The 72,089-nt window shown below is 43.6% G+C and overlaps 1 protein-coding gene and 1 pseudogene across 1 annotated transcript; one reads left to right on the top strand and one right to left on the bottom strand.

The window, feature by feature from the left end:
* Positions 1-1,409: 1,409 nt before the first annotated feature.
* LOC147439172 (uncharacterized) lies at positions 1,410-6,554 on the bottom strand (annotated as a pseudogene).
* Positions 6,555-38,867: 32,313 nt separating this feature from the next.
* LOC147439171 (Translation elongation factor EF1B/ribosomal protein S6 family protein) lies at positions 38,868-70,506 on the top strand. Its single transcript, XM_086485060.1, has 2 exons — positions 38,868-39,102; positions 69,953-70,506. Exons 1-2 carry the CDS (start codon positions 38,920-38,922, stop codon positions 70,121-70,123), a joined length of 354 nt encoding a protein of 117 aa, XP_086341186.1. The 5' UTR covers positions 38,868-38,919; the 3' UTR covers positions 70,124-70,506.
* Positions 70,507-72,089: the final 1,583 nt, after the last annotated feature.

Genomic DNA, 72,089 nt, shown 5'->3' with positions numbered 1-72,089 from the left:
ATGATCCAGCATACATCGATTAAACTTCAAGTACCATTTTCTTGATGCTTGCTTTAGACCATACAAGCTCTTCTTTAATCTACAAAACATTTTCTTCTTACCCTTTACTTCATACCCCTCTAGTTGAAGCATGTAAATTTCCTCCTCTAAGTCACCATGAGAGAATGCCATATTTACATCCATTTTCTCAAGAGTTAAGTCATGAGCAACCACAAGGCTTAAGACAAGCTTAAGTGAGTTTATTTTTACAACATGAGAAAATATTTCATTGAAGTCAATACCTTTCTTTTGAGAAAACCCTTCTACCACAAGCGTGAACTTGTACCTTTTATTCCCACCTTCTTCTTCCTTTATCTTGTACACCCAATTTTTGTGTAGTGTCGCCTACCTATATTTGGTTGCGATGTTATGAGTCCATCTCCATTTGCATGCTCTTCAGCCATTCTTCTTTGGATTCGTGTTTCATAGCTTCTTCATATGATTCCGGCTCTCTAGAATCTGAGACCAAGAGATGGTTGAAGGAAGGAACGAACCTTTTTGGAGATCTACTTGCTCTCGTAGATCTTCAAGGCATAGGTTGAGGCTCCTCATTTGGTTGCCATTGGAATGGGGAAAGAAGGAAACCCGCACAACACGTTGTAGACCTACCTCTTTATAGCTCAGCAGATACCCAACACCCCAACCACACAAACTCACACTTAATATAGCCCAATTTACAAGTTCCAATTATATCGGCTCGCTCTCGGACATCACCAATTACACACACTCACAATCAACCACGTTTTTCCTCAAACACCTAAACAATGACATTCAATCACATAGATATACTTATGCCTTAAACATGCTTTAGCTCATACCTGCCATATCTCTCCTATCCCCTCACGTACCCTATCTCGCTCTTTCTTGGCACGCACACACACGTAACTTGGGGGTGATACACGCACCAAGCAAGCAAAGGCACAAGATGTCATCGAGCCCAGAATAGAGAAGATGACGCAGAACCTTTAGGCTATGAGCCACTTCAATTCAAGTAAAAAGTATGATAGCACTATACAATGATATCGCCCTCAAAAAAACCATGGAGAATCTGCAGATGATGGCCTTTTTCTTGCTTGGCTTCTCTCAGCTTGCTCACGGCCAGCCCTTAGTATTAGCCAAGCAGCTCCCTTCAAGATCTTTGCGTGTTTATCCAAAGCAACCTCCTCTGATCTCCGCATGTGGCTCAGCGCAGCAGCCTCTCGTTATGCACCTAGGACCACACCCTTCATGCAAGTGGCGGCTCCACAAAGCTTAGCTACTAGCGACCCTCCACCCAATTGCAGGCCTCAACTTCTTCACGTGAATCCTCAAGCCAATGTTCTCAAAGCCACCCAAGGAGCTCTTCTGCTTGCTCTCCTCAGCAACCCTCTTCAAGGCTCCTTTGTCTCCCTCTCCGTAGAACCCTTGAGGTAAGGATCTCCTTCCCTCTCTCGATTCTCAACCTTTAGCTCCCAACCTCTAATGTTTTGTCCCCCGTGAAGATCTCCCCCCATCACCTTGCATGGCGGCTCCTCTTGGCCCCTGCTCATGCACATGGCAACCCCCCAAATGGCGCAACTTTCCCTCCTCTTCTCACATGCCGTGGACGATGTCTCTGCTGCATGATCTCCACCTGTACACAGTATGGGTTTCAGCCCGTTAGTTGCTTCAAACCTTGCGCCACTTGTGAGTCTCGAACCGCCTCGAACACTGCATGGCTGCCCCTTCATCGACTTTCCCTTCAACTGCTCTAGCCCACCATCTGGTGGTGCCACCTTAGACCTACAGCTCTTCCTGTTTTTTAAAGCATGGCGTTATTTTAAAACTCCAAGCTTTTCACTTACACAGCCTGTTGTTCCCACCCAAGGCCGACCGCAACCAAAAGCTCTGCAAAATTGGTAATTCAAGGTATTGGTCGCCGAGTCCAAATACTCATAGCTTCAAGTAACCCTGGCCGTCCCATTGAAGTCGCACTTCACCTGCTCTGTCATTTGCCGATAGTGGCAGCCACTCCAAGTGTTGACCACCCCGAACTTGACGTAATCACGACAAATAGCCTCGTTCAATTTTTAACCGTGCAATAGTCCTCCAAAAAGAACCCCGTGGCCAAATAATTGAACCATAGAGTAGCCAGAGAGCAAATTCCCTCCAACTGCGAGCATTTCAATTATTAGAGATTAAAAACCAATTCCTCACCTGCTAATTTCCACATCTAGCATACACATCATGGAAAAACTTCCCGTATTTGGCATCTGGTACTAACTCTCCCATTTCGTCCTGTATTTGCATGATGCCATATGAATGCAGGAACCATTAACTTGTGCCAACATAACTCAGCTGTACCATCATTGTCCAGCCCCCTGGTTGAACATTTATGTTCAACCATTCCAAGCTTTTATTGTTTAAAAACTATAAACTTGCTAACACTATGCAAAGATGAAATAAAGCCATATGTACAAAGTATTATTTATGTCTCTGTGCTATCTTAGACTGCACCCCTAAGTTGGATGCCCAGTTCCTTCAACAAGAATTTGATTAACATCCGGTGTGAGAGCCTTGTCAAAGTAGGGCTTGAGACGAACTCCATTTGCCCTGTGTCAAAGAGGCTTACCATTGGACCGCTCTAACTGATAAGTACCATTAGGGAAAGCCTTGGAAATTCTATAGGGTCCAGTCCACTTCTTTTTGAACTTTTTCTGAAGTGTCAAATCAAGGTAGCTCTCGTACTTCATGACCAAATCACCTTCATGCAGCTCCTTCTTTGGTAATCTTTGGTTGCACTTTGTCACACGTTTTTCTCTTTGTTGCACATAGAAATCTGATGCAGCCTCTCGATCCATCTTCATAGTCTCCAAGTGTGTGATTCTGTCCTGCAAAACATCTCGCTGATTCACATTAACTCGCCATAAACCTTTTAATGCACCTAACTGGATGTGTACAGGTAAGACTGCTTCTTTGCCAAACACCAATTTGTAAGAAGTGAAATTGGTGGCCACTTTATAAGAAGTTATGTAGGCCCATAAGCACTTATCAAGATTACCCTCATAGTCTTCCACCTGTTTATAAATATACTTGGTGAGCATTTTAATGATTTGACCATTTGCATTTTCAACCAAACCGTTACACTGTGGGTGATAGGGAGACGAGAATCTATGTTGAATTCCCATCTTCTCTACCAATGCACGATTTTGCTCCCTCCTAACATGCTTGAATTGCACCACTTCAAAAAACTTCAACAACTTTTTAACAGAAAAAAACCAGTGCTTGAGAGAGTCCCTCTTCACCTGCCATTGCCCTAAGAGTTGTTTGATAATCAAAAGAGCATCTCCCTTCACTATGAGCCTGGATATCCCAAACTCAATACACTGCTCAAGGCCCAAGTGGAGAGCCAAGTACTCTGCCTCATTGTTTGTATGCACATCCTCCAAATCATAAGATTTTGAAAAAATAGTGTTACCTCGTGAATCCTGTATAATGATCCCCCCTCCGACTTTTTAAATAATCCTCCTGTAAGCACCATCGAACCACATGACAAAAGCTTCTTTTAGATCCGGTTCATAGTTTGCCTCTTCTCAAACCACCCTGGGATACATAGGCAAATCCACACCCTTATTTACCAGCATGTCTGCGAGATGTGACCTGCAAGTGTGATCAATTCTAAACTCAAAATCAAACTCTTGTAATTCTAGCACCCACTTCATAATGCGCCTCCCTGGTCATAGGTGAAACACCACTTCAGGTAATAAATTTTTAGAAGTAAGCACATAAAACTTGTGAACAATTAAATGCACTTTGAACTTCCCGCAAGCAAACACTAGGGTCATCACCCATTGCTCAACTTCTGTGTACGACATCTCCCCTGGACTGATAACCCGACTCTCAAAGTAGACGGGTTTGTAGCACCGCCCTACTTTTTGTAACAAAACTGCACCAATGGAAACTGTACCCACTGTCATAGCAACATAAAAATCATCCTCACAATTGGGAGGACAAACAGTAGGCAATTGACATAGGATTTCTTTAACCCTGTCAAAAGATGCCTGTGTGTCTTCATTCCATTGAAAGCCATGAACCTGTTGACTCATTTTTTGAAGAGGGTAGACATACTGTGCAAGCATCCAAAAGAATCGAGAGAGATACTTCAACTTATGCACAAATGATGTCAAACCTCTAGCACTTTTGGGAGGCTCCATCAACACAAGAGCCTTTACCTTTTTCGGATCAGCTTCAATACCATTATGTGAGACCACATGCCCTGGCAGGTGAGCTCGAGGTTGAGCTAACTTGCATTTTTTGGGATTCAATTGACCACCCACTTCATCTAGTCGATGAAAACATAACTTTAACTTTGACAAATGATCATTCCTAGAGCTGTAACACCCTATGTCATCCATGAAAACTCTGATAATCTTACCAAGATAGGGACCAAACACTTTATTCATCCAATCTTGAAAAGTTGCATAAGCATTCACCAAGCCGAAGGGCATTCTGCGGTAGGCAAAACAACCCCGTGGCAAAATGAAAGTGGTTTTCAACTGGTCTTCAAGTGCAATGCCTATCTGGAAGTACCCAGAGAAGCCGTCCATAATAGAGTACCTTTCGTGACCTGCAACTTGATTTAAAATTTCATCCTGAAAGGATAAAGGATAATAGTTCCGCTTGGTAGCAGCATTTAAAGGCTTATAATCAACACACACTCGCCATTTGCCGTTCTTCTTAGGTATTATGACAACCGGGGAGACCCATTCAGATTCTTGCACAGGATAGGTAATACCTACATCCAATAGCTTGTTGATTTCCTACTAAAGAGCTTCCTACTGAATTTCACCTAACCTCCTTAGCTTTTGTGCCTTTGGTTTATGCCCCTCCTTGAGTATGATCCTGTGTTCGACTTCCTTGGCACCTAGCAAATCTTTATACTCAGTGACAAACAAATTAGGATAGGATGCACAGAGTTGCACATAACTTTCCTTCTCTTGCTTTGTTAAGTCTTCTCCTAGCATACCTCTTACCTCTTGGGCATCAATAGGGGAAACTTGAGCTTGCATACCTTCTTTTGGAATAGAGTTATCGATAGTAACCCCAAAGAGATCAGCATCAACGTGGAGGAGGTTATCACTCTTTCTCTCTTCTGTATCTGTATAGCCTTCATCATAAGTTGACTCCATTTCGTATTCGTAGCTCGTTGTAGAATCATCTCCCTCATCCTTCGTCATAGGATGAGAGCAACTCTCCCTCGTCTGTAGATCAAGCATCACCTGCCTATCATTCTCTTTATCAAATAAAGTAAATACCCCTTTCCCCCAATCCTGCTTGGCTCCCATTGCAAGAATCCATGGTCTACCCAATATGATAGGGTAAAGCATTGTCGCCAGCTTTCATAACAAAAAAATCAATAAGGCATTCAACATCCATAACTTTTACCTTCACATCCTGTGCTATGCCCAAACATCTGGCCTTGGTATGGTTGGCCATCCTCATTCGCACATTAGATCTTACCACTGCTTTAACTCCGGCATCCTTCATGGCGGATTCAATCATGACACACACTTGGGCCCCTCCATCAATGTATGCATGTACCTGCATCTTCTTTTCAATAAGAGCATCAACAAGTGGAAGCACATCCGCTGGACTCCCAATCCTCAACGCTAGATTCCTCACAGTATGCACTCTTGTTTTTTCCCGTGGAAGCCTGGTGCTAGCACTAGTAGACTACTAACATCGCAATTTAGGATTTAAAGCAAGCAGCTGACCGAAAGTAATATTAGCCTTTTGCTTCTTGACATCACTCACCAAGTCATATTCAGGGTGATCCCTTCCAAGTTGGTAGTCGGATTGCTTGATTTTACATCTCCTTCTTCGTTTGCTCATCTTTGCCTGCTCTCTACCTTCGCCAACTTTCCCTTTGCCTTTGCGAGCTCTAGTCTCCCACTCTGTCTCCGTCTCTCTTCCTTCACGTGCTCTCTTGTTGGCCAAAACATCTACTACCTGTTCATCGACTCCAATCATATTAACACGATGAGCTTCTTCATTACCTTGAGGGGCAGGAGGTATAGGATTGTCAGACTGTTGTTCTCTTTGCCCGTTGAGGTTCCCTTGTCCTCTTCCTCTTCCGAACAGTGGATACATACCTCCTCTTTCCCTTGGTGGATGTGGGCAATCCGGTGCGTAGTGACCTTCTTCGCTGCAATTATAACAACGGCCACGCAGCTGCCTAGCTCTTCTCTACCCGCTCTTTATTGCCCTCTGTCCATCACACTCAAACGAAGCTCTTGCATTTGTTCCGATAAATCTTGAACAATACATACCTAGTGTTGAGGAATAGCTGCCACTCCACGATTCGCTTGATCCTCTACACGAACCTCGCCTTGAGAGCTCGGCGGTTGCTCGTATCCCATCATACCTTGTTCGATCTTCTTCTTGATCTTCCTGCTCTTTGCTCGAGCAATTTCTACAGCACCGTTGTAGTTCTCGAGGCTTTTGAAATCCACCTTTTCTCGTACCTTGGGATGTAGACATGCCATAAATTTTTCCATCTTGAAATAGTCATCGTTGGCTAATTGCATTGATGTGGCTAATTCTGCCCAACATTCTTCAAACCGATTAAGAAAAATATTAAATTCTTCACTTACATCTTTCCTGAGAACTTTCAGCTTCGCATCCATATCCATAGATGATACTTCCTTTCAAAAATGTTGTAAGAAACTGGCCCATAGAGCCGGCCAGGCCTATCACGGCTCACCCTGCAATGTATCGAACCATGCTTTTGCCTTGCCTCGTAGCACCAATGGCATAGTGTCCATCTTGCTGTCTTCATTAGGCATTCGTAGTGATAGCATGTATAGTTCAAAGTCTACAATCCAATTGACTGGATCCTCCTCACTTGTGAAAATAGGGCCATAGCTTCCAGAAGCCATGTTATCCTTCGGTTGCTCTCTACACTGTCTTCTTCAATGCGATCATCGAGTCCTCAGTGGGGGCACCACTGATGGAATGGGGGAAGAAGGAAACCTGCACAACACGTTGTAGACTTGCCTGTTTATAGCTCAACAGATACCCAGCACCCCAAACCACCCAAAGTCACACTTAATATAGCCCAATTTACAAGTTCCAATTGTATCGGCTCGCTCTCGGACACCATCGATTACACACTCACAATCAATCACGTTTTTCCTCAAACACCTAAACAATGACACTCAATCACATAGATATACTTATGCCTTAAACATGCTTTAGCTCATACCTTCCATCTCTCTCCTATCCCCTCACATACCCTATCTCGCTCTTTCTTGGCACGCACACACACGTAACTTGGGGGCGATACACACACACAAGCAAGCCAAGGCACAAGATGTCGTCGAGCCGAGAATAGAGAAGATGACGGAGAACCTTCAGGCTATGAGCCACTTCAATTCAAGTCAAAAGTATGATAGCACTATACAATGATATCGCCCTCACAAAAACCATGGACAAATCTCCAGATGATGGCCTTTTTCTTGCTTGGCTTGCTCACGGCCAGCCCTTACTATTAGCCGAGCATCTCCCTTCAAGATCTCTGCGTGTTTATCCAAAGCAACCTCCTCTGATCTCCGCATGTGGCTCAGCTCAGTAGCCCCTCGTTATGCACCTAGGACCACACCCTTCATGCAAGTGGCGGCTCCACAAAGCTCCAGAAGGTGTCTCCCTAGCTACTGGCGACCCTCCACCCAATTTGCAGGCCTCAACTTCTTCACGTGAATTCTCAAGCCAATGTTCTCAAAGCAGCCCAAGGAGCTCTTCTGCTTGCTCTCCTGAACAACCCTCTTCAAGGCTCCTTTGTCTCCCTCTCTGTAGCACCCTTGAGGTAAGGATCTCCTTCCCTCTCTCGATTCTCAACCTTTAGCTCCCAGCCTCTAATGTTTTGTCCCCCGTGAAGATCTCCCCCCATCACCTTGCATGGCGGCTCCTCTTGGCCCCTGCTCATGCACATGGCAACCCCCCAAATGGCGCAACTTTCCCTCCTCTTCTCACATGCCGTGGACGATGTCTCTGCTGCATGATCTCCACCTGTACACAGTATGGGTTTCAGCCCGTTAGTTGCTTCAAACCTTGCGCCACTTGTGAGTCTCGAACCGCCTCGAACACCGCATGGCTGCCCCTTCATCGACTTTCCCTTCAACTGCTCTAGCCCACCATCTGGTGGTGCCACCTTAGACCTACAGCTCTTCCTGTTTTTTAAAGCATGGCGTTATTTTAAAACTCCAAGCTTTTCACTTACACAGCCTGTTGTTCCCACCCAAGGCAGATCGCAACCAAAAGCTCCACAAAATTGGTAATTCAAGGTATTGGTCGCCAAGTCCAAATACTCATAGCTTCAAGTAACGCTGGCCGTCCCATTGAAGTCGCACTTCACCTACTCTGTCATTTGCCGATAGTGGTGGCCACTCCAAGTGTTGACCACCCCAAACTTGACGTAATCACGACGACAAATAGCCTCGTTCAACCTTTAATCGTGCAATAGTCCTCCAAAAAGAACCCCGTGGCCAAATAATTGATCCATAGAGTAGCCAGAGAGCAAATTCCCTGCAACTGCGAGCATTTCAATTATTAGAGATTAAAAACCAATGCCAGACTTGCTAATTGCCACATCTGGCATACACATCATGGAAAAACTTCCCGTAGTTGGCATCTGATACTGACTCCCCCATTTCGTCCTGTATTTGCATGATGCCATATGAATGCAAGAACCATTAACTTGTGCCGACATAACTCAGATGTACCAACGTTGTTGTACGTTGTCACCACTTGCATTCCTTGAGTCTTCACCATCCTCAAGTTCAATATGCTCGTCATCCGTATCTTTTGTTTGTTTTCTTTCCAAGTGACACTTGTACATATTTTGTTCGTTGAAAATTACATCCCTATTTCTAAATTCTTACCATCTTCAGGATTCCATAGGCGATACCCAAAGTCATAGCCAATGAAGAAGCACTTTTTGGATTGTGCATCTAGCTTTGACCTTAGGCTTCTATCTATGTGGATAAAAACCCAAACACTTTCAGAAATGCATAACTCACCGGTTTACTTGTCCATGCCTCTTGTGGAACTCCCCCACCCAATGCCATTGAGGGTGATCGGTTGATTAAGTACACAGATGTACTTATTGCTTACGCCTAAAGCTCAAGCGGTAGGCCTGCATGTAGCTGCATGCTTCGTGCTCGTTCCATGATTGTTATGTTCATCCTTTCCAGAATGCCATTTTGTTGAGGTATCCTAAGGGTTGTCCTTTGCCTCCAAATACCATTGCTAGTCAAATATTTCAAAGCTTGGCTACAATATTCACCTCCATTGTCGGATCTGAGCCATTTCAACTTGGTACCTACTTTATTCGCCACAAAGGCTTTCCACCTTAATTTGAAATATGAAAAACACATCAAATATATTCTGCATTACATAAACCCATGTTTTCCTAGTTTCATTGTCTGTGAATGTTACATAATACAAACAACGAGCCACCAAGGAATGATGTATTTGCAGAACCCCAAAAATCAGAATGAACCAATTCAAGTTTTTTATCTTTTCTTGCATTTCCTACCTTTTGAAACTTTACCCTTTTGTTTACCATAGACACAATCTTCACAGAACTAATAAGTCAACTTCTTTCAAACCTAGTAGAAGCTTTTTTGATTGAAGGATTTCCATTCCGTTGGCACTCATATGCCCAAGCTAGTAGTGCCATACCACATTGTCAACCTTTATAGCTATTGCACAAGTTGAAGATTACATGATGACAATATACAAGTAAAGTATACCAACCTTTTCTCCTTTGGAAACCACCAAAGATCTCTTTGAAAACTTCCAATGTTTGGTTTTCAAATGCAATGTTGTGACCTTCATCATCGAACTGTCATGTAGAGATCTAATTTTTGCAAAAAGAAGGAACATGCCTAACATCTTTAAGCTTCCATTCATTTTCATTAGCAATTTTGACACAAACTGTACCTTTGTCGACAATTTCACAAGCTTCACATCTCCCAAGTATACATACCCAAAATTGCCTTTGATGTAATCTTGCAAATGTTTCTTGTGTGGTGTTGCATGAAATGAAGCCCCAAAATGAAGCCTTGGAGTCTACTATCTAGGAATTAGACACATTGTCTAATGAGAGAATTAGGAATCTTGCTCTACTTTACCTGCCACATTGGCCTCTGATGTTGGGTTGTTGTCTTGAGACTCCGACTCTTTCTTCTTCTTGGACCATCATTCCTTCTTGACGTGGCCCTTCTTTTTGCAGTTCCAACATTCGAGAATCAGCTTTGTGCATGACTTGCTCCGCCTTAAGCGATCACGACCCTTTTGATTTTTGAACCTCTCCTTCGATCTTCCTCTCATTTTCACTGACAGTGCAACACTTGATTATTCACCTATGCTTCTCCTTATCATTTCCCCACTTAGGAGAACACCCACAATATCATCAAACTTAAGATCTTTGTGTCAGAGACAGAGTTACTTATAGCCATCACAAGGCTATCCCAACTATCCAGTAGAGACGATAGTATAAGGAGTGCTCGCACTTTCTCGTCAAAATTGACCTTTGCTAATCAAAGTTGACTTATGTTGGTGTTAAATTTTTAGGTGTTCTGTAACTGAAATACATTATTGGATGTCGATGGTTTCTTGTAGAATCAAGTGACTTCATCAAGTCCTCCGTGGTCTTCATCTCCAAGACGTTGAGCTTAGCCGGATTGTTCCTAATGTGTTTCGGTCAAGGACAATCCTTTCTTCATCTTCCATTGTTGCAGGATTCTTTGTAAGACTGCCTAGTGGAAAATAAAGGTCCTTTTGGTAGAGATAGTCTTCAATCTGCATCTTCTAATGTTGGTAGTTTTTGCCATTGTGTTAGGTTTTAGGCCAAGTGACCGGTGGTCGTGGTCGGGTGCATGTCCATCCTTGACATTCTTTGGTTATAATGTGGTAATAAGGAGTGTGAGATCTTCTTCTCACAAAACTCCACCAAACTGCTATGTCTCCTTATTCTCCCCCTTCTCTCCTTCCCTCTCTTGCACTCACCGATCCTTCCCCACAAGTGGTATCAGATCTCAAGAGCCCCTACATCACCCCTCCTTGACTACCCACGTGTGCAGCAAGCCCAAAGCAGGATTGGAATCTTTGGGAGATTGGTAGCTCTTCATAGTCGTGAAGGAAATTGAGTAGAGAGATTGAAGCATCTGCAAATAAAGTCGATGCAACAGGTGAGAGATTTGGTGCAGGTGAAGTCGAATGCATCAAGGCTTGAGCTACAACAGGGGCAAGGTAGCTTAGGAGTCAGTCCTGCAAGGTTACACACACTCCTAGTAGCTTAGGATTTGGGCTCCGAGCAGCAAGCCAGGCTATGCATTCAAGTTGAATAATTAGGGGCAAATAGTTCGTGAGATAAGAGGGTTGAGTAGAATCAAACAGCAGCTCAGACAACACTGTGCAGATAGAGGGCGAGCAAAGAGGTGTGTGGTGGTGTATTTACACACACATACACACAATTTGTTCTCGACGGTTTTTAGAGGCCAGGCAGAACCCACAGCATTTCGTCAGATCTGGCCTGCAAATTTTCCTCGACAGTTTGCAATAAAAGTGAAATCAATTTTATTTTTTAATTTGGTACATTTTTTAATGTGTGCAAGCACCCATTCCCACTTTTTTTGACTCTACCCACGTGGTTCTTGACACCCGCTCACACACACTCAAGCGTGAGAGAGCTTGAGAGAGAGAGAGAGAGAGAGAGAGAGAGAGAGAGAGAGAGAGAGAGAGAGAGAGAGAGAGAGAGAGAGAGAGAGAGAGAGCAGAGTTGTGAGAGAGAGCACGAGCGAGTGAGAGAGAGAGGGGGGGAGGGAGAGAAAGAGAGAGATCATAGATTTGTGACATCGACCCATTGATGACTAACCTCTTTGTACCGGCACCGACATCAGTGTACAGAGAGAGAGAAAGAGAGCACTTATTTCTCAATTCTCTACATCGATTTTTGGAATTCATCAATGGCACGACACATTGGTTTCAGTACGGACAACACCTCTCATTACGCGATGGATTTTCGACATCCGACCCCAACACAAGCGTTTCCACGGACGAACGTTTTCTCGTGGACAGTTGTGCTTGCGACATGCACGGGTGATGTACCTCTATCATAGAGGAGTGACACCCAGCATTGGCACCGAGTGCACTGATTTCGCTCTATGGGTTAGCTTCAACTTCTTTGGCGACTACTCGACTAGCACATTTTTGTTCGACGGAGGAAATCGCCACTGACATTCCCATTCTACACTGACATGCAAGTACACAGGGGGTTTTGGAGTTGACATACAGTAGTTTCTCTAGGTCTTCTGACACCTACAAGTAGAGTTCCTTTCAGGCAATTTTGGCAGTCGTTTTGATAGCAGTTCTCTGCGACAAATAGATGTGCTGACATATGATGTTTGTTTGAATACATCTAGTGCTATTGAGATCTTTTGAGAGAAGATCTCCCCGTAGGGATCCTTTTTATTTCATGTAATAGTTCTTGGCTCTTGTTCATGTGTGGTCACTCATGTACATTGAGTTACAATTAGTACGTATTGTAATTCGTGTGGAGCCATTTTTGGCTATTTTGGCAGTTTTATCGACCATTTTGGAGACTTGGATCGGAAGAGCCCTTTTTGAGACTATGGCTAGTCATTTTGAAATTTCTTATCCTTTGGATGGTCGTTATATGAGATTTTCTTTCAGCTGGGGTATTCTCAAATGTTGAGATACCTTCGGTGATACATGTAGCTATAGTTCCCCTCTTATGGTACCCTTGCCATAGGATATGTATCTGGGGCTTTTTTGGTTTTGATGCCAATTTGGCAGTCACACAGTAGTGGTTTTGAGTAGTTTATACCCAATGGTTGTTTTGAGCAGTTTATGCTCTTACTTTTGTCCTATCGGGTTTGAGAGTTTTCTCCACGTATGGAGGAGACTCTGTCAAATTTTTCTCGCAAGGTCCATTTTATGAGTTCTTGGCACATTTGCCTGTTCTTACACAGTGATTTTGCTACATTTGGTTTGAGTTTTTGCTCCTGTTAATAGGGGAAACTCTACCAAAATTATTCTCGAAATTTCTCCATAAAGTTTTTTGGCCACATTTTCTTGAGTCATGGCTGCGAGTAGTGCTTTCAAAAGAGAAGAGTACTACATCAAAAAGTTTGAGGGTACAAAATTTGCTATTTGGCGGCAACATATGCAAGATGTTTTGATCAACAAAGGCTTGATAGCACCCTTGTGTGAAAGAAAAGAGAATGTGTACACTGATGATCAGTGGGAAGATTTGAATGAGCATGCTATGGTGACCATTCACCTACACCTTGGTAAATCCATTTACTTTACCATAATGGATAAGACCAATACGAAAGATTTATGGGATGCTCCATGTGCAACATGGGATGGCAACAATGCCTCAAACAAGGTTTTCTTGATGAAGAAGCTTATGTGCATGAATATGAAACTAGACACTAATGTTAGTTCTCACTCGAAAGAGTTCACAATATATTTTCACAGATTACTTTAAAAGGTCTCAATTTTGGTGATGCAATGAAGGCCATTTTCTTGCCGTGTTCACTACCATCATCATGGGATACCTTCAACACAGCCATAAGGAACTATGCACCTAATGGCAAGCTAGTTTTTAGCGATGTTGCTAGTGTGTTGCTCACTGAGGAGATTTGATATCAATCTCTTGATGCGAGTGGGCATGGTGATGCGTATGTGGCTAGTGGCAATCATGACAAGCAAAGGCACCAAGGTCATAGCCACAATCATTCTCAGGATCACAGGCAAGGTTGTAGCAAGAGTCGTGGCAAAGACATGAGAAATGTTGAGTGTTACTACTACCATAAAAAGGGACACTTGGACTCCTCACAAGGAGTGGTTTTATACATAAACTGCCACACATGGCACAGTGAAGCTAGACGGATCTTATGAGCTTGATATATGCGGTCTGGGTAGCATCAAGTTCTCTATGCGTAATAGTCAGACATGTACCCAAATTGACAAAGAAAGAGTTTGATGTCTTTTAGATAGTTGGATGAAATGGGTTACACTACCACATTATCTCATGGTTCTTGGATTATCAAGAAGGGGAATTTGAACATGTTTAAAGGCCAAATGCCTGGCTCAATACTCACTTTATGTCTCTTTTATGAAAGAGAATTCTATTTTTGTAGTCGAGCTGCCATCTACAGAGTTGTGGCATAGCCAGCTAGGTCATATGAGTTAGAAGGGAATGAAAGTCTTACCGTTTTGGTTATATTTGTGTGTTAGATTAATGTAATTTCTCTTTATGTGACATTGCATCTATGGCAAATAGACTAGGTTGACATCAATGCCTTTAGACAAGGAGTTAGGGAGTCCTTTGTATCTTGTTCATAGAGACTTGTGCAGACCTATGCTAGCCAAGTATCTAGGGGGAGCATTATACTTTGCGATATTCATAGATGACTCTACTAAAAGGTGTGGGTTTATCTCTTGAAGCAGAAGAGACATCTTTAGTGTCTTACAGAAGTTCTTATCCCTGATCAAGAACCAATCGGGTAAAAATCTTAAAGCTTTGAGAAGTGACAATGGAGGTGAGTACATCTCCTCCAATTTGTCTCTTCATTCAAAGAGAGTTTTACCTATGTAGCATAGCAGCCTTCTACTAAGTTGTGGCATAGTTGGTTGGGCCGTATGAGCCAAAAAGAAATTAAAATCCTTTATTGTTTGGGCTACTTATCTGCTAAACTATTTTGATTTTAGTTTATGTGAGCACCGTATCTATGGCAAGAAAACTAGTCAAATTTCGTCCCCATTACATCAAGAGTTGGGAAACCCTCTAGATTTGGTTCATAGCAATCTATGTGTTCCTATGCCACACAAATCTCTAGGGGGAGCATTGTATATCTTGACATTCATAGATGACTCTACTCAGAAGGTGTGGGTCTATCTCTTAAAGGGGGGAAGATGAAGGGTTTGCTACATTCTAAAAATTCTCAGCCATGGCTGAGAACCAATCCGGTAGAAAGCTAAAAGCTTTCTGAACGGATAATGGTGGAGAGTATGTCTCCACAGAGTTCAAGAATTCATGTAGTTAACAAGGGATTCAGTGACAATTTACTACACTATACACATCTGCTCAAAATGGCATTGCTGCTGAGCATATGAATCGCACAATTCAAGAAAAAGTCACAACCATGTTATCTATGGCGAGTTTACCTCCTGATTTTAGGGGAGAGACTATTATAACAGCTGTACACATCATAAATAGATTTCCTAGTACTCCGTTGAATTTCAAGATTCTGCGAGAGATGTGGACTGGCAAGAAGCCTACTTATGATAGTGTATTTGGGTCTGAGGCATTCTCACATGTGCCAAAAGAGCTTAGGCAAAAGCTGGATCCCAAATCACACAAGTGCATCTTCATTGTTGATGGTGTAGATAGAGAGATGGGATATCGTCTCTGGCACCCGAAATCTAGAAAGGTTATTCACAGCTCACAAGTGATATTGAATGAGTCTAAAATTCATAGAGAGCCTGTTAAAGAGGCCAAATATCAAAAAGTCAAATTTGAGGATTTAGCCTCCACAAATTTAGGAAAACCAACTCATTCTACTGGTGATGTTCCTATCATTAGTAGTGCTCCAGAGAGAGCAAGATTCAACACTCGGGCAATGAGGAGATCTACGCATGTATTTCGTGTCCCTGAGTGGTTTGAGCCAATATTGGACTATGTGTTAATCAGTGACTCGAGGCCACTTGTTACAAAGAAGCTATTCAAATGGAAGATAGCTTGAAGTGGAACAAGGTATGCAATTTGAGTATAGCTCAATTTTAGCCAATGAAACTTGGGATATGAAAGAGTTACCAGAGGATAAACATGCATTGGCTTGCAAATGGGTGTACAAGAAGAATTACACGGCATAAGATCTTGAGCCTAAGTATAAGGCTCGATTGGTTGCTAAAGGCTTTAAGCTGAAGAAAGGCATAGATATCGATGAGATTTTTTTTGTAATAATCAAGATGACTACGCTACATCTTGTGCTTGGTCTAGTAGCCATTGATGACATGGAATTGATCCAAATGGATGTGAAGATGGTATTTCTTCATGAAGATCTTGAACAAGATGTCTACATGAAGTAGCCAGAAGGTTTTGAGATAAACGCTGAAAAGCCAACCAGGGAAAACTTGGTGTGTAGACTCAAGAAAACTTTGTATGGACTAAAGCAAGTTTCAAGGTAATGGTACATCAACTTTGATAAGTACATTCAATACCAAGGTTATGTAAGGAGCCAAGAGGATCACTGCTTGTACACAAGGAGGTTGAACGATGGTTCCCTCATCATTCTGATCTTGTACGAGGATGATATGCTTATAGCTGGGAAGTCCAAAGATGAGATTTCACTTCTCAAGGATGCCTTAAGCAAGCAGTCTTCCATGAAGGATTTGGGTGATGCACATCATTTTCTTGGTATGCATATTAAGAGAGATCTTAAGCATGGAATACTTGAACTATCATAGGAATAGTATATTCACAAGGTCTTGCAATGTTTTAACATGCAACGGGGGAAATTAGTAAGTACCCCAATGGTTGCATATGTAAAACTTAGCAAGAATGATTGCCCCAAACCGGATGCTAAAAAGGTAGAGATGGAAAAGGTACCATATTCTTTGGCAGTTGGTAGTCTCATGTTCGCCATGGTTAGCACGCAACCAGATATTGCGTTTGTAGTGGGAGTGGTCAGCAAGTATATGAAAAATCCAACAGTGAAACAAATCTTGAGATACATCAAGGGTTTAGCCATCAAGTACTTATGCTTTGGGAACAATGATGCATCCATAGTCGTATTTGCATTATGCAGATTGTGTGGACACTAGGAGATCCACATGTGGCTATGTTTTCTTGTTTGCTGGAGCAGCAGTCTCTTGGGGATCATGTTAGGACAAGGGTCCTACAGGTCAAGGCCCAACCTAGGGGGTCAGGGACCTAGGCCAAGGGCCTGGAATGGACCAGTGCGGACTGGGGATCCACTTAGGGAAAGATCTAGGAGCTAGGCCTATATAAGGGGCGGTAGGGAGGAGGATCCTATGTTCAGTTACCCTAGGTCTTACATTGGTATCAGAGCTCAGGGGGAGGGAGGAGCTATGGAGGAGGAGGAAGCTTGGCATGGATGCATGTTCTCTCTCTCTCTCTCTCTCTCTCTCTCTCTCTCTCTCTCTCTCTCTCTCTCTCTCTCTCTCTCTCTCTCTCTCTCTCTCTCTCTCTCTCTCTCTCTCTCTCTCTCTCTCTCTCTCTCTCTCTCTCTCTCTCTCTCTCGTTCCCATGGGTGGCAGGCACCCGACAGCCGCCACGACGTGGGCAAGAACCCTTGCCGGGGAGGAGCGGCTCGACACACACAGAGTCGTGGGAGCAACCACTTGCAAAGAACGAGCTGGCCATGGCAACCTGCACAGTTTGCAACATGGACGGCACCGAAAAGGAGTGCCTCAATGGGTGCATCTCTTTTCGCTTCTGCATGCAAGGCCGAGAGGGGCCATAGTGCTTGAGATGAGCGCCTTCGTCTTTCGCTGCTGTGCAGTCGTCGGCCGCCATCGCTGTGAGGTGAGAAGGTGGGTTCACACCTTTTTTTTTTCTTAATTGGATGCCCTAGGGTGCCCAAGGGGCCCATCCCACCATGACAAAGGCCTGCGACATTTCTGATTCGAGCAAGGCCTTCGCCTACCCCATGAAGACGGCAAGGCCGTTTTGGCAGAGTTTCAACAAGGCCTCCAAGAACGTCTTGGCTACGGGACGGCTTGAGCTTCAACTGGCAAAATGCCATGACCACGATAAGACAAGATGGGAGAATAATTATGACTATGACAAAATTGCAAGGGATCGACCGCCAGCCTTTTCACGTGTAGATTGGCCTTGGGACTCAACAAGCAATCACTGATGGCATGGCATGCAAGGTGCATGTGCTGATGGCCCCAGTGAAAGCACCAGGGTATTCACGATAGAAGCATGGCCACGGTTAGAATCGGCAAATTTGGAAGCTTTGCCAGTGACGACAGGGAGTAGAACCAAGTACCAAGCTCCAAAAGATGCTTGCAAAGCATGTATGAGAAATCATGTAACAGCTCTCGATTCTATGAAGGGCTCTTTGACAACTCAATTTCTAGCTGAAAGCAAGGCCTACTTTTGGCATTAATGGAAACCAGAAGACCAAAATCCAGGTAACTTCTTTTATTTTTTCATCTTGACTCTTTGCAAGTGTACATGTACAACCGTCCAAAGCGTGCTGGCATACATTCATCCAATGGGATTCCACGAGAGCAAGGCAGTTGATCACAAGCTTCCGATTTGCTTGCAAATCGAGCAAAGCCCTTGGCAGCACAAAGACGAGCATCTATGAACCTTGATTCCAACTCATTCGATTCTTACGACGAGTGTTTCATCGGCAGGAGTACTTCATGAGGTACACAGTTGATATTTGTTTATTTCACATGCGCTTGATAACTATGGTATGCAAGGGGCATCTACGATGGATTGTGGATATCATTCATAGACTCAAGTACGTACGAGATGCACATACGTTGCACATATAATTCTGTTTTTGCAGCAGATCTACAAGTAGACAAGGTCTATTTTTTGTGTATGATCGACAAGGTCGAGTCTCTTTGCTATGACATCTGTTGCCAATAGCATTTGTTGGCAATGAGGTCAGACATAGTTCTATGATGCAAGGCTTCAATTTATACATCTTGTATTGAAGCTGGCCACGTTTGGCATATGCTATGAGCATACCAAATTGGGGAGGAATAGGCAGTGTGGTTGCATGTTATTTCATATTGCAGGTTATTTCATTATGTACCAGACGGGTGTATAGGATATAAGAGGGCATCTGTGCATATATGGCTATGGGCTGTTTTGGAATGAGTTTTTTCTTCCAAATTTCATGACAATTGGTTGCAGCAACAACGACCAGGTTAGCCAAGTAAGTTTTTCTTGTTTTTCCTTGTTTACACCTTACTTGGCAATTACTGTCATTGTGCAAAGCAAAGTGCTTTGGCAATTTTATATGAAGCAAGGCTTCGTGGAACTGGCAAAATGTGGAATATCACTCATAGAATCCCTACCAGTCTAAACTCTGCACAGCACTTATGGTTTTGATTCTTACGGATGATGCCATCACTCTTCGCAAGGGCTTACAATTATGCATGCAAGGCATGCTAGTGAGGTGGATTCAATTCTACCACTTCATGCATTACGCTTCCGCTATCACACTCGCAACTCTGTCAAGGACGGACTCAGGATGGACGAGCGGGCAAAGTGCCAATGCTAAGTCGTCCCCATACAGTCACGACCCATACATGGTAGATGGTCAAAATGTGACTTGTGTTACCTCTCGCGATGCGAGCGTCATACAGTCAGATTGTTGCTTGCTTATAGGATAAGCTGCAAATCAGGCATTATATGCCTAAGAGCACACATTCTAGGCACACACTCTAGAAATTTAAGGAAAGTTCCTTGGCCCCAGCATGCTCTTCTTCTCTTTCTTTTTCTTATTTCTCTCAAGAATAATGAAAACTTTTTTAGAATCTTTTGATACATGTTTTGCCCGTAAGTCAGCCTGAGCCAAGGTGCTCTAACTCTCAACTAAAACGTGGCTAAGATGCTACTCAAATTAGTCTTCATCGGTTCGTCCGTTGAACACTAATTTGCATAATGTCTATGAGCCACACTGGCTAAGAGCCATTGTTAGGCCAAGGGTAAGACCTAACTATTGGCATTCTTTGGATAATTTTTTTCAAGATCAACGAGATCTACCCAGGGAAGTACACATCGACATTACTGGACAACCAAGAGTCTTGTCACCATCCAACCCAGTGATGTAACCTTCAACAAAGGCCACGAGTAGCCACAAAAAAAAACAAAAATGGACAAACCACGAAACTCATGAATGTTTTTATAATCGAAACTATGTTAGAGAGACCACATGGGGGACAACAACTTCCGCCCCCTCCAAGGTACCAAGTGGGACCAAATAACGCAATCTTGGGTCAGGAAATGTAATGGAATTTGCCTATTCAATTTGAGAATAGCGGAATTTAATGAGAGTACTTTCAAGAAATGATTTTGTGAGCATAGCGGGTAGACATAATTGAAGATAGCAACATAATCATAGCAATTAGTTAACTTGGCATAGACAATACTTTTGCAAGAGAGAGAGTTTAGAGAACATGACAACAGTTGAGGACCGGATTTATGTGGAGCCGGTCCCCCCTCCAATAGGCATTTGTATTATGATTTCTCCCATAAAGAGAGACTTGTTACAATACAGTCTTTGTGTTCCTACAAGGAAGTATCAATGCAGCAATCAGTTGCGACAGCATGTGGCTGTCCATGAGCTCGGCAATTCACTTGTGTGGATTTCCTTCTCTCTCTATAGCACTACAGCGTGTCTATGGACATACTGTTTTGGGGTAAGACCCAACGGGTGATTGTTACATCACCCCATAGGCATTAAGGATCACAATTTGATCTGCATTGAGGATCACAGTTTGATCTGCATTGAGGATCACAGTTGATCTCTCCCAGTTATACTTTCAAGGAAAGAATTCCGCAATCTACTACACGCGGTAGAGGACGGAGACACTTTTCAAGTTGATTCCAATCATTTTGTACACGGTTGACTATGTTAGTTACCGTGATCTGCTAGTTGAGCAGTTTCTACAAAGAGTCTTACCAAGGGGTTTGACTACGTAGATTCTAATCCAAGGGCTTCGATTGCATAGACAACACCCAGGGTTTCCGGTGCAATGCTGTTTGTTTTTTCAAGTAGGGGACGTGCTCCTCTCCATTGGAATACAGGTAAGTGTACATTACGTTCAAATCTCCAGGTACGCATCTATTGATTTGGTGTTATTCCATTTTTAGTATGCTTTGCTTGGTTTTTCAAGAATTCTAAGTACGCTTGAATGTTACAGAGCCATGCCAAGGGCATGTCGGCACAAAGTATTTTGGGCCAAGTGTCCAATCTATCTTTTTGTCTTATGATGTTACGAACCTACTTGTCGGGTTCAATTTGGCACATGTTGTCACATGGGATACAACATGGTCTAGGAACTCAAGGAGTTTGGTTTAGCCAGGGTGGAGCAAGATAATGAGGGTCTCTCTCACTCTTGTCGCGGAGTGTTTTGCAATTCCTCCCACACAAGTACATCTTGTACTTGAAGGATGTTCTTTTTACACATCCTTACATGAGACATATTCCACATGTGGAGAATATGAGTCTCTGGACTGACAGTGGCGCCATTATTTCAATTATGTGTCACGACAAAGTCCCTAGGTGCTGGTCACATCTGTTTTCTAGACCATTTTTAGCATGATGTATCAGGAGCAATTTCATGGCCAGAAATTGTCGGATACTTAGAATGACTTGTTAAGGTACAAGTACTGCTAAACAACATTACAAATGGTTGTTTATACATATAGCAAGGCTATAAGTTGTTCATGAAAAAGTTTCATTGTCTGTACCTAGAAGTGATCAATGTTTCACCTTCTATTGTGATTTAGACGTTTCAGCAAGGCTTGCAAAAGATTGCAACTAAAAGTATTTAGTTTCTTTTCAGAACTATTTACATTCCTTTTAATGCGTGCTAGGCGCATCATATTTGCCATAAGTATTGGCAAGGATCATTATGGATATACAGGTTCGGGTTAGTTTTTGCTAAATGCATGCACACTAGGTGTTATGGGCCCTACTGTTTAGCAAAGGCTGATTTGGAACGGGATGCATGTTCCTCAGGTTGTTGCTTATGAAGCATTTTGCACTCTATGTGCACTATCTCTATGAGATTACTTTTGGGTCTACTAATCACTAATAGAGGTCATGGCTCGGTTTGGGCTTTGGGGATTTTTTCAAGTTAACCACGATGGTTATTTCAGACATTGTTGATTCCTCACCAATGTTATACACTACTGTGATTCCCCGTTTACCAGTCATCTGGGACGACTGTCTGTAAACCGTGAGGAAAACACACCTCAGCACTGTCAGTTATCCAATGGGATAGGCAGATTACAAAGAGTAATCTTGTGCTAAATGATCTGCTAAGAGCATACATTAGCACAACGCATTTCTAAATAGATGATTTTCTCCCTATTCTAGAATTTTCTTAAGTACGGTTTTCGACTTTGAACACCTGTTGTGGTGGGGTTGGAGATTGTGTCAATACTTTCATACGTCAAGGACTTACCAGGTGTGCTGACAAAGTACGTTGGCAAGTAACATTCATTAGGGATGAACATGTAGTTCTTTGTGTTTCAAACTATTCAGAATTCTAACACGAGGACACTCCCTATCTATGAACTTTTCAAGATACTCACGCGAGTAGGAAATTTGGCTCACAACTGCATGGAAAGTTATGCCAAGGTTTCCTCGCATTATTCCAGTACCTTGAGAAGATCTGAAAACTGGTTATGCCTTTGGACAACTCTTAGTTGTGGTTACTCCTTTATAGTAGTACTCAAGTGAGTTATAAATGGAGTTACCATTTAGACCCAAGTGGTTGCAAAAGGACAACAATGTTGAAAATCAAGATGTTGCTCTTGGTTTCATTGAACCTCCTCACTGCACCAATTATCGAACATACAGACAACTAGCTCACATATGGGACGTCAATAAAGAAAACATCAGTATTCTTAAGAAGATATTAATACTGGTGTTTTCGAGGATGAAAACTCTTCCTTAAGGGGAGAGTAATGTCAGGACAAGGGTCCTACGGGGCAAGGCCCAACCTAGGGGGTCAGGGACCTAGGCCAAGGGGCTGGACTGGACCAGTGCGGACTGGGGATCCGCTTAGGGCAAGAGCTAGGAGCTAAGCCTATATAAGGGGCGGTAGGGAGGAGGATCCTATGTTCAGTTACCCTAGGTCTTACAGATCATGTCTCCAAAATTGAACCTTGTCTCAACCACTAAGGCTGAGTATAAGGAAATTTCTAGTGCTAGCAAGGAAGATGTATGGTTATCTCGTCTAGTGGGAGACCTTGGTATACACCAGACTCCAGTGTTACATTGTGACAACAAGAGTGTGATTGCGTTAGCAAAGAACCTAGTGTTTCATTCCAAGTCCAAACACATTGAGGTCAGGTATCATGTGATACAGGATATTTTGGCTAGCAAACGCATTGAGTTAGCCAAAGTTCACGCATATGACAACCATGTAGATGCTCTTACAAAAAGCATAGCCACAGAGAGGTTTGCACATTGCATTGAGATGATGGGTGTAGAGTGAAGCCTCATGATGCTTCACACTTGTACATGTTTGTACAAACATAGGCCACTAGGGCCACTATGGCCTTCAAGTGGGAGATTGTAAGGGTGCAAGCCATATTGGCCGATGGGCGTCAGGCACCGCTCGTCATTGTATCTAACCTTATTTTTTAATACATAAAATAATAAGGAGTAGTGGCATATATCCACTATAGCTCCACCCACACATAGCGTACACTCTCCTACACACGCACTCCTACACCAGCACTCACACGCATCCGCTTCGCCTCACAAATGACGCCCTAGTTTTCTCTCTCTCGACGTTGTAGAACCACCACCGCTGTGCAGGAATTTGTTTTCTCTTCTTTACTTTCTAGTGGGTGCCCTAAGTTGGGCAGCCTACCCAGCTAAGGGCTGCAACCCACGGCCAAGAGAAGCGGATTTTTCTTTGGATTTGGACATGTCGAGGGCAATACATAAAAGGTCTATGTATTGCATGCAAGGTGCAACAAGCTCTCCTGCAAGTTTACTGTGGAAATCTATGCAAGAAATTGACTTGCTTGGAAACCTCGATAAAGGACTATTTTGGCAAGGACACCTCGGCAAAGAGCCTTGGCAAGGTCGCCTCCAACAAGTACAGCTATGAGCCATGAGAGTTTCTTTTCCATTCAAGAAAGACACAAGTGCTTGTGTCCAACACAACCCAGCTATCATGAGATTTTTTGAGGTTATAAATTTCATTTTCTCCGTGCTTCTAGCGGCCTATAAAGGCAATGGTTTGAGAACTTCTACAGACCACTCTGATGAACAAGCTTATATAATGCAAGCAAGCTCTCCCAGCAAGGGTTGCAATGGGTATTGTGTTTTGGCTTGATTTGGGGAACACTCAGGGTCAGGACAAGGGGCTCTTGAGCTTCAATTCTATGGGTGCCACTCTCAAGGAGGGTGAAGTCTATAAACATCCCTACATACAAGGTATCAATGCATCTGACAAGCTTTTAGGTACTCATTTGATAGTTTTTGTTTCAATTTCAAATTGGTTCTGTAGTAATTACCATCCAAGGGACATACATAAGTTTATAAAGCCTAGTTCATTGGTCATTACAACAAGGTTGTAACTAGATTTAGCAATTTCTATTCATTTGCATGGATTTGCAAGCAGAAATGATCATTCCTATTACAATTGCACATGCATATGAATTATGCTTTTGCAGTTGCTTGATGTTGGCAAGATTGGGTTTCTAGATGCCATGATGCATTGTTATTTTCCAATTTGCAAAACATTTAAGGTAGGCATGCCTTGCATTGCGTTACAACAAGGTTGTAACTCCATTTGGCCATACAGTTAGTTGGTCAATATTTCTTTTGATGTGTCCTCTTTGTGCCTGATCAAGAAAAGGGGGGGAAGGTAAAGCTTGCAAAAGTAGTCCATGTGAGCAGTATGATGCCCTTCTCCTTGCAGCATTTATAGGCTTTGCCTTCCAATGCCATGCTAGTTTACACTTGACCGCATCCAAAGCTCATGAATACTATACCATTTACTAAGGACGATATTTATTGTATCTTTGTTACGTTCTTTCTCCTCCCCTCAAGACTTGTGGTTTTGTGTTTTTCAATAGACCATTCACCTCTTTTTGAGTAAGATTTTGCAACAAGCCCAGATTGGAGCCTTGCTCCAGCACGCCACGGATAGAAATTTAAGGCCTTGAGCCGGAAAGAATCCTAGGTGACTCACTTTTAGTGCCCTTGGCCTGCTTATTCATGAATTGCGGTACTAGATCATACACTTTAGTGACATTCTCATTTGGATGTGAAAAATTTTCTTCTAACACAAACATGTGTGATTTCAGTGCCCTAAATTCCTAAAGATTAAGCAACTCTATCTGGTCATCCGTGTTAGTTATTGTCTAGGTATTCTCCATGAGAATATATTGCTTGACACAACAGGAGGCCTAATGAGCGACAAATTCTAAAAATTAAAGGTCTGATGCATGTCTATGCTATGGTTAATGGAAAAAAATAGTACCTCGCAAGAAAGTATGTCTTGTAGTTGTGTCAAGTCTTTGGAGTGCTTCGTGATGAGAGAAAAGCAAGCTATGAAATTTGATTGGCCTTGTTGCAGCCTTGCCAAATCAAGTTCCTTTGATGACCTACCTTGTCAAGGTCAATTCCAATGCCAAAGTACCTTGCCAGTGGCAAAGGTGAAGCCATAAGAGCTTTGATGCCCTAAATGTGCCTTGGGAGATTGTAAAAAGAAAGTCTTGAAAATTACCAAAATCAACCTTCTTGCCAAGAACTTGAGGTTCAACTTCGCTTGCCGTAGTCAAAAGCTTTGAGAGTTAGCTTCAAGTGCTAAACCCCAAGGTACTTTGCTAGCCAATGCAAAAAAAAAAAAGCTCTCCAAGTTCACCACCACTTGCCTTGCCTCCACCATGTGCTGCCTTGCCCCACTTTGAGGATGTGGGGGGGATGAGAAACATCCCTTGATCATCCAAAGAGTGTATTACATAGTGTGCTATGGGAAGATAAGTTAGCCCTAGAGTGATGGGCATATATACAATGCACGGGGGGAAAACCTCCTAGTTACGGAAAAATGCCCCGACGATCCTAAGTGTGTTCACACACATCACTACCACATGTATATGGTAACAAATCCCCACTGGAGTGATGTGGTGAACGAGAGTTGACACATAGAGTATAGGGAAGTGCCATGCTCTATAAGGACATGATCAGTCCACAAAGGGGAGTAAGCCCGAAGCTTTGCGGAAAGCTTCGAACTTCTCCTGAGACAATGCCTTTGTGAAAAGATCTACAAGGTTGTCATGTGTTGGCACATAAGCCAAGTTGATCTCTCCTGCTGGGAGCCTCTCCCTGACATAGTGGTAATGCACCTCAATGTTCTTTGTGCGAGCATGAAAAACTAGGTTCCTTGTAACTACCAGTGCGCCCTGACTGTTGTGTAGATAGTGTTGGCAGTGTCCTTTCCAACACCCAAATCATCCATAAGGCGTCTGAGCCATACACACTCAACTGTAGCTGTGAAGACTACCATGTACTTAGCCTCACAACTGGAAGTGGCCACAGTAGGTTGCTTCTTGCTCAACCATATTGATATGCATGAACACAAAAACCGCTCATGGACACTCTCATGTTAAAACAACCAACCCAATATGAGTCCAAAAAAGCATGTAAATTTGGCAGCAATGATCCCCCCTTGGGATAAAACAATCCAAGATGTAAAGTGCCACTCAAGTAGCAAAAAATCCTCTTGACATTCTACCAATGCTTAGATCCTGGGCTATGCATGCATCTGCTGACTTGTGAGACTGCAAATTGAATATCTGGCCTCGTGGTGCATAGAGAAATAAGGAAGCCAACAATAGTTTGGTAAAGAGTGACATCGACAGGATCACTAGAATCATGAAGACTCAATTTCAAAACTATTTCCATTGGAGTGGCAATAGGTTTGCAATCCTCAATTCCAAACTTACACAGCAATGTCTGTACGTAACTTGTCTGACACAAGGAAATACCACCATCACACTACTTAAATTCTATACCCAAGTAATGATGCAACAACCCAAATCTTTCATCTTGAAAGTAGCATTCACAATAGTCTTAAATTCAGCAATACGTCTCTCATTTGGTCCACTAATCAACAAATCATCCGCATAGAGCACCACAATGAGAAGTACATCACCCTCACAATTTACTTATTACAATGTGATTTCTGTTTGACTGTAACGAAAGCCTCGTTTGACTAAATGAGTGTGAGCCTTCTCATACCAAGCACGCGGAGATTACTTCAACCCATACAAAGCTTTCTTACATTTTCACATTGTATCTTCCTCCCCTTAATGACAAAACCGCGAGGATGTGTTACATTCAAATATGTCATCGTTCAAGAAAGCAGTAACAATGTCTGACTAATGTACATCCCAACCAAAATGAGCTGCCATGCACATAAAAAACGCATAGTAGTCATACGACAAGTAGGAGCAAAAGTCTCTTCATAATTTATGCCTTTTTGTTGTGCATAACCCTTTGCAACAAGTGGAGCTTTATAGCGATCAATCTCACCACCTGGCTTGCATTTCAACTTGTAAACCCACTTCATACCAATGTCCTTTTTACCAGGAGGCAAATCACATAAAGTCCATGTGTCATTTTCTATAAGTGCATCATATTCTAATTGCATGGCAACCATCCACTTTTTTGAATTCTTGCTTCATCGAAAGACAAAGGTTCCTCAATATCACATAAACTAGACACAACCAAAGCATAACAATATAATGCATAAGATACATCGTGAGAACCTGAACGAGTATGACTAGACAAAGGGGTATCCAATTTACTTTCATGCAAAGTATGCACCAGCCATTTAGGCATACCTCTAGCCTGCTCATTCTCAGCCCTTTCCTCATCAAGTACATCATGTACATCTACATCAGTAACAGGCTAATATGTAACATTTTTAGCATTGGAATTTACATTTTCCTCATTGGAATTTACATTCAAACTTCCACCACTGAAAAGAGGCAAAAAAGTGTCATAAATGTCCTATGAGCTTACAATACTGTCTCTAGTACATGAAGCAAGGGTTGAACTAAAATCTTTCACAAACACAACATCTCGTGAGACCAAGATACACTTTGTTTGCGAATGACAGCCAAAAACACACATGTGCTCAATAGAAAGCTTTCTATCATGCCATGCTTCATATGGAGTCATTAACTGCAAAGATTTTGTAGGACACCTGTTTAGTACATAAGTGGCACACATGATGGCCTCAAGCCAAAACGAATGCGGAAAAGCCTGACTTTTGACCATACATCGTGCCATTTTTATCAGCGACTTGTTTTTCCTCTCAGCAACACCATTTTGCTAAGGTGTGTACTGCATTGTACATTGGTGTTTTATCCCACGACTAGCCAGTTATGCATTAATACATGAGACATATACTCCCCCCCTCAATATGAACGGAGGGTGCCCATAGTACATTTCAAGAAATTCTCAACCATAGTGAGAAATTGTTTGAAGCACATAAACACTTCGGACTTCAATTTAAGTGGATACACCCATGCATGCCTAGAGTATTTAGATGCCCAAAACATGCGCCAAAGTTTTGCATATGAAATAGCCTTACAATCCACAACAGAATTTGCAAAATTTTGCCCACACTTGTCTTACAAAGTGACCTTATACAGCCCACGACATAAAATGCCTGAAGCAACAATCTCATCACCAAAATTGAGATCGTGAATTGTACATCTATCATCCACAAATTTCACAACAATACCAAGTCTAGCAAGTGCAAATACAAACAAAAGGTTCTTCTTGATCCCAGGTACATAAAGTGCATCAACAAGTATGAAGGAACTGCCATTTCCAGCTATAAGCACAATCTTTCCAGCTCCCTCAACTGGATAAGAGGCATTGTTGGCACACATGACTGAATTCCCATGAGGGACACACTCAAGAAAGGTTAAAAAATCATGATATGTAGTAATGCGCTTTGTAGCATCACTGTCAAAATACCACAAATGTGAATCTAGAGGCATTGTTGGCACACATGACTGAATTCCCATGAGGGACACACTCAAGAAAGGTAAAAAAATCATGATATGTAGTAATGCGCTTTGTAGCATCACTGTCAAAATACCACAAATGTGAATCTGCAGCAACTAACAAACATGCATCATGGAAAGAAGGATCATAGGTGCACTCTACACCAAAAGCCCATTCTGCATCAACATCAACATCACAGTCTCCTTTCACAGAAGACTCAACAATAATTTCATTTGTAGTAACAAGTATTTGTAGTGGAACCAGCCTCTTTCTTCTTAGCCTCTTTTGCCTTCAATTTTGGACACTGCTTGATCAAGTGATCATCAGCTTTACAATAATAGCAACACATCTTTTTTTCCCCTTATCGTCAGAATTCCCATACGAATTGTTGCCAGCAAAAGCATTAGGAACATGTGATTTTCCACTTGTAGAAGAACCATGAGAAGAAGATACATTGTTGTTACCACCTTTGCTTTGAGCAGCAATAAAGGCATGTTCAACTGCACGGTGTCTAGTCCTTTTTTTTTTGGGAAAGTGACTCTTGCAACAACAATGTGCATAACACATCAAAATTGAGACCTTTTGGATTTCCTTGGGTCATAAGTCTCCAAGTATTAGCAAAAGTCTGGTAAGAATCTGGCTAGCAAAGCATCAAGAACAGTCTGCACAAGGGAACTGTTAAAAATGATTTGCCTGCAAAAATATGTTGCTCATTGATATCCTTGACACTAGCAAGGAAAGTGTCCCTATCACCTTCCTCATGCATAATCTTTGACTCCAACTCTTTATGCAACAATGCAATTTTCGCCTCATTGCGACTTGCATAAAGACCAACCATAATATCCCGAGCCTCTTTTTGTAGATTTCATTGATCAAATGTGAGTAGTAATAGTGCCCTTCACAAAAAACGTAATCCATGCATGAGCCTGCGCATCTTTTACATCCCAATGAGCTTGCTTAGTTGTAGGCAAAATAGCTCTAGCAGTAGCAATCCTGCCACCAAAACCTGCAACATCCTCAACATTGCCTACATCCTCAGAACTAGGACGTACATTGATGTCTTGCACAATGTTCCAAACGTCTTTTGACACAAGGACATCCTGCATCATGTAAGCCCACATAGGGTAATTGTCCCCATCCAATCTATCCTCAGCAGAAAACATCTTGAACACATCTGTGTTGTTGTCAACCATGGTGAATGATGCACCTGATGTGAAAACTACTCAAAAAGAGGAGAAACAAAGCATGAACAACACGTGCTATATAGAAGAAATCGTAGAAGACTATAAGGGACCTGTTATGCAAAAATGACACAAGATGACAAATTTGGCTACGTCTACCTGTGGTGGAAATGGAGGCCGAAATGAACCCAAATGAAAATTTTGAGCAGACCGAACCCTACGAGCTCACCCAAAATATTTGTTGACCTGTGGATGCTTGCTAAAGCTCACAAAAATTGGAGGAAGTGAGCATGCGTGTGCTGGAGCTACTTGCGGCTAAGCCCGTGAGGATGCAACCTGCTCTGATACCAATTGTTGGAATTAGGGTTGCAAGGAAACACACACGACTTGGAGAAGATGAAGGAAGCTCAAGGCACACAACAGAGATTGTATTGCTTAGTGTGCTATGGAAAGATAAGTTAGCCCTAGAGTGATGGGAATATATACAATGCAAGGGGGAAAAAACCTCCTAGTGAGGGAAAAAAATGCCTTGACGGTCCTAAGTGTGTTCACACACATCACTACCACATCTATATGGTAACAAGAAAGACATTCCAAGAGCATGTTGGTTAGTTATTATGGCAATTGCGTGGCATTTCTTAGGTCACAAAAAGTTTTACACATAAAAAAGTCAACCCTAAGGTCTCTAAGCCTATATTCACATAGACTAAGTGTAACACTCTTTTTTAGTCATGTATGTACAATCCATCTATGTTTGGATGTATTGATTTATAGCAAACCCTTCATACCATGTCCAAAGCTTCTCGACCAAGCCAACACACAAAGATAACATTTTTATGTAATGAAGTAACAAAAAGTCATTTTATGGGATTAGACATTGCCCTTGATAAAATACCAATGGTAAGACCTTCCCTATATAATTAGACCACACTCTTTTGTTGTTGGGTTTACTTAATTTTATCCTACACCCTCTTGGAAACACTTCGTGAGGATGAGGCACTAAGAAGATAAAAGTGACTAACTACCTCATGTACACCCATGAAGGGAAGGTATGTTGTACAACCCTATTTTCTACAGTATCCTACCCTCGATCCTACCATTCTATTGGAGAACATGGAGGATTCTTATAGGACCACAAGACCCCTTAGAGGAGGACAATTACAAAGTTTTTTTTTAGTGCAATAAGCTTCGGCTTAGCATGATGTTTCTTGGAGATAGGGCTTGCTTATACCTCATGTTTGTGAAACCACTCCTTTCATGTCTTATCTCATTGCATGGATAGCATAATCTATGCAATTAATATATGATATCTCATCATATGGCATCATTCATTTAGCAAACAAAAAAATCTCATTGTATACATACCTCATGTATGTGAGCCCACTCCTCTCATATACCTAATAATATACCGCATGTATGTTCCTCTTGTGTATTATCTAATTGTATGAATGGCACCATTTATGTAAGGATCATAGCTCAACATATGCCTACAAAAGTTGAAATGCCTTTGTAGCATTATCTCCCAAAGGTGGTTGTATTAAACGCCTATAAAGGTCACTTTGTAAAGAAATGAAATGGTATGCGTGTTATCTCTTGTAACTACTTGTGTGTATGCTCTCTCTCTCTCTCTCTCTCTCTCTCTCTCTTCTCTCTCTCTCTCTATGTGTGTGTGTGTGTGTGGATGCCAACATATCAATGGACACTAGCAACATATACTATTTATGGATCGTTGTTTATTTTTGCCAAACTCACAATTGTGATGGAATGTCTTAAAATCTCCATAAAGAATACATTGTTACCTCAAGCTCGTATCGAGCCTTGAGGGGTTGTTTGATACATCAAGAAAATATAGGGCGCTTGACAAAGGCAAGCCAAAACCCATATTCCCTTACATACCATTGGTGGACATGACGGCGAGAATAACATGATTCCACTTGTTTTGAGTTATTCCTTTTCCCAATAGCCAAAATCTCTTCCTCGCTTTCTTCGATGATCTCTGAGAAGCTAGCTAGTGATAGGTCCTTTTCAAAACCTCTGACCTTCCAAACTTCCTGAAAGTAACAGAATAGCAGCACTTGGCTTTTCATCACCCTCCCTCCTCAGATCATATCGTTCTTATAGAACCCTACCTTTTAGGTCCTTTGAACCCATTTGCATATCTTGCTCGCTAGGCCACTAATTGCCGTGAACATGTGAGAGATGTCCTTACTTGAAAGTTGATATTTTACACCCCAAGCATCTATGTGAGCTAATGCCTCTAGCAAGAATCTTGATGTCTATCAACAAAGCCCCCCATAACGCCTTCCACAAAAAGATCTTCATGGGCAGTGGTAACTAAGGAATCCAAATGTTATTAGCCACAACCCCCCATTTGAATTCTAATTATTGCTTCTCCCATAGCTTGTTGAGGGGGGAGAACCAATCAATTGTGAACATTAGAGTGTGGTATATATTCTTTGTTTGTGGATTATAGGCCTGCTCTTATGCCATCACCAAGCTTTCCACTCTAATTCAAACTCACATATTGGCATTAAGCAATTGTCTAGCCCTTCAACGGGTCTACTAATAAGAAGCCTTTCAATGCCATTGAGGTGAAACTAGGTAGCCAATTGGTTTGTATTCTTCTAGATCTTGTTGTTGTTGTCCTAGAAGTGGGCCAAGCGTCGAATTCTTTTCCTATTAGCCTTTTTACCAGTTTCTCTTGAAGATGGGCTCAATAGTTTGCTTCCTAATTTAGAAATCCAAGGGGACCAATGCATAATGGAGGTTTGGAAATATCTAGCCATCTTCTCCCCCACTTCAATGTTTTTGTAGCTTTGGTACACTTACATACTAGCTCGCCCATTGTGCCACCTAATCTTAGGCACTGTACAAAGCATAAACAAATTAATCATTTTAGGCCTACTTGGGAAGGGAAGTAGCACATCCTCCCACCTTCTCATCTTGCACCTTACCTATCTAAGACCCAATGGAATCTTTGCTTGTTAGTGATGTCAACCCCCAGCGGGGCCTTAAGGTGTCAAAAAAATCTTTATTTTTGACATAATCTCTCTCTCCCGACCATAAAGATGAGTCAAATGAGTCGTTTTCTAAGAGAGAGATCACTCTTGATTTCTCAACGTTGCAGTTTGACCTCAAGGCCGTGGAAATTTTTTGTACAATCTCCAAAGTCTTCTTTCTTACCTGAGGGCAAGCTTTCAAGAATAGAAGGGAGTCGTCCCCAAAGAGCTTTGCTAGGATCTGGTCGTTTTCAGGCAATGACGTCCCTTGGATCTCCCTACTTGCAACACTAGTTTCGAGGATGGGGGGTTTCTAATCATCGAGCAAAAAAAACCGAACGAAGATAAATCCGAGCAAATTGATACAAGATCAATAATGGTGAAAGACAAAAATTATGCCATGCACATTACTTTCACTACCACAAATCTGACACTTAAATGACAAAACATGAGATTTTATAACCATTATGAAAATTGAATACTCGAGACACAAGCAATCTCTTCATACTCGATATATATATAATTCAATTCCATGTGGCATACCTACTCTCAAAAGTAGCCCACCAAAAACGTGGCACCTAGATTTTGCAAAAAAGTAACCTCATAATCTTACAATACTATCCGAGAACCTCCTAAAGCATAAACAACTTCACTTTTGTAAGCAAGAAAAAACAAGTTCCTAAAGCAAGCGAGAACAAGCTCTCTCTCTCTCTCTCTCTCTCTCTCTCTCTCTCTCTCTCTCTCTCTCTCTCTCTCTCTCTCTCTCTCTCTCAGCTGTGACTCTCTCTCTCTCAGCTTCACAGTGCAGCACACTTGAGCGGCCCTCCCTTTCTTCTTGCCATCTCAAAACTAAAATGGTGGAGGAAATGAGAGCAATAAGGTGTGGATGCACCCATTGCAACTACATCAATCACATATGTAGTGGCAATGATGAAGTGATTTGCCCACTGAATGCATGATGAGTTTAAGCATACCCAGCTGCCCCATGACCATCTCAACAAGATTCTTGAGGTATGATTTTTCTATTGATTGCTACCAAACTTGACTAACAGCTAATCCATGCTGAGATTTGATAGGAACACAAGAGAATGGTTCATTCTAAGAGGCTCATGTGAAATAGGTAGATGATTAGTTGTTGCTTTGCTTAGTTGTGTGAAAAAAAACAGATTTCTAAAGTCTCCTTTACTCAAACAGATTTACAAACAATGACATTCTTTAAGGATTGCTGAGTATTCAATGTCCATAGAGAGAGAGAGAGAGAGAGAGAGAGAGAGAGAGAGAGAGAGAGAGAGAGAGAGAGAGAGAGAGAGAGAGAGAGAGAGAGAGATGTATTGAGTTTGCTCCACAAGTCATTTGATCAGCGTGTAAATCTTTTTAAAAATAATATGGAAGCAAGGAGTTTTCTATGATCCTTCATGTTTGTGCAAGGGGCTAGAGACAGCTCCTAGCCTCCCTTTTTGGTCAACATTGCTTTCTCAATCTATCCATTATTTTAGAGTTTCACACATTGCTCTACCACAATGTTACACATAAAACACACAACATAACAAAGCCCAAATTTTAAATGTACATCACTAACGAGCCCAAGTTCTTAAATTTATTTTCTTTTAACAACACAAACCTAGAGGCCTTAAATATGCTTACTTACCATATAGTGTCATACTTCAAGACAAATATAGTGCCTAGCTTGTACTCAATATGTAGAAGGGGCTTGTTAGTTATCTCTATCCCCATGCATAATCGTGTGGGTTAACTCATAGTAGAATGGAAGCCATCAATATGGCAAAAGCTTCATGCTTTATAAATAAAGAAAAATAGACGTAGGACAATTCCCATTCAAGTATCATTCTCTCTCATGTCATTCTCGATGTCTAAGAGTTTTTTGCAACCTATTCCCTTCCTTGCAAGACAGTACTAAACAGACAACCATAATGCGCAAATATATGTATTGTGGACACTCAACTTTGGGAAACTTTTGATGGCTCCTATTCATACTCTCTCTACAAAGATTGACTCAAATACATGTTCAAGACATGGAATGAAATGCAAGAAAGCTTTGATATTTGCTCTGATTTTAGTTCGCTCGAGAAATCTCGCTCGGGCTATGGTAAGACTCTCAAGGATGGTGATCAGAGGATGAGAGCCTACGGAAAACAACAACAGGGATGTTGGAATTTGGGTTGCAGGGAAACACACATAGCTTCGAGAAGACGAAGGAAGCTCAAGGCACACAATAAAGAGTGTATTACTTAGTGTGCAATGTAAAGATAACATAGCCCTAGAGTGATGGACATATTTACAATGAACGGGGGGAAAAACTTCCTAGTGAGGGAAAAAATACCTCGGCGGTCCTAAGTGTGTTCACACACATCACTACCACATGTATATAGTAACAAATCCCCCTGGGAGTGATGCGGTGAACGAGAGCTAGCACATAGATTATAGGGAAGTGTCATGCCCTAAGGACAAGATTAGTCCACAAAGGGGAGCAAGCCCAAAGCTTTGCGGAAAGCTTCAAACTTCTCACAAGACAATGCTTTTGTGAAAAGATCTTCAAGGTTGTCCTGTGTTGGCACATGAGCCAAGATGATCTCTCGTGCTATAGTGGTAATGCACCTCAATGTACTTTGTGCGAGCATGAAAAATTGGGTTCCTCGCAATTGCCAATGCGCTCTGACTGTCAGTGTAGATAGTGTTGGCAGTGTCCTTTCCAACACCCAAATCATCCATAAGGCATCTGAGCCATACACACTCAACCGTAGCTATGAAGACTGCCATGTACTCAGCCTCAAAATTGGAAGTGGCCACAATAGGTTGCTTCTTGCTCAACCATGAGATACATGAATTGTCAAGCATGAAACAAAAGCCACTGGTGGACACTCGCGTGTCAAAACAACCAGCCCAATCTAAGTCCAAAAAAGCATGTAAATCTGGCAGCAATGATCCCCCCTTGGGATCAAACAAGCCAAGATGTAAAGTGCCACTCAAGTAGCAAAAAATCATCTTGTCAGCTTGCCAATGCTTAGACCCTGGGCTATGCATAAATCTACTGACCTGTGAGACTGCAAACTAAATATCTGATCTTGTGTTGCATACATACATAAGGCAGCCAATCACACTTTGGTAAAGAGTGACATTGTCAGGATCACCAGCATCATGAAGACTCAATTTCAAAATTGTTTCCATGGGAGTGCTATAGGTTTGCAATCCTCAAGTCCAAACTTACATAGTGTCTCTATGTAACTTGTCTGACACAAAGCAATACCACCATCACATTGCTTAAATTGCATGCCCAAGTAATGATGCAATAGACCCAAATATTTCATCTTAAAAGTAGCATTCAAATTAGCTTTAAATTCAGCAATATGTGCCTCATTCGGATGAGTGATCAACCAATCATCCACATATAGAACAACGATGAGAACGACATTTCCCTCATGCTTTATATACAAATGAGTGTCAACTTTTTCATATGAAGAACGAGGAGATTGCTTCAACCCATACAAAACTTTTTTACATTTGCACACTTTATCCTCTTGTTCTTTCTTGATAAAACCGCGAGGCTGCATTACATAAACTTCCTCAAATATATCACCATACAAGAAAGCAGTAACAATGTTTGATTGATATACATCCCAATCAAAATGAGCTGCCAATGCACATAGAAAACATAGAGGAGTCATACGACAAGCGGGGAGCAAAAGTCTCTTCATAATCTATGCCTTTTTGCTGTGCATAACCTTTTGCAACAAGTCGAGCCTTATAGCGATCAATCTCACCATCCGGCTTGCATTTCAACTTAAAAACCTACTTTGTACCAATGGCCTTTTTTTTGAGGAGGCAAATCATGTAAAGTCCACGTGTCATTTTCTATGAGTACATCATATTCTGATTGCATGGCAGCCATTCAATTTTCTGAATTTTGTGCTTCATCAAAAGACAGAGGTTCCTCAACATCACATAACTTGGAAATAGCCAAAGCATAGCAATCTGCTGCTTAAGATGCATGGCGAGAACCTGAACAAGTATGACTAGATAAAGGTGCATCCTAATGTCACACAAAGTATGCACTAGCCATTTTGGCATACCTCTAGCCTGCTCATTCTCATCCCATTCCTCATCAAGTATATCATGTATGTTTGCATAAAAAATTGGCTGATCTATAACATTTTCAGAAACCCCCATATGATGTACATTTGCCTCATTGGCATTTACATTTGAACTTCCACCACTGAAAAGAGGCAATAAACTATCATAAATGTCTTGTGAGCTTTCATGACAGCAAGGGCTGAGCAGAATCTTCCACAAACACAACATCTTGTGAAAACAAGATACGATTTGTTTGCAGATGGTACAACTTGTAGCCTTTGCTTTCAGCATTATAACCAACAAAAATGCACTTAACAGCCTTATCATCCAATTTTCTGTGTTGCGTTTGTGGCACCAAAACATAAGCCAAACACCAAAAAATACGCATGTGATCAATAGATGTCTTTCTATCATGCCATGCTTCATATGGAGTCATAGACTGCAAAGCTTTTGTAGGACACCCATTGAGTACATAAGTGGCACACATGATGGCCTCAAGCCAAAACAAATGCGGCAAAGCTTGACTTTTGACCATACATCTTTCCATCTCTGTAAGAGACTTGTTCTTCCTTTCAGCAACATCATTTTGTTGATGGCACTGTACATTGGTGTTTTATCCCACAACTAGCCATACATACACTAAATTAATGAGACTTATACTCCCCCCCTCGATCGGAACGGAGGGTGTCAATTGTGCATTTGCAGACATTTTTAGTCATAGCTAGAAATTGCTTGAAGCACATAACCACTTTGGACTTCACCTTAAGTGGATACACCCATGCTTGCCTGGAGTAATCATCAATGAAAGTCATGAAGTTTAAATTGCCCAAGGAAGGAGTTTGCATCATTGTCCATATGTGTGTGAGATTAAAGGGTTGGAATGAGCTCACGTGGAAGATTAGCCCTAATCTATGACTTAATCTCTCTTCTTTGTTTGAGCTAGTTTGTAAGCTCTATTCTGTAATGTCAAGACACTCTCACATCCTTGTGTGTGTGTGTGTGTGTGTGTGTGTGTGTGTGTGTGTGTGATGTCTTGGTGCATTAGCCGGGTTCAATCCACGGATTGACATTATGTCGATGGATTCTGCTCCTATGCTACATGCCTCAATAGTCTCTCTCTACAACTCTCATCAACAACCATGGATCTTGATTGCTTTACCTTCCATCCACCGTAGCTTATGTTCTCTAAGTACTGAATATGCTAGGAATAATTAGAAGCATCAGTCTATCTCGTACTTCTTCTTTGCAATCATTGATGCGGTCACAAAATAACAAGCACATTCTTAAAAGAATGACAAGCGCACAAGGTTGTTGACTGAGATCAAGTCAAAGACATAACACTTTTGGAAATGCCAAAGAAACACTTAGACATGCTTTTTGCTTACTTGATGTTCAAGATAAAGATGTTTCCATGTAGCTTGCACTTTTTTACTCCATTTGGCTTAGCTCCAATTCAATGCCAACACAAACTAGCGAAGCACTCTAGTTTGGCAAAATCGATAATTTCACATTTTATACATCTATGATGTCTTAGAACACACACACGCACACACTGTCTCTCTCTCTCACTCTCGTTGGTTATTTAAGTTCCCTCTTGAGTTGAATCAAGACTTGTGGGCTTGTTAACAGCGCTGGGTTAGTTTTCTGCTCTTCGAGCCATTGGCTCTTTGCCATCTCCGTTCGGGCGGACATGTGTGACAGAGGCCTAAATCTTAATGCTATAAAACCTCTCCATGTTTCAAAGCTTATACTTTCTCACTCTCGTATTCTCGTTTCTGCTTCGGAGTGGCCATGCCGCTGTACGATTGTGTGCTGTTGTTCAAGCCCACAGTGGATAGAAAGAGCGTAGTAAATTTGATGAGCACGCTGGGCCGTCTTATCTACGCGCACAAGGGCGTCATCACTGATATCAAGTCGTTCGGCAACATCTTTCTTGCCTACACCATCAAGAAACACAGCGAACGATTCGATGAGGTATGCTCTCTCTGTGTGTGTGTGTGTGTGTGTGTGTGTGTGTGTTTTGCATGCAGTTCCTTGCGAGTAGCACAACACACACGGCTCGGTTAAGCTCAGATGAATATCGCATTTTTAAATATCTTGGAGATGAGAGGTGAAGAGTAGTTTCAACTTTAGTTTAATTAGTTTTTCTGAAGCAACAATTTTGCTCCATTTGTTCTTTGAGGGAGACCTTCTTGAAGGAAGCTACAGGTTGTAAAGTGTCTTAAAATCTCTACTGTAGGTGGAAAGTGTATCTTCCTCCTCCATCCTTAGATGATTCCACGCATTCAAAATTTTTGGTTCGCACTATGGTGTCAACCAAAGGACAAAAAAAATCTCGCAAACCCCACCTGATTGCGAGGTGCCTTTCTGTTCAGTAGAAAAGTTGACCACCATGACTGTTTCCAATCTCCCCTTGACATGGAGTGCCACTTTCCAAACCTTGGAAGCCATTGTAAAATTGCCGTGTGAGAAAGTGGTGTCAAATTGGTGGATGATTTTTTTTTAATTCATATCCTATCAAGATTGATACTGTGAGTGCCATTTGTGAATTCTTTCTTTCCTCTACAAGGCTCCAAATCTTTATACTTGGTTGGCCGAAGTATGTGGCTTTGCTTTCTTTCGAAGGTAGAGCCAAAAGTAGAGGATTTTGCATCTGAGTCATTCTCTTCTTTCAAAGTGTTATAGCGCTGTCTAGTTTTGCAGGACTCAGCTCGACGATGCTTTCATTTCCTCGGCCCCCTCTCTTCTTCAAAACTAAAACTGGAACTAGAGTCCTTAATTTCGAATGGAATACGTTTTTGGTGTTTTCTTCTTCGCCCCTTCTTCCTCACTAGCTCGGAGACAATGGGCTTTTTGCCCACTGTCCAGGAAAAGACTTGGACTTTGAGGCATGTCCCTTGTGTCACAAGACGGGCACCACGTGCCAATAGAAAAGAACAGACTGAACAGACTTTTAGCACTTCAATAATAACTGTATTGAAAGAGAGAGACGACACGCGACAAGGAGGGGCGGAATTCCACCCCAGAGAGTATTGGCCCCAAACCTTGGCGTCCCTTTCGGTATTTCTTTATATTGCATCAACACAGTACAAGCCGGTACTCCAAACTCTACACCTTCTCTAGGAAGCATGCTAGAGAATGAGCCCTAACCTCATATTTAAAGGCCCTAGGCCCCAAAAGCAGTTTACAGTAAAAAACTTTCAAACTCAAAAGCATCTGGTCCAAAAGCAAAGCCAAAAAGCTACCAGCGGTAAATCACAAAAATCTGTACAGCCTGCCACGTCATCAGCCTGCGCAAAACGCGGAAATCTGTACAGCCTGCCACGTCATCATGTTAGTGCAATTTTTCGGAAATTGCCACGTCATCAATGTAGGTCCTGCTTTATTTTAATCTTTATGTCACTTGGGGCCCCATCAGACGGGGTCCCCATAAGTTGGTAGGACTTCTTCTTCTGTTACTCGATCTTCTTAGGGTTTAGGCCCCTCAGCCGGCATCTACCAGTCGGCTCCCTTCTTCAGGGCTTTGACATGTCCGCAATTTGTGACACCTTGCGTATTGTCGAATGTTCCATAAGTTTGCTCACTTGGCGCCAACCTTTTGTATCGGTTGCTTTTGGCTTCAATGCCTTTAAATATGGAGCCTTGGGATCCGCTTGGCAGATCAATGCATGGTTGCACAATTGCATGTCAAAATAGGCAGAGAAAGATGCGATGAAGACAGGAATTGGCCTTCAATCTAGTGGACACCTCGACTTTGATCTGGGTTGACTCCAATAAGTTCCTGCAATGCCACATATATGAACAAAGCGTGTAACGGGAGGGTACCACGTGCCAACGGAAAAGAACAGACAAGACAACTTTTAGCACTTCAAACAACACCAAGCTGAAAGAGATGCACGACACACGAGACGGGAAGTGGTGGAGTTTCATTCCAAGATTGCACTGTCCCCAAACGCTGGCGCCCCTTTCGGTATATCTGTCGGAGTTCCACCCCACGATTGCACTGTCCCCAAAGGTTGGCGCCCTTTCGGTATTTCCTTATATTGCTTGAACTCAGTACAATGCTAGTGCTCAGCTCTCTACACTTCCATGTGGAAATGCGAGATACTGAGCCCTTGCCACATATTTATCCCCCCTTCTTGAAAGAAGAGTCATTGTTCACGATTACAATATATCTGCAAAACAATTCAAGTTAGCTCAATTATTTCCTAGGGTCTTTCCGAGGGACATTCAATTTTCTCATTCCATTATTGTAGCTCTTGTTATTCTGGCGTAGCAAAATTAGCCATCACGCTTAGACCGCACTGATCTGTAACGGGTGTTTTGATGCACTAAAATTACATACCTAGTCAATACTATGCATGATGGAGCTGATGGTTATATTGTCTTGTGGGTGACTACCATGGGTCTATACCTTGCACTTTCCTTTAAGGGTGAATCTGGGCTTATCCTGGAATCATCTAGGTATATATAAATCTCAATCAACTAGGAATATTCAATGGTTGGCACATCACAATGCAACACAAATGCTCACATATGCATGTTACAAGACATAGAAACATACAGCTGCCGAGGAACACCCCCCTCGCAAATAACCAGCCAGGTTCGGGCGATGAGCTATTCAACAACTCCGTCATCATTCCTCCCGCAAATAACCTAAAGAGGTCCGGGCCATGAGATATAGAGGTCTTTTACAACCATAGGCTCCCCAAACCACAGACTGCATCGCTTGGGCTCTTCCTAAATATCGGACTCTAGAGGATGTGGCACCCTCTAGAGTCGCCACATGGTGCGTTGGGCAATGGGTCACGTTGGTTGCTAGTCAAATTTCACGCCTTAGTTTTTTTTCAAGGCAGGCGAATTGCTCAAACCAAAAAAGTGTTTATTTACGCATGGGGTTTGAACGTGAGCAGTGGGCTCTCAAAGGCGAGTGCTCTACCACTCAGCTAAACACAGCTCGCTGTTGGGCATCTGCTTGCACAAACTTATAAGCTTGTGCCTAGTTTTTTTTTTTTTTTTGGGGGGCGGGGGGGGGGGGGGGGGGGTTTCTATGTGTACAGGCGTCCCCGGTTACCGGTTGCGTGACGTAGGTATAGAGTCCAATATTTATCTCAAACCCATCGCTTGGAGGTGCTGAGAGTAACCACTGCTCAGACTTGTTAATACTCCCCCCTTAAATAATCATCTAGGTCCGGGCCATGAGTAACAACAACAATACTCCCCCCCGTAATAGCCACAAGGATTTGGGCCATGAGTAAAAACAACACTTGTCAAACATTCAATACTCCTCTCACAAATAACCGCAAGGGTCCGAGCCGTGAGTATGTGAAAGCATTCTCAAATGTCAAATCTTTGCAGTACTACTACTGAGAGCAAATGTCACAAACTGCTGACGTGTCAAGTCAGTAAAGAGCAGAGCTAACCATCAGATCACGGCCGAGGGGCCTTAACCCTAAGAAGAACAAGCAACAGAAGAAGAAGTTGTACCAACTTATGGGACCCCGTCCGATGGGGCCCAAGAGACATAAAGGAATTAAAAATAAAGCTGGACCCTCACTCGCGCAATAACTGATGACGTGGCAGCTGTACGGAAAAACTTGAAATTCCGCTGACAGTGATGACGTGGCAGATTTTGCAAAACACGTTGACGGTGCTGGCATGGCAGTTGTACGGAATTCCGTGATTTACGTTGATAGCTTTTTGGCATTGCTTTTGGACCAAAAGCTTTTGAGTTTGAAGGCTTTTCATGTAAACTGCTTTTCAAGCCAAGGGCCTTTAAATATGAGGTTAGGGCTCATTCTCTGGCATGCTCCTTGGAGAAGGTGCAGAGTCTGGAGTACCGGCTTGTACAGAGTTGATGCAATATAAAGAAATACCGAAAGGGGCGCCAAGGTTTGGGGGTAATACTCTCTGGGGTGGAATTTCGCCAGTTCGTGTCGCGTGTCGTCTCTCTTTCAGTTCAGTTGTTCTTGAAGTGCTAAAAGTCCGTTCAGTCTAAACGTCTGTTCAGTCTGTTCTTTTCTATTGGCACGTGGTGCCCGTCTTGTGACAGTGGTATCAGAGCATCAAGCGTGTGCTTTTCTGAAAGCATACCGGTCCTACCAAAGAGCAGATAGAGAAAACTGGCGCTTCCAAAAGTCTACTGGAATTTTATTTGAAGAATCTTCGTGCTTCGACTACGATCTTATTAGCCACTCCCACCCTTACTTCATCGCGCATCGGGTGCGCTCCCGTCTTCATCGCTTTGTCTTACAGGGCATAAGCCATAAAGAACCCAAAGACAAGGCGTTCATGGATTCAACAGAATATTCACAGTTTCTGTTCGACGAGCTTCACGACATTCTTTCGCGGCATCCTCAGGAGAATCTTCCGATGCTGCAAAGTTTTCAACAATTTTTGAACTACATGTTACCTCCTCTGATGCCCCTTAGGTGGTACCTCCTCCTCCGGCACTAGAAAGTACGAGAGCTTCCAACCGACAACCTTCTCAGTCGTCTGTTCCAATCGGGGGAGTCTTCAGGAATATGGTGCAGCCATCTGACCCTGATCCAGTGCAACCGCCTTTGCCACCGCCATTGCCCCCACCTCCACCACCACCACCACCGCCGCCACCAAGTTACAATGGTTGGAGCCCATATGGATACCCTTATTATCCATACCCAAGATATGCGTCTAACCAATCCAAAGATTTCAAGGATGGCGGCACGACAGTCAAATTTTTCACTTTTTCCAGGGTGAAAGATCAGAAGAAAGCATTGCAGTTCTTACAGAATTCGACAACATCTATGCTTTGGGGAACTATACAAAAGAATCCAAGATTTTTCGAGTAGCGGGATTTCTTAAAGATAATGCTATGCAATGGTGGAGTTCAATCGCGACACAACCGCATGCTCCAAGGACCTGACAAGCTTTCAAGACAGTTTTTGCACACAGTTACATGACTTCTATGTTTGAAGGCCGTGTAACAGACTTGGAAACCCCAAGTGTAGATTCTGTCGCGACACCAAAGAGAATCACTCAAAATACTTTACAACTTTAAAATCACAATTCAATTTTGGTCGACACGGCCCGACGTAGTTCCGTGCCAAGAGAGATTGGCCCCAAAGACTGGCGTCCCTTTCGATATCTCTTTTATATTAATATTTGAGCAAATTACAACTCCCGCAGGGTCCTCTGCTCTCAGACTTTGCGTCCAGATGCTCTGAGAAGTGAGGCCCTTAGGGCTCTTTTATTCTTACAAGGGATGCCAAAAGCAGAGCCCCAAAAGTAGTTAAACTCAAAAGCATTCAAACTTTAAAAGCTTTTAAAGCAATGAGCCCAAACGCAAATTAATCTCAAAATCTTCCCAAAAAGCATCAGCGTGATTTGCGGAAATCCGTACAGCAGTCATCACAATTTCCGGCCCTGCCATGTCAGTGTGATTTTTGGGGGTCCATGTCAACAATTGTTCGTACTGGACTCCCACATTAGCATCTGTGTGTGGGCTTGTCCGAGGACCTGCCACGTCACCAGTTTGTGAGCTATACCCCTCTCTTGAAAGAACTGTAATCGTCCTCGATTATGCCTGCAAAACAGTCGAAGGCCATAAATTCTCTTAGTAGACAGTGACTGTTAGTACCGACGCTGAAACCGGCCCGTAGGGCGGTAGGCGGTAGGCGTTGGCTTTCACCCGAAATTCTTTACTTTAGACACACACAGAGCACTTTGCAAAGGAGACCTGTAACGGGAATTAACACTTAATCACACACACGGCTCGGAAGCTAGAATGCTCCGAGCAGACGCCGACAACCTGTGGGCCCCAAAATTGGCGCCCCTTTCGGTACTTCTTTATTCTTTAGGAGGGTAAATTACAAGGTAAGGTCCTGGGAATCCTTCACGTGTATCCACCTAGATACCATCCGATTTGGCCGAATTTCGGCAGCATAACAGCCCCAAAACTTGCACGAAACCAATTCCCCTGCTAGAACACACTTGCACTGGCGTATACCCTCTGATTCCTGCCCAAAAACAGTAAATTCAGCACGCTGTATTTACTGGTTTTTGCCCTGTTTTCAGTCCCAAACAGTCCCCTAACTGTCCTCTGCCAATGGGGCACGATTCCCAAAGGTTCTGGCGTCCGTATGGCTGAAAAACGGTAAAATTACAGCGCATACACAGCCCTGATTTTGCACCTGTATGATGAGGTTATGACCCTCACCAGTGCCTGCTTTGGAGTAGCAGCTAGCTACCCCTGTTTCTGCTCAAGGAGGCTCTTGCCTCAACACAAAAGCATGAACCCACACAGCTGTACATTAGTCAAATGAGGAGCCCTCTGTGGGGCATCACATAACTGCACGTAGGGGAGAGAGAGAGAGCAGTGTGTAGCGTGCAGGGCATCACTCCTAGCACCACACTTTACATGAGAGGGAAAGGAAGCACTCCATAGCTCTTAACCTGTGACAAATTGCAAATGAAGCCTCTCCCTTCTCTAAATTCAGCGCCAATTCTTCTGCAAGAGGAAAGTTCACGAAAATGTGACACTTGGCGCATTTACAAGCATTTTCCCGTTTCGGGTTCGTCGCTTAAAAATATGCTGACCGGTTGCTCAGTTGACTTCGCGGCAGAGTTGTAAAGTGTTCCCCTAGTCATACCAGAGGTAATGACGCGAACACATTTCACGGCCCAAAATAGCAGTTCCCTAAATTTTAGGAGATGCTTCCGTTGGGCTCCCAATGGGCTTCTGACCATCTATCCTCATTGGGACCGCATCCAAAAGTGCAATGTGGCCCAACTGTCGGATACTTTCTGTTGGTGATCCCACCTTGACTTTATGCCTTTATTGAGTTCACTTCCTAGTATCCACCAACTTACTAAGTGCGACGGGGGGACCTATATGATCTTGCTCTGAGCCTAGACATCCTCTTACCATACGAATTCCAGTGCTGACCACTTCCCGTCTGCGGGTGAAACTACCGTTCACATTGGCCATACAATGTCCGACCGTTTGCTACTTCAAAAAGAGGGTCTCAAAAATAAAACAAAACCCCATTGGAAAGAAACCAACAACCAAGGTTAGCAGTTGCCACATCTTTGTGACATGGTTAATAACTGCCACGTCCCTGTGACATACCCCCCTCTTGAAATCGCAAACGTCCTCGATTGCATACCATAAATACACGCCACTGATGATCTTGTGCTATTAACACTCTTTTATCATCGCATGTATCCGCAAGAAAGGTCGTAACATACATAGATACGAATGACTTATTGAGGCCTTCATACTTTTGTCATTTCCATCTATTACACTGAATTCATATGTACATTTGATGTACTAGCTCTATCGTTACCTCTCCTTTGCACATGTTGGGTTGGGGCATAAGTAGGCTGTAACCCAAAGGCTTCAAGGTAAAGCTGCAATACATTTGGTGACTCTGATTGCATCCACTTTGCATCCATAGGCGGATAGTTCTTGAACTTCACCAAATAGCGTCTTGCAACTTGTCCTTCAACTTTTCTGTCCTTATGTGCCAATACTTGCTCAGGTACCAGGATCTCATCAAGTTCCTCAACTTCTGGCTGATCCTCATCTGGCATATCTTCTGGCACATCACCCACGAAGGGTCTTAGAAGACTCACGTGAAACGCATTATGAATCTTCCATGCATCAGGCAATTTCAGCCTGTAAGCCACATCGCTGATCTTGTCAAGCACTTGAAAAGGCCCATAGTAACGCATGCTGAGCTTAGGAAACAGCCGTTCCTTGCCCTTCATCTTCTTTAACCTTGCCTTTTCGAACCTTAACAGAACCCAATCACCCGATGATAGTAGCAATTCACGACGGTGACGATCAGCAGCCTTTTTTTGCTTTTGAGTCTTCTCCAAGGCAACTTTAATCTTCTTATACATCTCATCCATGTTCTCAACATATCGATCTGCCAAAAAGATCTTTTCCTTTGTATGCAAAATGGGAGGAACCTTTTTGCCGCCTTCAACAATCTCAAAAGGTGCTTTGCCAGTAGACGAATGCACCGTATTATTGTACGCATACTCAAGCATAGGCAAATACTGTTCCCACTTGCCCTTATTATCTGACACATAGCATTTCAACAGATCTAAGACGGTAGAATTAGCCTCTTTTGACCCTCCATCAGTTTGTGGATGAAACGAAGACGAGAACTTGAGCGTAGTGCCCATGTTCTCAAACAATCCTCTCCAGAACAAACTGGTCATGCGAGGATCACGATCACTGATAATCGATTGTGGCATACCATGGTACTTAAACCATGAACAAGCGTGCCATTTGATCAGATTTTATCTTCTTCCTGATAGGGATAAAATGGGCCTGCTTACTGAACCTGCAGATAATGGTCCATATACCATCATTCCCTGTTGGCGTCCTTGGAAGATCAAAGATAAAGTCCATAGCAATGCTTTCCCACGGCTTATCCGGAATCGGCAGTGGTTGTAACAACCCTGGTGCCTTTTGCCTATCAAACTTGACCTTTTGGCAAACTATGCTTGCTCGCACAAAGGCATCCACATCTCTCCTCAAGGTAGGCCAATAGGAGAATGTCTCTACCGCTTTAACTGTTGCATCAATGCCACGATGCCTTGCATACGGTGGGACATGACTCTCTTCCATGACCTTATGTCGCAGTGGCCTAGTGACACAAAGTCTGCCATGCATCATCATAAAACCATCTCTGAGAAGGTAGTGCTCGTGATGTTGCCCCTCTTGTAACTGTTCAAAGATCCTTGCAAAATCTTCATCAGCAGTATACTGTTCCTTCATGTCATCTAACTCATGATGATAAGGAATTGACACAATTGAAATTTGTGGCTTTCTTGATAACGCATCAACCACAACATTCTTCTTGCCTTCCACATGCATAATCTGGAAGTGGAACATGGAAAGAATGTTTGCCCATCGCATATGCTTTTCGGATAACTTTGACTGTGTCAAGAAGTATCGCAAGGTCTGATGATCTGTTTGGACAACAAAATCAGCACCTAAGAGGTAGTGCTTCCAGCTAGAAAGCGCATGAATCACGGCCAAGAGCTCTTTCTCATAGACTTGCATAGTCCTCTCTGGCCCTTGCAAAATTCGGCTTTCATAAGCTACTACCCGTCTATCTTGCATTAGCACTGCTCCGATGCTACTGCCACACGCGTCACACTGGACCACAAATGACCTCCTGAGATCTGGCAAAACAATAACTGGATCTAAAGTCAACTTTTCCTTTAAGAGACTAAAAGCTGAAATCTCTTTTTGGGTCCATCTGAAAGTGACCTCTTTCTTTTGCAATGTGTGAAGAGGCGATGCTATCTCTGCAAAATTTCTGATAAACCTTCTATAGTAGGAACACAATCCCAAGAAGCTTCTGACATCGTGCATAGTCTTCAAGTCTGGCCATGTCTTGATAGCTTCGACCTTTGCGGGATCCATTCTAACACCATCCTTTGAGACTGTGGCCCAGAAAGTGGATCTCTTCGAGGAAGAATTCACTTTTCTTAGGATTGACAAGTAACATGTGACTGCGCAGCTCTTCGAACACAATGGTCAAGTGACGCCTATGCTCCTCTTCATTCTTCGAATACACTATCATGTCATCGAAGAACGTTCCAACAAACTGTTGATGCGAGCGGAAAATCCGGTCCATCATTCTGTTGAACGTGGTAGGAGCATTTGTTAGCCCAAACGGCATCACTAGAAACTCATAAAGACCAAATGTCGTTCTAAACGTAGTCTTGTGCACATCCTCTGGTCTTATACGAATCTGATGGTACCCACTCTTAAGGTCTATCCTTCTGAAAATTGCAGCACCCTCTAAACGATCGAGAATATCATCAATTCTAGGAATAGGGAACCTATTCTTGATGGTATTCTTATTCAACGCACGGTAATCAATACACATGCGCCATGAGCCATCCTTCTTCTGCACTAGGAGCACTGGGGAGCAAAAGGGTGAAGAACTAGGCTGAATCAGCCCCTTCTCTAATAACTCCTCAACCTGGCCCATAATCTCTTTCTGCTGCGCCGTACTAACCCTGTAGGGTGGTCTATTTGGTGGGCTACACCCTGGCACCAAATCTATCCGATGGTCCTCAGGTCTCTTTGGCGGCAATTGCGACGGTAATGAATCAGAAAAACAGTCACTAAACTTTTGCAAAAATGCTGACCTTTCTTTATCTAACACAGATAAATTTGACTGATCACTATATGAGACATCACGTGCAAAAATCAAGTACACAGAAAGATGATTCTTTATTATAGAAGTGATAGCAGAAGCAGATACAATAGGGACTGACTCTCCTTTAAGCTTTACATCCAAGATGTGAGTTTTGCCCCTATGCTGTACAGTGATCTTTTTGTTGTAGGCATCCAAGACTCCATGCACTCGGAACATCCACGGGATCCCCAACAAGGCGTCACAACCTTCCAACGGCATGATGTAAAACTCTTCAGTGTCCACATACCGGTGAATATGCAGACGCAGTTTTCCAATGATGGGAGTAACACACTCTAAGTGGCCAGGACATGCCAACCCTGCCTCTGCTGTGTACCCCATCTCTTCAGCTATGATGCCCAGCTTCATAGCTAACTCTGGTGAGATAAAGTTGGCTTTGGCACCTGGATCAAAGAAGATGAGTGCCGTCTGATCCCTAACTTTACCCCATGCCTTGCATAACTCACTGGCATCTGTACTGGGCCTGTCACCCACCATGTCTGGCACTAAACCTGCCGTGGGTTCAGGCTTCTTGCCTTTCTGGTCTTCTTTATCATCAGAGTCAGCTGGTCTTTTCCTTTGTGGACAATTGGTAGCAAAGTGACCAGGCTGCTCGCATATAAAGCATTTGTTCTCAGCCATTAGGACCTTCTTTTCCTCGAGCGACTTGCGCACAAAAGGCTTCCTTTTTTGTTTCTTTGTCTGCGCTCCAGAAGTCCCAGCTGAATCCTTGTCTTTGGTGGCCTTTTCTGACCCCTGTGATGCATCAGGAGCCGTTTTCACAAAGGGCTTCTTCGCTGAATTTTTCTTTTGCTGCCCTCCTTTGTCACTGCTCGGAAATCCACTGTCCTCTCCTTTCAACAAGGCAAGACCAGTGTTCGCAACTTCCATAAGCTGAGTAAGGGTAGCCACTCTGTTCTTTGTACAGTAATCGCGAAGCCCTTTAGGCAGCCACAACAGTACTTCTCTAACTGCTCGGTCAGTGGCACAAATCTGTAGGAGGTCACTGAGAGTAACGCTTAACAAAACCTCCTATTGTACTCTAGCAAGCTCTTGCACGAAGCTGAAGTAAGCTGGTGCCAATCTGTCATGACGTCGGCTTCAAATTCATTTGACAGCCAAGCAGATGCAAACATTTGCTTGAAGTAAACCCAAGTGGCGGGTGCCTGTCCTTGCATTAACAATGTCGTCCACCATGTAAGCGCATTGTCCTTTAAGAAAGTGGCAGCTTTCCCGACCTTCGAGGCCTCTGTAAAATTCCCTCCCGCATAAGCTGTATCAAACTGCTGGAGGAAAGTGAGTGCCTTTGTCTTATCCTCGAAACCACTGAAGGTACTGAACTTTACTGCTGCACCACCTTCTTTGTAAGCCTTCGGCTTCTCTAGTGCCCCCAAGTTGTCATACGGAATGGTCTGCAACATGGGCACTGTAGTAGGCATGATCGGCACGTGTTGGCCATTCACATTTTGCGTCATAGGTGCGATATTTGGCTGCTGTCCAGAAAAACCAGCCATGCCAAAATGACCCTGTGGCACCCCAAACTGGCCGTGGTTGCTCTGAAAACCCTGTTGCATGCCGATACTACCATACATGGGGTTTGGCACGATGCCTTGCATACCCCCGAACACTGTTCCTGGCATGTATGGTTGACTTCCAGGCGCATAACCAGCCATACTTTGGAACACTGATCCACCCCCGAAATACCCAGGATGTCCCGTGGGTGGTGGAAAAACTGAGTACATAGCCTGGTATCCAGCTCCCTGTCCATTCAAGACAACATGCTGGCTCTGAAAGGTGGCAGGCTGAACTGGCATAACCCGTGGAATAGGCGTTCTAGCCACCTGTTCAAGCACGGGAGGAACTTGCTTTGGAGCACCCGACTCCGCAACATGCGAGTGTTCCCTTTCCTCCTGCGCCACATGAAGTACCCGGGCTTGAGCATCAACAAGCTCCGTACGCGGCGTAGGTTGCCTATTTTGTTGTTGCATTGGTGGCGCTTGCAAGAATTCCATAAACCTCGGATTCTGCACCAGCTGCGAAAAGACATTCACCGCGGCAACTAACTGAGTCTTGAACGCATCATCCTCAAGTTGCCCAGTCATAAAGCCCTGTACTACTGGAGGGACATTCACGTTGACAGGAGGTACATACTGACGTGGCCGTGAGCTCTCGCCAATCTCAAAAACCATAGGAATCTCCTGCCTGTCCTTTGAAGAGGAACCCTCTTCCATAATTCCCTTCCCCTTGTCGGCCATGGTGTAATCTCCGCGTTCCTGCACTCTGTGTCTTTATCCTAAACAATCCAGGCTCACTCTTTGAGGAAAAAGTGATTGATGTCCCGGCAGTGGAACCATGAAACCGGCCCGTAGGGCGGTAGGCGTTGGCTTTCACCCGAAATTCTTTACTTTAGACACACACACAGAGCACTTTGCAAAGGAGACCTGTAACGGGAATTAACACTTAATCACACACACGGCTCCGAAGCTAGAATGCTCCGAGCAGACGCCGACAACCTGTGGGCCCCAAAATTGGCGCCCCTTTTGGTATTTCTTTATTCTCTAGGAGGGTAAATTACAAGGTAAGGTCCTGGGAATCCTTCACGTGTATCCACCTAGATACCATCTGATTTGGCCAAATTTCGGCAGCATAACAGCCCCAAAACTTGCGCGAAACCAATTCCCCTGCTAGAACTCACTTGCTTTGGCGTATACCCTCTGATTCCTGCCCAAAAACAGTAAATTCAGCATGCTGTATTTGCCCTGTTTTCAGCCCCAAACAGTCCCCTAACTGTCGTCTGCCAGAGGGGCACGATTCCCAAAGGTTCTGGCGTCCGTATGGCTGAAAAACAGTAAAATTACAGCGCATACACAGCGCTGATTTTGCACCTGTATGGTGAGGTTATGACCCTCACCAGTGCCTGCTTTGGAGTAGCAGCTAGCTACCCCTGTTTCTGCTCAAGGAGGCTCTTGCCTCAGCACAAAAGCATGAACCCACACAGCTGTACATCAGTCAAATGAGGAGCCCTCTTGTGGGGCATCACATAACTGCACGTAGGGGAGAGAGAGCAGTGTGTAGCGTGCAGTGCATCACTCCTAGCACCACACTGTACATGAGAGGGAAAGGAAGCACTCCATAGCTCTTAACCTGTGAAAAATTGCAAATGAAGCCTCTCCCTTCTCTAAATTCAGCGCCAATTCTTCTGCAAGAGGAAAGTTCACGAAAATGTGACACTTTGGCGCATTTACAAGCATTTTCCCGTTTCGGGTTCGCCGCTTAAAAATATCCTGACCGGTTGCCCAGTTGACTTTGCGGTAGAGTTGTAAAGTGTCCCCTAGTCATAACGGAGGTAATGACGCGAACACATTTCACGGCCCAAAATAGCAGTTCCCTAAATTTTAGGAGATGCTTCCATTGGGCTCCCACTGGTCTTCTGACCATCTATCCTCATTGGGACCGGATCCAAAAGTGCAATGTGGCCCAACTGTCGGATACTTTCTGTTGGTGATCCCACCTTGACTTTATGCCTTTATTGAGTTCACTTCCTAGTCAACTTACTAAGTGCGACGGGGGGACCTATATGATCTTGCTCTGAGCCTAGACATCCTCTTACCATACGAATTCCAGTGCCGACCACTTCCCGTCTGCGGGTGAAACTACCATTCACATTGGCCATACAATGTCCGACCGTTTGCTACTTCAAAAAGAGGGTCTCAAAAATAAAACAAAACCCCATTGGAAAGAAACCAACAACCAAGGTTAGCAGTTGCCACATCTTTGTGACATGGTTAATAACTGCCACGTCCCCGACAGACGCACTAGGCACGACACATCTAGCACATGTACAGAGACGAAAGTCACATTACTGCTCATGACATCACAGTACAAATCACATCAAAAATTATTCCAAATCTCAGACAATGACTGCCAGCAACATATTTAGGAACCACATCTAGATCCATTCTGAACCTCATTGATGTCGGGTTAACTAATTCCATATTGCGACCATGTCTATTTCCCCCCCCTGACTCAAGCACTGTCGTGTGCAAGTAGTCATTCGCTTCAAGCATTGTCTTGTGCGAGAAATCTTTCACCTCGAGCACTATCATGTGCAAGAATCTGTCGCCTTAAGCATTGTCGTGTGCGAGAAATCTTTTTCGGGAATCTCAATCCATCACTAAGTTCATACTGAACAGAGTGGTCTAGTCATTCATTCTATTGAATCAGTCGTGATTCATGATTCGTTATCTGGTTCTTTCAGGAGCTGTCATTGCTCGATCTCATTCTAAATATTGCTCTTTGTTTCCAGATTCTTTTAGAAACATCAGTTTTATTCAAAATTCAAAATCATCTTCCAAAAAGTCTTGTTTCATAAATCCATAAAGCCAAATAATGCTAATTCAAAAAGCTATTCTGGAACGAGTATCGCCTCGTTTTGGTGTTTTGTCAATGTGCCAGTCATTCTGATTCTTGTGTCCTTTTGGGACACTTTGTAGCGATATGTCCTTGTTTTCCACATTCAAAACACTTCCTTGCTTTGAAATATTCATCTCTTTGATCTTCTGTCAGTGAAGGTCGTCGTTGATTGTTTCTGCTATGACTTGTTGAAGGTTCATTTGATGGGTAAGTCAATTTACCCTCAAATCCGTGCTTCGCATGTCCCATCAACTGTTGTATAGACTCGGACTTCTGTTGTCACAAACGGTGACGTGGCTACCTGGAACACACATACATTGCCCGCAGAAAAGGGGTGATGTGGTTGCCTAGTACTCACACACACCCTCGTGTCAGCAGTCTCGGAAATTACGGGCAAAATGTGATGTGGCACTGTTGACGTGGCTTATAGTACGGACGCCCTTTTGACACGTGGCAGCATGTATGGACCTCCACGATTCGCGGCGCATTTCACGGACAGGCAGCAGTTTTGCGGCAGCTTTTGGTCTTTTGCTTTTCTATGCAATTGCAAGAGAGAGAGCCAGCTTTTGCTTTATGGGGCTCCACGCAAATTGGAACGAGAGAGAGAGAGAGGAAACTCTTTGCTTTATTTTTGTGGCCAAGTATGTCTAGAGAGAGAGAACTTGCTTTATGAAGAGCTTTTAAATTTTCAGCTTTTGAAGCTTTTGGGGGCTTTGCTTTTAGCATCCCTTTGTACTCATTAAATACGCGGGTTGCCCTCTCACAACTGAGAGCATCTGGACGCAGAGTCCGAGTGTGAGCACCTGCCCGCACTCTTGTACTTTGAACTCAGATTAATACAAAAAGAAATAGGGGCGCTAGTCTTTGGGGCCAATATCTCTAGGCACGGAACTCCGCCGGGCCAATGTTGAATCAATTGTGAACTATGAACTGTTTTGAAGTATTTATTTGTGCTGTCGCGGTAGATTCTTGACTTGGAGTGTCCAAGTCTGTTACAGTGGTATTAGAGCACGACCGATTTCTCTTCTACGGGGATTCCGATCCCTAATTTTTTTCCCTGCGGCACCTATGGCTTTAGGCAAAGATCAGTCGACTCCTTCCGCATCCGGAGATGCGGGAAGGGATTACAACGAAGATTCCGGCAAGGAGTATGGCTCGCCTCGGCCTACTTCGGCGGAGCGTCGAGAGATGAAGCGTCAACGATTGATCGGCGACGCAACAAAGATGATGCTCAATTTTGCGCAGGATCCAAAATTTGCAAAATATATGAGCGAGACCTCCTTCGATGACGTGCATTCGCAGTGGCAGAAGACCACAAAACCACCCCCCAAACCCGCTCTCAAGAAACCTCCTACTCCCAGGAAGTATACAGAGAAAGAATTAGAAGAGGTGGTTGATGCACAAATTGCTCAGCTTTTTGACGCGCAGAACAAAGTTGAAAAGCACGGGAAAAAGCAGAAGAAAGGCATTGCTCAGCTTATTTGGGTCGTCAGTCGACATTTGAAAAGGCAAAGAAACAGAAGAAGCATGTTCGATTTGAAGGAGTATCCAGTTCTTCTTCTTCTTCTTCTAACAGTTCTTCTAGCTCTGCTGACTCGAGCGAAGAGGACCGAAAAGGCAAAAAGCGAAGCAAGAAGCAACGCTTCGGAAAGGGCAAGAAAAAGGCAAAGAAGTCTAAATCTCGCCTCGTGAGTGACAGTTTTACAGAGGACTCATCTACAGACAGTTCAGACTCCGACGACAACAACTTTTATGCAAAGAAGCAGAATTTTTATAAAGCAAACCAATATGACTTTCTGGAAGACAAAAGCAAGAAAGTCCGAGAGTTTAAGGAAGGTGGACAGTCAATTAAATTTGACACGTTTTTTGGATATAGAGATGCTTCGAAGGTTGTCTTTTGTACAACAGCTTGACATCGCTTTGCGGGAGGGTGTAACAGACTTGGACACTCCAAGTCAAGAATCTACTGCGACAGCACCAATTAATCACTTCAAAAGAGTTTGCAGCTCACAATTTATTCGACACTGGCCCGGCGGAGTTGCGTGCCTAGAAATATTGGTCCCAAAGACTGGCACCCCTATCGGTATTTCTTTTTGTATTAATCTGAGTTCAAAGTACAAGAGTGCGGGCAGGCGCTCACACTCAAACTCTGCGTCCAGATGCTCTGAGTTGTGAGAGGCCCTGCCAGCTTATTACAAGGGATGCCAAAAGCAGAGCCCAAAAGCTGAAATTAAAAAATCCCCAAAAGCTTCTAAGTTTAAAAGCTTTCAAAATAAAGCAAAGGCTCTTTTTCTCTCTTTCTCTGGTGCTTGAGTAAAATAAAGCAAAAGAATTCTCTCTCTTTCTCATCTTGCGTAGAAAAATAAAGCAAGTCCAGCAACGTAGGAAAAGCCAAAATCCCACGCAAGATGCTCCCTGCAATTTCCGCCGCGAATCCCGGGCTTGCCGTACCAGCTTGCCACGTCAGCATTCGCAGTTCAACCACGTTAGCAATTTGGGTATCCGTCGGGGTGCATGTGTGAATGTGTACTGGCATGCCACGTCAGCACTTTGTGACATACCCCCCTCTTGAAAGCATTGTAATCGCCCTCGATTACGCCTGCAAAACAAACATAAACTGCCTTAGTAGACACTGACTGTACATTGCTTAAAGAGCACATACTACCAGCTGACAATGTGATGCCAGATTCCCGAGATGAAGCAAGAAAGATAGGACATCACATGACATTCAACATTCATTCGGATCTTAGACCATAAGTTATCGGCAATGTAGCTAGCAATCGCATCTAGATCCACTCAGGACCTTATCGATTTCCGATTGACTAACCCCTATTGCAACCATGTCTATTTGAGATCATTTAGACCAAAATTCTTTAGTCATTTCGTCTATCAGTTCCTGCACTAAAAGCAAGTCAAGAACAAATCAATTTCATATTCACGTGTCATGGCCTTGGACACACTTAGAAGTGGGGCAACAGAGGACACACACACACCTGGGCTGGCAGCACCGAGAGATGCGGAGACAGGGTGATGTGGCAGATTTCGGATTTCACGCCGCAAAATCCGCTGACAGTGCTGACGTGGTCTGCCATACGAATCCTCGCTTTTCACGCTGATAGTATACGGAAAAAGCAGCTTTTACGCTGGCTGAAATTGCGTGGGATGATTTTGGCAGCTTTTGAGCCAATTGCTTTAGTTTTGAAGGCTTTTCACTTACAGCTTTTGGAGCTCTGCTTTTGGGCATCCCTTGTAACCTTTAAATACGTGGGCAGGGCCCTCACTTCTGAGAGCATCTGGACGCAGAGTATGAGAGTGAGAACCCTCCCACTCTCTTGTACTTTGAACACAGATTATTACAAAAAGAAATACCGAAAGGGGCGCCAGTCTTTGGAGCCAATATCTCTAGGCACGGAACTCCGTCGGGCCGTGTCGAATCAAGTGTGAATTGTGAATTGTTTTGAAGTGAATCTTTGCTGTGTCGCGGTAGAATCTTGACTTGGAGTGTCCAAGTTTGTTACACTTTGATTAAAGACCTTCTCTCTCACTTAAAGTTCGAGGGTCTTTTGTTCAAAATCTCAGGAGTCAGTTTGAATTCCCTTACTCCAAACTTTCTTCGGATAGCCACATATCCGTTGAGGAGGGCTAACAAAAATTTGATGTTTCTATGTTTAATGGTTCCCATCCCACTGCGAAGATTAGATTCTATGTACACTGAGGTGTACACTTTCGACTTGTATTATTGACTTCACCATCCGCTGCAAAGTATCTTGCGGATGCGTCTACAAAATTCAGGCAAAAGTCCTTCGTTGAATTTTTTCATCTTTCCTTCCTTAGAGAGGGTCAAGAGTGGAGCTACCTTGGCAAGAGTGAACCACTACTTGCTTTGACTCGCTCGTGTTCCTATTGGGCAAGCCGATCCCAATCTTCTTGGATGCCTTCCTCAAAAAATAGAGGAAAAAAAAAAAAGTCAAAAAATTCAGCCTTGAATTGAATCCAAGTCTTGTTGTAAGTTCCTTGCAGAGCTTTGGTATACGACCAAGTACTTGCAATTCCCCTTGAGGTGTTTGGTCACATGCCTCACCTTCGACGCTTTTCAAAAATTGCCGTTTGCAAAGGCAACTTCAAACTGTTGAATGAAAGCGGTAGCTTTCCGGACATCTTCCCTTCTGTCAAAAGTATCAAACTTGACTGAGTGTTATGAGGTCTAAAGACCTTCTTCATATCCTTCCCGGAGTGACGGGATTCCTTGGCTATTCTGGATTGATGTTTATGGATATTTGTTGGATTCTGAAGGATCTTGAGCATTTTGCTCGAGCATTTTGCTCCTTGGATTCTCTAGGTTCTTGAGCATCATGCTCTTGTCGCCTTCTCCGACAATCCAAAGTCTTGTGTCGATTTCTTGCAGAGAGAAAAATTTTCCCAACTCTGTGAGCTTTTTCTGCAGGACTTAGGTTTCCTCCTGCTTACTTCGCTCTTGGCTTGTCATGGCTTCTTCCTGTATCTTCCCACAATCGTCCTCCTTTACAAAGAAAGAGAGGAGACCATGCTCTGATACCACTGTCACAAACGGGAGCGCATAGCAATATAGAATATACTTGGATAAATAGAATTTATCACTTAATACTGAAGCTAGAGTATATAGAGAGAAATAGATAAGAGAGAGAGAGATAGAGAGTGAGAAGATCGACACAGTACTGGGGACCAGAAGATGGGCTGGTCTTCCCCCGTAATAGTATCTTTATTACTGAGGAGAAGTCTATACAAGCACTTGAACCGAACGTATGACCACGTTCGTTCTAGAATAAGACTTGATGCTTCTCGGAAGCCTTGGCTTCCTATTCCTAGGGCAAAACCCTATTCCAAGGAACTTCCGTTCCTTATTCCAAATCCTCGAGAACCAAGGTTCTCACCTTTGGATCTCACCTTCCAGATTCAGGGTATGACATCCCTGCAACTCTCTTCCGGCTCGGTTTCCATTGTCCTCTTTTTGTAGAGTAACTCTGCTTTCGTGGACACAAAGTCCTTCCCTTGGGAATTTCAACTTCCGGATCACATCTCGAGAGTCTACCACTCTTGGATCCATGGATCTACTTCTTAAACTCGGGTACGAAACCCTTGGGCTGATCTGGCTCTAGCTCCTTAGAGCACTTTTCTCCAGCAGAGGCTCATGCCTTCCTCTGCTCCTTCTCCCTCACTAAGAGGAAGTACTCTTGCAAACAAATACTTAGAGATCATAACATGAAAATCGTTACCTTCAAAGTCTCGACGCTCGAAATGCAACTCGGATTCTCGAAAAGCAATTTTCCAGAAGAGATCTCTACAAAGAAAATCCTCTCTTCCAATCCTACTGTAAGGTGCAACGGAAGTGAATGTTGAACTTTGCTCAAGATGAGTGCTCCGAACTCTGCTCAAGGTTTCTTTTACTTACGGAAGGGAGAGCCTTCCGCTCCTTTAGTGAGAGAGTGCAAATGATCACAAACAAAGTGGTAAACATTGTGAATGAAGGTGTTGACACTGAGAGATAGAGAGAGAAGAATACGACACCAGAATGTTGTCAAACCCTCCTCCAAAGGCACCACTCTCTATGGCGAGAGCGGTCTACTATTGATTGCACAAATCTCTACAATGCAATGGACTTGCCGACGATGTCGACGACGACGAGACGGTGTGAAAACTGAAAACGCTAAGGGCTGAAATCTGCAAATCTTTTATTTGCTGAATTCTGACTCTATGTCGGTGACGACGACGTGACGACGATGCGCTGAAAACGCAGATGCTGAAATCTGCGAATAGCGGGCTGAATCTGCAAACGCAGGCTGATCTGACCGTGCGCCGAGGATCTGTTGCGAGAAGGTGAGATCTGCGAGGTTTGGGGGCTGTGGTACGCAGGCTAACTGCTGAAAACTGAAAACGCTGATGCAAATATGGGATTTTTCGTCAAGGAACTGCAAACGGTAGGGCTGATCTGCAACTCCAAAAACGCCAGGGCTGATGGGACATCTGCTGCAAAAACGCTATGGATTCTGCTGTCGCAAGGCTGATCTGCAATGCTGAAAAACGCTGGGGCTGATCTGCATTTGATGAAAACGTTGGCTGGTCTTTGGTGGCTGAAAACTCTAGATTGCTTGCCGGGGGGTCTTGCTGAGAAGGTGCACTATCGAACACTGAGTCCTTGCTGCCTCTTCTGCCAGAAAGTGCTAGCGCTAGGTTCTCTTATATATATCCTTAGCCAATTTGCCCTACCAGTTTCCCAACAAAGTCACTTATTAATAATAAGTGAAAAATGGCTAAAATAGGGAAAATAGGTCTGTGCACTGTAAAAATGCTCCTGATGGGTTCTGATGGTAATCTGATGATCATGCTGTGTGCAACCAGAGGAAATGCATCTACTCTAAGTGCTTGGACATGCACGGTCTGCGAACAAACTCTCAAAGGTGCCATAACACTTCCTAAGCTAACTGAACCCTTTTCATGAAGTAGCTTGTCCACATGCACATAGGGTTAGATGTGCATGTGACACCTATACAACAAAGAGGTGTGTTCTTGGGTTCCTTCTCATAAATCAGCCACGTCTACGACGTTTATGGGCTGAAAACAGAGAAACTTAACAGCTTGTCGCAATGGAAACACGCTCCATAGGCACTTCTTCGCGTGGGAACTAGCGCACTCGGTCGTGGCGACATATGGTACACTTGGTGCAGCCATGGGAATCACCGGCAATGTCTTCTTTGCGATTGAAATCTGCAGAAGCATCTCCTCCTTGCGAAAACTGGTCTTCCCTTTGGGAGAGGGCGTGTGATGCTTTTATAGCTCCCAGCCACGGCAAAGATAGCAGAGCATTGGTTGCCCGCGTAGAGATCGCGGCTGTCACAAAGTGATGACGTGGCGGACAGCAGAAACCCTAATTTCTGCCAGAAACCCTAAAATTCCTGCAAACCCTAATTTTTGCCAAAAACCCTAAATTCCGGAAATCACGGAGGCGGAATATTTAAAAAAAAAAAATTTTTTTTTTTTTGGAAAATGATGAGCGACGCGAATTTTGCTGTTGCTTTTTTTTATAAAAAAAAGAGAAAAGACTCTCAAGAGAGAGAGAGAACTGATGCTTTTGATTTTAAAAGCTTTTGGGGCTCTGCTTTTGGGCATCCCTTGTAACCTTTAAATTAGTGGTGAGGGCCTCACTTCTCAGAGCATCTGGACGCAGAGTCTGAGAGTGAAACCCTAACCGCTCTCTTGTACTTTGATGATTGATTAATACAAAAAGAAATACCGAAAGGGGCGCCAGTCTTTGGGGCCAATATCTCTAGGCACGGAACTCCGCCGGGCCAGTGCAAATCTATTGTGATCTGTGAATTGTTTTGAAGTGGTTATTTGGTGCTGTCGCGGTTGATTCTTGACTTGGAGTGTCCAAGTTTGTTACAGTGGTATCAGAGCACGGCCGATTTCTCTTCTACGGGAAATCAGATCCCCGAATTTTTTTCCGTGGCACCTATGGCTTCAGGCAATGATCAGTCGACTCCCTCTGCATCTGGAGATGCGGGCTGGGATCACAACGAAGATTCAGACAGAGAGTATGGCCCGCCTCAGCCTACTCAGGCGGAGCAAACAGAGATGGAGCGTCGTCAATTGATTGGCGATGCAACAAAGATGATGCTCAATTTTGCCAAGGACCCGAAGATGGTAAAATATATGAACCAGACCTCTTTGAAAGAGGTACAGATGGAGTGGCAGAGAACCACAACACCACTCCCGAAACCCGCTCTCAAGAAACCTTCTGCCTCCAAGAAATATACGGAGAAGGAACTGGAGAACGTGGTTGATGCACGGATTGCTCAGCTTTTTGACACGCAAAAGAAAGCCAAAAAGCACGGCAAAAAGCAGAAGAAAGGCACCGACTTCTCGAGATATTTGGATCGTCGGTCGACATTTGATAAGGCAAAGAAATTGAAGAAGCGCGTCAAGTTTGAAGACCTACCCAGTTCTTCTTCTTCTTCTTTTGACAGTTCTTCTAGCTCCTCGAATTCGAGCGAAGAAGACAGAAAAGGTAAAAAGCGAAGCAAGAAGCAACGCTTTGGAAAGGGCAAGAGAAAGGCAAAGAAGGCTAAATCTCGCCCAGAGACTGACAGTTCTACTGAGGACTCGTCTACAGACAGCTCAGATTCCGATGACGGAAAGTTTTATGCGAACAAGAAGAATTTTTACAAAGCCAACCAGTATGACTTTCTCGAAGATAAAAGCAAGAAAGTCCGAGAGTTTAAGGAAGGTGGCCACTCGATCAAGTTTGATACTTTTCAGGATACTCAGATGCTTCGAAGGCTTTGTCTCTTATACAGCAGTTTGACATCGCTTTCGCGGGAGGACGCTATTCAGAGCACTCCAAGATTCGGAGAGCTGCCTCTTACTCTGAGGGGAATGCTCCTACTTGGTGGTCCACGCTTCTATTAAGCAAGACTGTGCCAGTTACATGACTGAAATTCAAGAGGCTTTTTATTTCTTCTTGGTTGACTCAAGAGTTTGAGCGAGATATACGAGCTGCTTGGAACCATCTCCGGATGACCAAGAGCGATACAGTGAATTCTTATTGTGAAAGATTCTGGAGCTCTTTTCTACCCGCCTCTTCATTCAAGAAGATCTCGTTCAGAGAACAAATTGAGCGGTTTACCTTGGGTCTACCTACAGAGATCCGAGATCACTGCTTGGAACAGAAGTCAGCTTCTATTCAGGAGTTGATGAGTCATGCGAAGCGGGGCTTTGCCATTTACTCTGGCAGTCTGACTTACCCCACAGATGAGGCCATGACACAACGAGCCAAACAGACTTCTGGGAATGAAAGTAGAATGAAAAAGAGCAACCCAGAGAAAAAAAAAGGATGCACGACCCAAGCTTACTCCTGAGGAGAGAGCTCGCTTCATCAGAGAGGGGAAGTGCTTTGGATGCGGGAAACATGGACATATTTCCGCAAAGTGCCCTGATAAGGCACAGAAAGAACAGAATGATAAAGACGACGACAGGTCTGAGAGTTCGAGAGCAGCTGAGGAATGTGGCAGAAAAGGCAGATAGAAAAGCAGAACTGGTACCACATGGCGTGGGACTTGCACCGAATCAAATGAATGAAAGTACAAACTTTGCCGTTTTTTTTTGGGGCAAAGTGAAGGATGTAGAAGCTCTTTTGAAGGAGCCAAGGCCAACTTCTTTTCACTTGGAATTGGCGGCTCGATTTGGAACTGCGCCCGACAGACTGACGCCACTGGCGGAGGTAGTTCGGCTGGCACCCGGATGGGATGTTGCCATTACACCGAGCATTGGCAAACTTCGTTTGCAATGACAGGGGTGTTCAGGGCACGTGAGTGACGTTCTACTCGGGATCCCTTGGTACCACAAGAACTATGCCGTGGTTGACTACCGGGCCGAGAAAGCGACTTTGATAAATAAATGAAGGGCTTAGAGATTGTACTTGATGAACTTCAGTTTTCTTACTCATTCTTTTGGGAGAACTGAACGATAGATAAAAGTTGAATATGTTTTGACCTGAAGAAAAGAACGCCAAGATTTTTTTTTCTCCACGCTCATGCCGATTGCTTTTGAGAGGACTTGAAGATCATACCATTGATCTGATATCTGGAAGCACGCCACCGAATCGGCCACCTTATCGTGTGAGCCGAGTACAGAATGAAAAGATTATGAACTCAGTGAAAGACCTCTTGGAAAAGGGTCTTGTCCAGCCTAGTACTTCACCGTATTGCCCTAAAATTCCTGCAAACCCTAATTTTTGCCAAAAACCCTAAATTCCGGAAATCGCGGAGGCGGAATATTAAAAAAATTTTTTTTTTTTTTTTTTGGAAAATGATGAGCGACGCGAATTTTGCTGTTGCTTTTTTTAAAAAAAAAAAGAGAAAAGACTCTCAAGAGAGAGAGAGAACTGATGCTTTTGATTTTAAAAGCTTTTGGGGCTCTGCTTTTGGGCATCCCTTGTAACCTTTAAATTAGTGGTGAGGGCCTCACTTCTCAGAGCATCTGGACGCAGAGTCTGAGAGTGAAACCCTAACCGCTCTCTTGTACTTTGATGATTGATTAATACAAAAAGAAATACCGAAAGGGGCGCCAGTCTTTGGGGCCAATATCTCTAGGCACGGAACTCCGCCGGGCCAGTGCAAATCTATTGTGATCTGTGAATTGTTTTGAAGTGGTTATTTGGTGCTGTCGCGGTTGATTCTTGACTTGGAGTGTCCAAGTTTGTTACAGCGGCCTTTTTTTTTTCCCCTTTTAGAGAGAGAGAGAGAGAGAGAGAGAGAGAGAGAGAGAGAGAGAGAGAGAGAACACTAGCTGATCTGTTGCCTTATTTATCAAGTGGCTGCCCACTTATTAAGTGATCGGCCGTTGTATCTTAAAAATAGTCTAAATCTGTTCAAAAACTCAATAAAACCTTATAAATTAAACACAATGCTTTCACAGCTCTTCCGAGGCGTCTCTGGATGCAATCACATACACAGTTGCAATGCAGACATAGACTTCCTTGCGGGAAAGCATATGCTTCAGAGTTACCCGGAACGCGGAACGGGAACGGCGACGGGCCTCCTTGCGGAACGGGGGAACGGGAATGGGCCCGGAACGGGAACGGCGCGGAACGGCAGGCTAAAAAAACACCCAAATATTTTTTTTTTTAGCGTTATGTGTTTAAATACAAGTAGTATTAGAGTCCTTTGACTCTAATATCCACAAAAAACACGATTCGAAGACCATTTAACCTTATTATGACTTGATTGGGATGTGAGGCGCCCAGAGTACATAGCCAGATGAACAACATAGCCAGATGAACAACAATGAGCAAACACAATGCCCATAGTACATACACAATGCTCTCAAATAATTGCAAGAGTAGTAGTCAGAGATAACACTTTGGAATTAATTATGGCTAACATAGTAACAAGCCTCAAGGGCCGCCAGCGGCCAAGGTGCTACAAAAAAACCAAAGGGGGGCAAAGTTCAAACCAGACTTCAGTGACCACAATACCAAAAGACTGAAGGTGACAAATACCATAAAGATGCTAGTAGCTACAAATGGCAAAGAGGGCAAGGCTCAAGCAGCCATACAAAAAGGTGGATAAATGGCAAAGACTCAAGACTCAAGAGCCACTAGCGTGAGAGGCCTCCCAATCCGTAGTAGCCGGCTGTAAATCAGGCACATCCTCCCATTCCTCATCATCGAGGTCTAGGTCCGGCTCGATCTCAGCCACAGATGAAGTACCTGGTGTTGGTGGATGTGCATCTCCACCCGCTTGAGAAGCCTCTTGCTCCATCTCCCACTGTGTAAAAGGATCTGTCTGTTTGTCTGTACTCTTGCAAAGCATTTTCAAATTTGCGCTGACGAAGACAAGATCATTAGCCTTCTCCACTCCAAGCCGATTCCTCTTCTTGGAAGCAATGTGGCTAAAGGTACTCCACAATTGCTCCAAGCATGAGGTACTAACTGACTGGCTGAGAATACGGATCGCCAAAGCTCAGGGCCATCATAGACATAGTCCTCCCACCAAAGCACTGAACCTATTTTCCTGCGATCAATCTGAGCATCTGGACTGCCAAATGACCCTCGCATCTCTCTGTACTGTCTCAGCTGATCTCTGACAATGCGTCGCCCATCTCTGTCTAGAACCATCTTGTTTAAGATCTCTGTAAATTGGTTCATGACTTCCCTATCTGTCTCTTGCCCTGCACCTTGGAACTCTGGATCCACCATGTACGCTGCCCCGTGTAAAGGAGAGGCATATGAATTCCACCTCGAGCTGCAAAGCGCATGGATCTCCTCATATCGCTCTGCGTTCGGCTCAAGCTGTGCAAGCTGCTCAATCATGCGGTCCATTGCCTCATAAATCTTGCCAATGCAAGGATCCATGCCATCCAGAACTCGAAGCAAATGAACCACCGGTTTTACCTGTGCATCTAGACTCTTGAGCTCCTTCCAGAACTTAAGATCCTCTGCCTTATCCTTGCACAAAATCCCTGCAACTGTCTTTACATAGGGGGAGGTGGTGAACTCATCACTGATGAAGACCTGTCGGACCGCATTTTGACATTCAGACAGCCTGCGTACAAGAAGAAAGTTGAATGCGAAGCGGGTATCTGAATACTTTAGAAGCACTTTGCCGCCCGACCTCTTGAGGTACTCACTCCGAACCAAGTTGTGATTGTTGATGAAAGTAACCATCTTCACTGCATCAGCAATGACTGGAGCAATCCAGTCTAGCTTGCCGATGTCTTTCAGAAGGTTGTTCAAGCAGTGTGCCATGCAAAAGCACACTGTCACATGCGGATAGTGGCCCTCTATGATAGCTGCTGCTGCCCTGTTTGATGCCTCCCCATCTGTGACAAAGGCCACCACGTGTTGCTCACCGATGGTTTCTATGGCCGCTGTCCACTCTGCGGAGAGGACATCGGCGGACTTGCCACTCTCAGTGGCATCATGAGAGTGCACAAAGTACATCTCTCCACTGGAGTATGCGACGAGACCATGGATAGATCTCTTCCTTGTATCGCTCCACCCGTCAGCAATGTGGGAAACGCCATGTTTTGCCCAAAGACGCTGAATGTTGAGGGTTGCTTGCTCCACGATAGCCTTCTCTCGATCGAGCAAGGTGGTTCGGAGAGCCTCTGAAGATGGCGGCACATAGCCGGTGCCATACTCTCCTATCCGTTGCACCATGACTTTCCAATACTCCGACCTATTTCGATCAAACATAGAAGAGGTTAGTATCAAAAAAGTGGAAACGACGATAACGGAAGAAATGAGAGAGAAGATTGATGAATCATAAAACAATGTACATACCTCGCTGCGACAAATGGGATATGGTCGTGATAGAAGAATCGGGCCACGGCCGCATCCACCTCTTCTTTCTTCTTTGGGTCCCAAGAGGTGGTAAGGGTCTTTTGGCGACGAATTGGACCTTTTGAAGATGCACCAACACCTACACCGGGTAGAGAGGAAGAAGGGAAAATGAGGGTCTTTGGATCAATACCTTTGCGTGCCGGCTTGGCTTTATGGTTGAATTGCTGATCCTTTTCCTCGAGCTCCTTCCTCTTCTCGATGGTTACGTTGGCACAAAATTTCACCTCATGTCCCGGCACTCGAAGAAAGTGTGCCCTCACTTTGTCATGCCCCCCTTTCCGCGTGTAAGAGCATAGCTTGCATCCCCATGCACGAGAACCTCCCGCCGCCGACAAGGTGCCCTCCGAGGTCACTTCATCCTACCACGACCATTCCTTCGCCTTTTGAGTGTTGCCCGCATGAACGGAGGGGGTTGAACGAGAAGAAGAGGCCATGGATGATGGATTATCCGTGAAAGAGAGAGCTTGATCTTGAACTTTGAGAGAGAGAGAGAGGGATTGAGAGAGAGAGGCTTGCCGCTTGATTCCGTGAGAGCTTGAGCCTTGAGCCTTGAAAGTTGAGGGTTAGAACTTAGAAGTTAGCCCAAGAGAGAGAGAGGTTGAGAGCTTGAGCCTTGAGGCATGCCGCGGCGCCACACTATGGCTTGAGAGTTGAGAGCAAGCTAGGGAGAATGAGCTTGGCTTGAGAGTTGAGAGCAAGGCTCAAGCAAGGGAGAATGGGCCTTGAGGCTTGATGAGTGTGTGAAGAATGGGGGAGGAGGGGGGCATTATATACTTTTTTGACTGTTGAAAATGGCCGTTGGCTGCCTAACAGTCATTTTTTTCAATTTCAAAAACTGCCGTTTATGGCCGTTGGGGCCGTTTCGGCCGTTCCGTCCCGTTCCAACCCGTTCCGGTCGTCCCGTTCCGGTGACAGTTTCCAGCCGGAACGCCGTTCCGTTCCGACGCGTTCCAGAAAATCCCAGTCAGCTGGAACGCCGTTCCGGCGTTCCAAGGCCCGAAATGTCCGTTCCCTGGTAACACTGATATGCTTTCCCAAAAAGCAACCCACTTTCTCAGAAAGCATCTGTTTTTCCTCAAAGTTTCCTCTGAACCCATCTTCATTCAAGTGCTTGCTTTTCCTTGTGCACAATTCTAACACAGTTCGGAATTTCCTCTTGACTATGGATATTCCCTTTCCGATGAACCCGTCACCCACCTTGTGACGCATCAAGAATACCCATCACCTAGTCTTTTCCTACCGAACTTACGGTACAATCTCCTTCGCGATGCGCTATGTCACATATCCTATGACGCATCAGAGATGTCCGTTTCCGGATGGTCGGACTTCTTTCCTATGCTCCCTATCACCCATCCGATGTGACGCATCAGAAGTACCCGTTCCCGATGGCCTTACAGATATTCCCTTTCACTCCCGCCATTACTCTGAATGACGCACTAGAAATACTTTGTACTCGGATGTCTCCAGTGAGAAAAACCTCTCACTTAAAATTTCAATAATTCATCTAGAATTATTTTTTAAATTTCAATAATTCATCTAGAATTATTTTTTCCTGGTGTTCCAAGCGAGAAAACCCTCTCACTTATAAATCCAATAATTCATTTATAATTATTTTTTTGTCAGATAAAGCCAATTTAGTAACACAAGTGCCGAACTTCTATCTTGGATACTTCTTTGTACTTCTGATGCTGACTGCTTCTAATGCTTGTGGATGCCTAACCAATGAAAACTCCTCCAAGCGGGTGGATACTGCGGATGTAGAGACTATTCCGATGCAACACTGATGAACCGAGCTACTAGGTAGCCTTACTAATGTCGTAGAATACCAGCCTTCATGTTGACTCTGCCTTGCGAGCAAGTATGACCACTCGAATAGTCCTAGCGTGAAAACATTGCAAGTGAAGCTGAAAGGTAAGGGTGCTCGGAGGTATTTTCAAGGGTTGCTTGGTGACGAAAGTGGATGCACGCTACATGCGAATGCGAATGCAGAAGAGGGTTAGGGATCCTTTCTCCAACTCCTATATCTGCATAGGAGGCAAGTAGACCTTCGTACTCAAGATCTGGGTTGTCTCGGATCCGATGTCGATCTTCGTTCAAAGACATAGCGATGAAGACCGGAGCGTGCCTGGTGTGCGATGGACTAAGGGTGAAAGTGGCTATGGGATCAGAATGCGAGATTCTTTGAGGAAAAAAAACTGAGAGAGGTTCTTTGGGTTCTTGGTTTTGCTTAGGTTCTTGGGGTTCTTGGTTCTTCCCTTGAGTTCGTGAAGCTGAAGCACGCACAGAGCTTTGATACCAATGTCAGGTGCAGTGCACACAGAACTCCAATACCAATGTCAAGTGTAGTGGAAGTGTGCACAAACACAAGGGACTCTTTACTTCACTTGAAAGAACTGAATTGAACTGAATGAAAGAGAGAGATAGGCAAAGAGAGAGAAAAGAGAGACGACACCGAATGTCGGGTCCCAAACCATCAAGAGCCCCCTTGCTCTGTTGCCAGAGCAAGTACTTTCTTTATTCTTGCACAATGTTGATACAATGATGCTAAATGCTGAGATGCTGATGCTAATGGTACTGATGCTGGCTTACTACTGGGTACTGATGGGTTCTATGTCGACGACAATGACGTGGTACTGAGGGGTTCTATGTCGACGACGACGAGGTACTAATGGGTTTTGTGTCGACGATGACGACGAGGTACTGCTTGGTTCTGTGTCGACGATGACGAGGTACTGATGGGTTCTGTGGATCCGTATGCTGAGCTAGGCAAGGGCCGAGCCAATGCCCAAGGGGTACTAGGTACTAGGGTACTGTGTCGACGACGATGATGTCGGCGACGAGGACGAGAACGAGGACGAGGAAGAGAATGACGAGGAGGCGGCGGCTATGGCTGAATGCTGGAAATGGTATGGTACTGCTGTGATGGCTGACTGCGGTGAGGATTTGCTCCGGAGCTTGGGTGCGTGCTCTGCAAGGCTAAGGCTGAAACTGAAAACGCTGGTCTACTTGAGGGCTGGAAACTAAAAATGCTGGTGTAGACAATGCGAGGACTGCGAGCACGGCGGGGCTATGGCTGTCCGCGGTGGATCTGCTGCGGGGTACTGAGGGCAAAGCAAAACGCTGCTGCTGGCTGAAAACGCTGATGGCTGATCTTGGAAAACGCTGGAGATGATGACATCCTAGGTGCTTGGTTCTTGAGAGGCACCTGACAAACTGACAAATGTTCGTGTTGATTCTCTTTCTTTCTTTTTAGCCTGCATTTATATAGGGCTCTCTCTTCCTTTTCCTACTTGTGAAGGTAACCATGCCTTTTATATGGCTTTAACAGGGGCAGATGATGCAGATGACAGTAATGTCATATCCCAACCTCCATAAAGATCTTCAGTATCTCAACAAAGAGCATGCTGTCTTGAGATGGATTCTTGTCAAGAACAGAGGCGATAGTTGGTTGCCTCGTGAGGAGAACAATGAGGGGCCCGCAGATCAGTATGATGCTTAGATGATTGATCAAGAAAATGCTGAAGTTATGAACTTGGTGTTGGGAAGCCCGTCTTGCAAGTAGCTCAAATTCGTGTTGTGAGTGATTTGACGTTTGCACATGAGAGGAGCTTCTTCTATGAGGCATGTCTCAGTTCTCATCATCTTCAATAATTTTGTGAGTTTAGAAATTATTAATTTGGACGATTTCAAATTCCTAGTCTTTTAAAGGCTTTGGAATGCTCCGGCATGGACAAGTATCTTTGGGTGTAGTTTTTAGTGATGACATCAAGGTGATACTAATGTTTGCGGGTCAGAGCAAGCTAAAACACATTAGCATTTTATTGTGTTTTCTACAACATCAAACCTTTTCATTACTTAAGTTGCACGATCCTTTTTGGCCTACATGATGCCTTTTCATTCATGGAGTTTTTGGGAACAATTGTGGACCATTGGATAAAAGCTGGTCGATTAGTGCCACTTGGCAAGCTAATGACAGCAAAACTTTTTTCTTCCTTTTTTCTTGTAAGAGGGGCATTGAATAAGCATTGGCTTGTGTATATGTAGGTCATGTGAGCGATAGGTGACGTTTATTTCCCTATTTCTATAAAAAGGAACGGACATTGAGTAGTGTGTCACACACACTATTTTTTATTCTCTAATGTAGGCCATTTCACCTTGCTGTACAATGCATTGCTTGAACACGGGCTATTTTCCTACATTCCTTATTATTGCATAGGGGCTTTTCTTGCTTATAAATTGTGTAAGACCTTTAGATTAAGGTAGGGTACCCCAACAAGCTCTTGCAACAATTGTCTGCATGCATGACATATGAAAGTTCTATCAGCAAGAGTGACAGGCTTTTATAAGAGTTTTGACGAGCTTAAGAGGCCATCACGAGCAGACTGTCACTCGTACTTACAGATAGATGATATTTCGATATGGTGAAACCAAATTGGGAACGTAAAATTACAAGAGCCAGATGAGGAGTCTCCTGTTGTGATTAAGCCAAACGCATGAGCTCAAGTGCTCAATGTTAGAATCTAGATGTAATGATTGATTTGGATTATGGTAGATGGAGGAGAGGAAAAATGGGGGAAGAGGCTGAACAAGAAGACTTTTGCATGCTAGAGAATTATATAAAGGATGGTGATTCAAATATTATTTTTTGAATGCTTAAAAGTAGGACGTCATATTATACTCTTTGCTTTCTTATTTATAGACAAAGTAAATCAAGGTCACACATGGTTAAGCCTAGGGGAGCTAATTTTACTTCTCCCTTTCTTCCATCTTACATACAAGTGGATATGGAAAGAAGTATGGTATTGTGCTGTTACTATGTCACACGTTTTGTGTCTTGAGATTTCAAGTGGGGAAACTTGCAAAATTCTATCAGTTTTCTTTGAGCTCAAAATATGCCCAGGTATTTGCTATTTTAACCGGATAAAAATGCACAACCTTGGTCAACCGTGAAAACTAGTGCAAATAGTAGTGCCCTTTGTCAAATTAAATGCCATGAAGCATTTGACCCTCGTCGAGTAAGTGGGAACCTTACGTGCATTGAGCACATTGAATCAGTGATTGTGATTGGGGAAGCGCCTTAATGTTGCATCCAATCTAAATTTGCAAGTCCATCCAAAGTTATAACTTGCACCATTCAAGCGAAAACAACCATTCGAACCGCTTTGAACAAAACAACAAGCATTACACTTATATTTCTACTTCAAGTGCGCATCAAAGCTGCTTCATTATAGTTAAATTTGTAGCCAAAGTAAAAGCATCACCCAATTGCTCTAGCAAATCAAGAATCTTAGAACCTCTAGTGGCAACTAATTTGCATTAGTTGAAAGATGGCTTCTGCCTTGAGAAACAACTCTACCATGAGTAAAGTGAGCACTTCTATGTGCTCTCTAACTAACATGAATAGTGAACATGCTATATGTGTGCCCAATTGCCAAGAGTCCTACCCCTTGCATGATCACATGCCA

The sequence above is a fragment of the Adiantum capillus-veneris genome, chromosome 16 (genome assembly GCF_014529385.1).
Source record: "Adiantum capillus-veneris isolate H3 chromosome 16, ASM1452938v2, whole genome shotgun sequence".
Lineage (NCBI taxonomy): Eukaryota > Viridiplantae > Streptophyta > Polypodiopsida > Polypodiales > Pteridaceae > Adiantum > Adiantum capillus-veneris.
Note: the sequence above shows the minus strand (reverse complement) of the source record. Positions and strands in the feature narration are given on the sequence as shown.

What these genes read in the sequence shown, in the direction of transcription:
- LOC147439171 (XM_086485060.1), top strand. Translation starts at nt 38,920, where the DNA reads ATGCCGCTGTACGATTGTGTGCTGTTGTTCAAGCCCACAGTGGATAGA. An exon ending in ACAGCGAACGATTCGATGAG is followed by an intron (nt 39,103 to 69,952) that starts GTATGCTCTCTC and finishes TGGCTTTAACAG; the next exon opens with GGGCAGATGATGCAGATGAC.